The following is a 72,089-nucleotide window of genomic DNA, read 5'->3' as shown; positions in this document are numbered from 1 at the left end:
TACATTCTAAACAGAGTAAGTAGAAGGGAATGCATTCATAGAAATATTGCTTAAAACCAAAGACAAAGAGAATATTTATTTTATTTTATTTTATTTTATTTTATTATTTTTTAATATAAGTTATTGTCAAATTGGTTTCCTTATAACACCCAGTGCTCATCCCAACAAGTGCCCTTCTCCCTGCCCATCAACCACTTTCTTCTCTCCCCGACCCCCCATCTACCCTTAGTTTGTTCTCAATCCTTAAGAGTCTCTTATGGTTTGCCTCCCTCCCTCTCTGTAACTTTTTTCCCCCTTCCCTTCCCCCATGGTCTTCTGTTACATTTCTCAAGATCCACATATGAGTGAAAACATATGGTATCTGTCTTTCCCTGTATGACTTATTTCACTTAGCATAATACCCTCCAGTTCCATCCATGTTGCTGCAAATGGCCATATTTCATTCTTTCTCATTGCCAAGTAGTATTCCATTGTATATATAAACAACATCTTCTTTACCCATTTGTCAGTTGATGGACATTTACGCTCTTTCATAATTTGGCTGTTGTTGAAAGTGCTGCTATAAAGATTGGAGTGACCTGTGCCCCTATGCATCAGCACTCCTGTATCCTTTGGGTAGATTCCTAGCAGTGCTATTACTGGGTCATAGGGTAGATCTATTTTTAATTTTTTGAGGAACCTCCACACTGTTTTCCAGAGCGGCTGCACCAGTTTGCATTCCCACCAACAGGGGATTCCCATATGGCTGTCAGTGATTTCCCTAGGAGAAATCTTACAGGCCAGGAAAGAGTGGAATGATATATTCAAAGTACTGCAAAAAAACAAAAACAAAAACAAAAAACAAAAACTAAACAAAAAAAACCCTGCCAATGAAGAATATATTACGCAACAAAGCTTCCTTCAGAAATGAAAAAGAAATGACTCTGAGACAAAGAAAATCTGAGGTATTTCATCACAACTAGACATTCCTTATAAGAAATGCTGAAAGTAGTTCTTCAAGATGAAAGGAAAAGACACTAATTAGTAATGTGAAAACATTTGGAAACACACTAGTAAAGTAAGTATGGGGTCAGATTCAGATACAATAGTATTATAATATGTTGAAGTGTTAACCACTTAACTCTAGTAGGAAGATTAAAAGACAAGAGTATTAAAAATAACTATAGTTACAGTAGTTTGTTAATAAACAATATAAAAAGAAGTACATTGTGACATTAAAAACATAAAAGGAGAGGAGTAAAAGTTTAGGCTTCTTAGAGATTAAAGTTATCAGTGTAAAATAACAATTATATCCATAAGATGTTTTATATAAACTTCATGACAACCACAAAGCAAAAAGCTGCAATAGATTCATAAAATATAAAGGGAAGAGAATTAAAAAAGCACCACTACAGAGATTTATCAACACGCAGAAAGATATTAAGAGAGAAAAAAGAACAGAAAGAACTACAAAGCAGATCAAAAAAATAACATAGCATTAGTAAGTCTTTACCTATCAATAATTATTCTAAATGTATATGGATCAAACTTTAATCAAAAGCATAGAGTGGATTTATGGATAAAAAACAAAACAAACAAACAAAAAAAAAACCAAAACAACAAAAAAACGCCACAAGATCCTACTATATTCTACCTACAAGACTTACTCCAGTTTTAGAGAAACACATAGGTACAAAGTGAAAGGTTGAAAAACTATATCCCATCAAGTGAAAACCAAGAGAGAGCAGGGCACTGTACTTATGTCAGACAAAATAGGCTTTAATTCAAAAAGCGGTAACAAGAAACACAAAAGGTCATTATATAACAATATAACAAGTACATATGGACCCAACATTGAAGCATATAAATATATTAAGCAAATACCAACACATATAAAAGGAGAAATAGATGACAATACAATAAGAGTGGGGTACTTTAATAGTACTTTTTACACAATTGATAGATCATCCAGAAAGAAAAATCACCAAGGAAATTCTGGACTTGTACCATACTTTAAAACAAAAGGACCTAACAGACATCAACAGAGTATTCAATCAAACAACAGCAGAACATACATTCTTCTCAAGGGCACTCAGAACATTCTTCAGGATAGATCACAGAACAAGCCTCATCAGATTTAAGAAGATTGCTATTGTACTAATTATCTTTTCCAACCACAAAGACACAAAACCATAAATAAATAATGGAAGGAAAGCTGGAAAATTCACAATATAAAAATTAAATTTAATTAAATTATTTAATTATTATTAAACATAATTAAATTTCAATTAAATTAACTAAATTAAAAATTAAAACATTCCTAAACAACCAAAAGGTCAATAAATATTGAAATACAACATATTATACAATTCAATAAATATACTTATACAATTTCAATAAATATTGAAATACACATGTGACACTACTAAAAGCAGTTCTAAGAAGTTTATAGTTATAAAACCACACATCAAAGAAACAGAAAGACCTCCAGTGAGCAACATAACTTTACACTTTAAGAAAGTATAAAAGAACAACCTAAGCCCAAATTAGTAAAGAAAGAAAATAACAAAAATCAGAAAAAATTAAATAAAATAGAGAAAAAAAACAGAAAGGCTCAATAAAACTAAAAGCATTTTTTTAAGAAAAACAATATGCAGAAATATTTACTAGGCTAAATAATAAAAATAGAACTTAAAGAAAACCAAAAATGAAAGATGAAACATTTCAACTGGTTCTATGGAAATAAAATGGATCAAAAATAACTACTATTAAAAATAATATTCCAGTAAATTGAATAGCCTAGAAAAAATAGGTAGATTCATAGAAATATACAACCTACCAAGATTGAATCATGAAAAAATAGAAAGTCTGAACGAATAACAAGTAAAAATATTGAATCAGTAATCAAAAACCTCCCGACACAGAAAGCCCAGGACTAGATAATTATGTTGGTGGATTCTACCAAAAATTTAAAGAAGGATTAATGCCAACCCTTTTCAAACTCTTCCAAAAATTGAAAATAAATGAAACATTATGAAATTTATGAGGCCAACATTTTCTTATGCCAAAGCCAGGTAAGGACACTACAGGAAAAGAAGACTAGAGACCAACATCCTTGATTAATATGGATGCACAGATCTCAGCAAAGAAAAACAAAAAGGCATTCAAATCAGGAATGAAGAAGATGCTATGATTATATATATAGATCTCCCCAAATGATTAGAACTAATCAACAAATTTTGTAAAATTTCAGAATACAAAGTTAATATTCAAAAGTCAGTTGTTTGCATGCAATAACAATAGAATCTGTGAAAAAATAGAGATCATCCTATTCATAACAGCATCAACAATAAATAAATAAATAAAATCAGAAATTAAAGAGATGTAACAGACACCATGGAAATATAAAGGATCATAAGAGACTATTATGAACAATTCTATTACAAAAAATTTGACAACCAAGATGAAACAGATAAACTCCTAGAAACATAAAACCCAATAAGACTGAACCATGAAGAAAGAGAAAATATGAACAGACTGATTACTAGTAAATAGATTGAATCAGTAATCACCACCCCCCACACCACCACCAAAAAAATATCCAACACCATATGGCTTCATTGGAAGATTGTACCAAGTACTCAAAGAAATAACATTTGAAAAAGGATTAATTTTATAGTTCTCAAACTCTTCCAAAGAAATAAAAGAGGGAATACTTCTAAACTCATTTCTCAAGGCCAGTATAACCCGATCTGAGAACAAGACAAGGATCACACACACACACACACACACACACACACAATTTGCCAGCCAAATTCCCTGATAAATAAAGATGTAAAAATATTCAACAAAATATTAGCAAACTGAATTAAACAATACATCAAAGAGATCATACACCATGATTAAGTAGGATTAATCCAGGGATGTAAGGAGGGTCCAACATCTCCAAATCAATCAATGTGATACATCCCATTAACAAAATGAAGTTTAAAAATGATATCATCTCAATGCATTCATGAAAGGCATTAAAAAACCAACATCCATTTATAATAAAAAATCTGAACGAAGAGGCTTATTGAGGGTACATACCTCAACATGATAAAAAACCACATATGACAAGCCCACAGTTAGCATAATACTCAATGATGAAAAGCTGAAAGCTTTTCTTCTAAGATAAAGAAGAATACAAGAATGTCCATTTCTGCCACTTTTATTTGATGTAGTATTGGAAATCTTAGCCACAGCAAGTGAGGAAAAAAATAAATAAATACAAGACATCCAAATTGGAGACGAAAGAGTAAAATACTCACTGCTTGCAGATGAAATGATATTATATGTAAAATCTTAAAGATTCCTCCCCAAAAGTGCTAGAACTAATAAATAAATTCAGTAAAGTTGCAGGATATAAAATCAGGACACAAAAATATGTTTCGTTTCTATCCACTAGTAATAAACTTTGAGAAATAGAAATTTTTAAAAATCCCATTTACAACTGTATCAAAAGGAATACCTAGGATACCTGGGAATAAATTTAACCAAGGACATAAAAGACATGCACTGAAAACTCTAAGATATTGGTGAAATAAACTGAAGAAGACACAAACAAATGGAAAGATATTCTGTGCTCATGTACTGGAATAATTAATATTGCTAACATGTCTGTAAAACCCAAAACCAAATGCTGATTCAATCAAAACTTTTTTTTCTTTCAGAACTAGAAAAAATAATTCTAAAATTTGTATAGAACCACAAAGGACCCCTAATAGCCACCACAGTTTTGAGAAATAAAAAAGCTGGAGGCATCACACTTTCTTATTTTAAATCGCATTACAAAGTTACAGTAATCAAAACAGTATGGTATTGGCATAAAAATAGACATACAGACCAATGAAAAAGAATAGAGAGCCTAGAAAGAAAACCAGACATATATGTTCTACTAATTTAGTACAAAGGAACAAGAAATATACAATGGGAAAAGGATATTCTCCTTAATAAATATTGTTGGGAAAACAGGACAGTCACATGCAAAAGGATGAAACTGAGCCACTATCTTACACATATCTTTAATGGATTAAAGACTTGAATGTAATACCTGAAACCATTAAACTCCTAGAAGAAAACGTGGGCAGTAAGCTTGTTGGCATCACTTTTGGCTATGATTTTTTGCATTTGACAACAAAAGCAAAGGCAACTACATCAAAAGTAAACAAGTGGGACTACACCAAACCAAAAAGCTTCTTCACAGCAAAGGAAGCCATCAAAAAAATAAAAAGGCATCCTATAAAATAGAAGAAAATATTTGTAAATCATGTATCTGATAAGGAGTTAATATAGAAAATATATTAAGAACCCATTCAACTTAATAACAAACCAACAAACAATCCAATTAAGACATGGGTAGAGGAACTAAAACTTTTTTTCTAAAGACTACCGGTGGCCAACAGACACATGTAAAGATGCTCAACCTTATTTATCATCAGGGAAATAAGAATCAAAACCACAATAAGATATCTCCTCACATTTGCTAGAATGACTATTATCAAGAAGACAAGATATAACAAGTGTTATTGATGAGGATGTGGAGAAAAGAGAACCCTGTGCATTATTCCTGGGATGTAAATTGGTGCAGCCATTAAAAAACAATGTGGAGGTTTAACCAAAAATTAAAAATAGAACTACCATATAATTTAGCTATCACACTTCTAGGTATGTGTTCTAAGAAAATGAAAACAGGATCCTGAAGAGATATCCATATTCCAGTGTTTGCTGCAGAATTATTTACCATAGCCAAGACATAGAAACAATTTAATTGTTCATCAATGGATGAATACGTAAAAAGAATGTGGTTTCTGTATGTACATATTACATTAACTTATTAGTATAATATATATGTTTACATATACACACACAATAAAATATTATTTGGCCATCAAAAGGAAATCCTGTCATTTGGGACAACATGGATGGACCTTGAGAGCATTATGCTAAGTGAAATAAATAAGACAAAGACAAATACTGCATGATCTCATCTATATGTGGATTCTATAAAATCCAAACTCGTAGAAATAGAGAACACGACTAGAAACACAAAAATAGTTGGTTGAACATCTAACTCTTGATTTTAGCTCAGGTCATGATCCCAGGATTGTGGGATCTGGCCCATGTCAGATTCCGTGAGCTTGTTGAGATTCTCTCTCTCTCTCTCTCTCTCTCTCTCTCTCTCTCTGTCTCTCTCCCTGAGCCCCTCTCCTCCATTTGTGTTCTCTCTCTCTTTCTCTTTCTCTCTCTCTCTCTCCCTCTCTCTCTCTTTCTCATAAAAAAGAAAAGAAATAGGGAATAGAATGGTGGCTACTACTAGGGGCTGAGACGGGAAAATTGGGAGATGTTTGTCAGAGGTTACAAATTTTCAGTTACATATTCTATGGGGATCTAATGTACAGCATGGTGATTTCAGCTAATAGGACTGACTGTATTATATAATTGAAAGTTGCTAAGAGAGTAGATCTTACATGTTTCTACTACAAACAAGGGATGATAATTATCTGACATGAAGATTTGTTAGCTAAATCTATGGTAATAATCATCTTAACAACATACACCAAGTCAACACATTGTACACTTTTAACTCACAATGTCATATCAATTATATATTAATAAAGTTGGAAAAATACATCTGACATTCATAACAGAATTCAAACTCCCCCAAAAGAAACGTTAACGATGCTCAGGATACAATTCAAAATTTTACAACATGTAAGCAACAAACAACTAGGAGAATTTGGTTAATTATCATGTGAAAAGACACAGATGCAAGCCCTGAAGTGCCCCAGATGTTGAAATAAAGACAAAAAAAATAAGGTAGATATAATAATTTTACTTCATGTGATAAAAGAAAAAAACTTGAAATCAACAGAAAAATAAGCATTTTTCAGAAGAAAAATTATAAAAATGAAATAAAAGAAATATCAGGAATTGAAACTACAGCATCTGAAAGAAAAATGCTAGATGAGCTCAAGAGCAGAATGGAGATGACAGAGGAAAGAATCTTGAATAGCAATTACCACATCTAAATAACAAAGAAAAAATATGGATAAAATAAATAGAGACTTGGAAATCTATGGAACAATTTCAAAAAGTCTAATAAGCATAGCATTTAGTCCAGGGAGAAGAGAACAAAATGGGCCATAATAAAGCAAATAAAAGCAGGAAAGTCATTAAGAATTACTTGGCCTACATCCAAAGATTCTGATGAAAACACAATGCCACACCACATTGTTGAGTGTGTATCGAAGCAAGTCTTTATATTTAACTTCCAGTTTATAGAAAATTCAGTTAACAAGTGAACATACTCAACAGCATTACAGTGATGCAATCAGCAGAATCCAGAATGTGGGAAGTTCAATAATATTACCTACTTTCTTGAATACAAAAATTGCAAGGAAAAAAGAAATAGGAATTGGAGGGCAGATCCTATATATCAATAAGATGGAAAATGTGATTCCCGATTCAAATCCTATTATAAAAGTATATTTATAAGTAAACAGGAAAAATTTGAACACTGACTATTTTTTTATTTTAAAGAGTTAATTTTTTTTAAGTTTTTAAAATTTATTTTTGAAAGAGGGAGTGAGTGAGCAGGGGAGGGGCAGAAAGAGAGGGAAAGAGAATCCCAAGCAGGCTCCACACTGTCAGCATGGAGCCCAATGCAGGGCTCTGACTCATGAATGATGAGATCATGACCTGAGCCAAATCAAGAGTTGGTCACTTAAAGGACTGAGCCACCCAGGTGCCCCAAGTTTAATTTTTTTTATATAAAAAGTATACTAATTGTATTATGGCCATGTTTTAAACAAAAGTCTGGGTGAAATAACATTATATGGCATTTTTTCCAGAATAACGTGGAGGGAAAAGAAGTATTTAGACAGTAGTAGGTCATATAGGGAAAGATAGGAGTTCAAGTTCATTCTCTTGTGTGTGTATATCCAGTTGTCCTAACAAAATTTTTGTTGAAACGCTACTTTTCCACTTAATTGTTTTGGCACCCTTATTAAAAATTAATTGAACATAAATGTAAAGGTTATTTATAGACTCTTGAAATAGTCAATTGATCAATATTTTTATACTTAGCCTAGTATCACTCCTTTGTTACAGTTGTTTGTTAAGTGGCTTTCTCAAACTAATTCTGTAAAGTCCATTTTTGTGTGTGTATAGCCACTGGCATTTGTGCTTGGTTATCTCAGTGGTCAGCTAAAAATTGTATCTCCTTAAATATTTTGATCTGATCAGTATCTGAGCATTTGGCAAGGGGCTCTGTGTGCAGATTAGGGCACACATTTAGCACCCAACCAGGCAGTTGACAACTTTACCTTACCCTTTACTTCTTGCACATGCAGAACCCCAAGGTCAGCACAAGGGACAGACTAGGGCTGTCCCAGAATTTTCCTGGGCATGCAGACCTGAAAATGCTTGATAACTTCTAGACCTCTACAAATCTGTTAGACCTTTTCAGAGACACTTTTGGACATCCCATTCCTGTTTTTCCTTTTAAGGTTTTTGATGGCTTGTTTAGCCCCAACTGTTATTGCCACATCAACTAGCTACATTGTTAAACAATTTTCAATGAGTGTTTTGACAGATGACCTTGGGAAAAGGCTGTTTGTACTGAATGTGCTCTGGGTAGGTCAAATTAAAACAAAACCTATGAGTGGAGTTTTCCAGGAAACTGTCAGACCATTTACATAATTATAATTTTAAGCAAATAGGGCTTTTGTTGGAATTCTACATCTATCCTGTCTAGTGGCTACTAGGCTGATATTTTCCAAGGCCACTATGATATCTGTCAGTTTCCACGTTTACCACAAAACTGGGATAGTGGAATGGAAATAAGGTAAATTTAAATCTCACAAAGCTCTCTGTCATTACTAATATTCAACCATTTCCCCCAGATACAGAAAGTCTTGGTTAATTTCCAGACTTCTGAAGAAGATGCTTTTAAAATTTTTTGCTGGTGTTCTCATGGCTTTTATGGAATAACAGATTTTCACTGGTCCTGACTGCACCATTCTGGAAGTGTTTTCCTCATAAACAAAGTTCGTTTTTTTTTAATGACATATTTATTATCCATTAATTCATCAAAGTTATGAGTCAGAGGAATAATGACTGACGTGCTGTAAGCGTGGTAATCAACTATTTTAGGATGCAGATTCAACATTTTCTAACAGTCTACAAGCTTTAATATGTCCAGACATTTGATTAAGTTTCTTGCTTGTGCGGTTGTTTCAGAATTATGAAATCAGCTTCCGCTTCCACCTCTATAGTCTTATCAACCCCTGTAAGAAACTTTGACTGAACATCAGAGCCCAAACAGGACTCTCTTTTTCTCTGTGAGCCTACAGAAGTTATAATAAAAAGTGAACCATCTGTCACAATGTGTACATCTGTGTAAGGGTGCTGAGTGGGTGTTTTCTCTGCATTTGGTGATCAGGACCCACAGTAGAGGACAGAGAAATACTAAGTTCTCATAATATGAATTGGAAACTGGTATTTCTTCAGGTTTTTCTAAGAGTGATGTAGTGCTTCCATGGCAAAGGGGGCTAAGATAACATACAGCAATATCCCCAGAACAATCCCAGACAATATTTATATAGGGAATGGCCAATTCAACACCAAACCAGATTACTCAAAGAAGACCAAAAGGGCTTTCCACCAATACCAGTAGCAAATCACATAACAAGAGTTGGTTTCCTCTTTCTGTAGTTACTTTTCCAGAGGGGTTAGATCCAAGAAAAGAACAGAAAGACATGTAACTGCAGTAATAACATTTCATAAGGCGGAGTAGGGAGAAACTTCAAAATCAAAATACCATTGAGCGCTTTGCTGTATATACTGTGAAAATAAAAACTGTCTCAGAAGCCATCCCCAAACATACCAGCGTTGATCTGAATTGGCACACAGTCATTGTGAAGAGCTCCAGAGGAACTCTGTGGCAGGCCTTCCATCACATCAGTGTAGAACTCAGTCTCTGAAAAGCTAAAGAAGCTTTTGGTCAACCAACAGTGGGGAAATAGAAAGGAGATTATTGTACTTTGCATTCCCTGCCAACATGACCTGGGGGTAATGCTGGGTTTGCTCATTGCTATGTCTACATCCTTTTTCAGCAGAGTGAGTCTTATTGAAATCCAAAATTTCTCGTGAGCAAAATATATCTTTACTATATGAACAAAGTCAGGTGTGTTTTCTTTAGAACTTTGAGCCCAAAAAGATGAGTTAAATTTTGAAGGAATGACATTGAACTTGTATCAAATCTAGCTGTTTTGAGTTGGAAAAGATATCAAAAAATATTGATGGCATTTCAGTCTCCAAAAAAGATTAATTCATTAGGCTGATAGATGAGCTCTAGAAGTTGTCCAGCTTCAGAAACAAAAGATACTACCTATAAGACCTTGTATTTAAAAACTTGAGATTTAAATTTTGAAAAAAAAAAAACTAATTAGAAAATAACTTTGAGGTTTTAAGTCAGGTAAATGTTAATTTTAAAAATAAAAATGCTAAAAAGAATACAAGAGAAAATAAATTCAAGAGATACTTTAAGTTTTTTAATTATGTTTTCCCCTGCTGAGCTGAGTCCTTATTAACCATTGAAATTATTTGTGTATTTTTTAATATTTATTATTTATTTTGAGAGACACAGAGAGAGAGAGAGAGAGAGAGAGAGTGTGTGTGTGGGGGGGCGTGGGGGGGGAGGGGCAGAGAGTGAGAGCAAAAGCGAGAAAATCCCAAGCAGTTTCTGTGAAAATCCCAAGCAGGTTCTGTGCTGTCATCACAGTGCTTGAAACAGGGCCTGATCTCATGAACAATGAGATCATGACCTGAGCCAAAATCAAGAGTCAGACTCTTAACTGACTGAGCCCTGCAAGCACCCCTATGTATTTTTTAAAATCTAGATTGTATTTTCCTAAAGAGTGAGCCCCTATAGTCGAAGGGTCATATTTTCTGTCTCTCTTTTCCCTCAGCTGGTGAATCCCAGGGCTGAGTTCCTAGGAAACACTAAGTAAAACCTTAGCAGAATGATGGACATCTGTGTCCATAACTGCAGTCCAGTTTCCCTCATACCTAGGACTCCCTTTTGGCTTCCTTAGAATGTGATTTGTCTTGGTATATCTGTCACCTGCTTTCTGTCCTACAACAATGAGGATACTAGAAAACAGGGTGAAATTATGACATGTACAGGACTGTGATAATGCATGATTTTATGTGTGGGGTGTCTGTCTGTATGATGCACAGCATGCATTTTGCTACCTCAGAGGTTACATGGATTGACATGGATTTCAGAATGGAAGAGAAGGCAGAGTTGGCAGGTGGGACTGTGGTCTGTTATGTAAGGGAAGGAACACCAGGGTCACTCTGCTCCTGGCTTTGCTCCCTGAGCCTCTGATTTTGTGGTCTGGGAAAAATACTTAGTCTGGATGGTCTCAGTGTTCGTGTATTTCAAAGCAAGGTGAAACTTTCTGGACAGCTTTTCAGGGGTGAGGAGGGATCGATTGGATCATAATAGCAATAATTGTTGTAGGGGGAATTTTTCATTTGGAGTTGCTTAGCATCTAGATACCCTTCCCCCACCATGAAAGATGGAGTAGCTAGGTGATTCCAACCTCCTTTGCCTTGGAGGACCTAGGCCTGAATGGTTGTAATCTTGAGGGAGAGACCAGAGTTCAGGGCAGGCAGAGATAATGATCAGCGGGGTCATGAGGAGAGCAGAGTATGGCAGTGACAGTCTGGTTGGGGGTGGTGCCATAGGTAGTGTCATTGTCAACTAACTAGTCTCCATACTGTGATATCACCTGGGTTCTTGGTTGGACCTGTCTCCACCTGTGCCTGCTTGTTGGCTAGGCCTACTTCCCCAGCCTTCCTACTCATCTTTTAAACTATGCAATCTTATACTGATCAACTACCTTTCTAAGTTAGCCAACCTGTGTTCTGTTGTCTATGGCTAGAAATCCTGGTATAGACAAGTAGTTTGGCATTTGTGAAGTTATTTCCTATTCTAATATTCTATTTTTGAACTTTAATTTTTTTAATGTTTATTGATTTTTGAGACAGAGAGAGACAGAGCATGACTGGGGTAGGGGCAGAGAGAGAGGGAGACACAGAATCTGACAGGCTTCAGGTCTGAGCTGTCTGCACAGACCTTGAAGTCACAAATCACACGATCATGACCTGAGCTGAGGTCAGACACTTAATCAAGTGAGCCACCCAGGCCCTTATTTTCGAGCTTTAGGTTGCTGAATATTGCATATTTCTCCAATTCAGATGAGTGACTCATCAAGTTTACCTGCCAAAAGGTGCCAGAATATAGATGCTAAATTAAGTCTTTGCAAGAAGTAACATTTTTGTACACCAATAATGAAGCGACAGAAAGAGAAATAAGGAAACTGATCCCATCCACAATTGCTCCAAGAACCATAAAATACCTAGGAATAAACCTAACAAAAGATGTAAACAATCTGTATGCTGAAAACTATAGAAAGCTTAGGAAGGAAATTGAAGAAGATACAAAAATTGGAAAAAAATTCCATGCTAATGGAACGGAAGAATAAATATTGTTAAAATGTCAATACTACCCAAAGCAATCTACACATTCAATGCAATCCCAATCAAAATTGCTCCAGCATTCTTCTCAAAGCTAGAACAAACAATCCTAAGATTTGTATGGAACCACAAAACACCCCAAACAGCCAAAGCAATATTGAAGAAGAAGACCAAAGCGGGAAGCATCATAATCCCAGACTTTAGCCTCTACTACAAAGCTGTAATCATCAAGACAGTATGGTATTGGCACAAAAACAGACACATAAACCAATTGAATAGAATGGAGACCCCAGAATTGGACCCACAAATGTATGGCCAACTAATCTTTGACAAAGCAGGAATGAGTATCCAATGGAAGAAAAAACAGTCTCTTTAACAAATGGTGCTGGGAGAACTGGGCAGCAACATGCAGAAGAATGAAACTAGACCACTTTCTTACACCAACACAAAAATAAACTCAAAATAGATGAAGGACCTGAATGTGAGACAAGAAACCATCAAAACCGTAGAGAATAAAGCAGGAAAAAACCTCTTTGACCTCAGCCGCAGTGATTTCTTACTCAACACATATCCAAAGGCAAGGGAATTAAAAGCAAAAATGAACTATTGAGACCTAATCAAAATAAAATACTTCTGCACTGCAAAGGAAACAATCAACAAAACTAAAAGGCAACTGACAGAATGGGAAAAGATATTTGCAAATGACATATCAGATAAAGGGCTAGTATCCAAAACCTATAAAGAACTCACCAAACTCCACACCTGAAAACCAAATAATCCAGTGAATAAATGGGCAGAAGACATGAATAGACACTTTTGCAAACAAGACATCCAGATGGCCAAGAGATACATGAAAAGATGCTCAACGTCACTCATCATGAGGGAAATACAAATCAAAACCACACTAAGATACCACCTCACACCAGTCAGAGTGGCTAAAATGAACAAATCAGGAGACTATAGATGCTGGAGAGGATGTAGAGAAATGGGAACCCTCTTGCATTGTTGGTGGGAATGCAAACTGGTGCAGCCGCTCTGGAAAACAGTGTGGAGGTTCCTCAAAAAATTAAAAATAGATCTACCCTGTGACCCATCAATAGAACTGCTAGCAATTTATCCAAGGGATACAGGAGTGCTGATGCATAGGGGCCCTTGTACCCCAATGTTTATAGCAGCACTTTCAACAATAGTGAAATTATGGAAAGAGCCTAAATGTCCATCAACTGATGAATGGATAAAGAAGATGTGGTTTCTATATACAATGGAATACTACTTGACAATGAGAAAGAATAAAATCTTGCCATTTGCAGGAATGTGAATGGAACTGAAGGGTATTATGCTAAGTGAAATAAGCCAGGCAGAGAAAGACAGATACCATATGTTTTCACTCATATGTGGATCTTGAGAAACTTAACAGAAGACCATTGGGGAGGGGAAGTGGGGAGGAAGTTACAGAGAGGGAGGGAGACTCTTGAATGCTAAGAACAAACTGAGGATTGATGGGGGTGGGGGAAAGGAGAAAGTAGGTGATGGACATTGAGGAGGGCACTTGTTGGGATGAGCACTTGGTGTTGTACGGAAACCAATATGACAATAAATTATATGAAAAAAAAAGAATTAACTTGCTTCTTCATATAATTCTATGTATTTTACGGGTGAGAGTAACAGTAGGTCGAATGATGTTTCCCATTGCATATACCCAGAACTGGGAATCTGAGGGCCTTGTCTCAGCTCTGACAACCCACCTGTGTGTTCCACAGCATTTTCACCTGTGAAATAAGTAAGTTGGTATAGATTATTGTTTAAGTAATATCCCACTAAGCTTTAGATTCATATGGTCTCAGAATTTCAGGGCCTGAAACTTTCTCTTAACCATCGTTGTGGCAGCCATAATTGTACACTGACTAGACCCTTCACTTTCTTGTGTTGTAATTGATGGAAATGTTCTCATCAGAGGAGTCTATTTCTTTCCTCCATCTCATGTTAAGTGTACAGATATACTTTTGATGACTTGGGTATAAAGTCATGCTTATCTTGTGGACTTCCTCCACAGAAAATGTCAGATTTTTATTTTTCTGATGCTCATTTATTACAGTTTTGTTTCAAAAATAAATTCTGCTTTTTTAGAAAAGTTGGAGATTATTTTTTAATGTATAAGTAGGGATTAAATATTATTTGTAAGGTTGTTAATAGCAGCACTATCAAAAATAGCCAAAGTATGGTAAGAGCCCAAATGTCTATCTGTGGATGAATGGATAAAGAAAATCTGGTGTATATATACAATGCAGTATCACTCAGCAATCAAAAAGAATGAAATCTTGCCATTTGCAACTATGTGGATGGAACTGGAAGCTATTACGCTAAGTGAAATTATTCAGTCAGAGAAAGACAAATATCATATGACTTCACTCATATGAGGATTTTAAGAGACAAAACAGCTGAACATAAGGGAAAGGAAAGAAAAATAATATAAATCAGGGAGGAGGAGAAAACAAAAGAGACTCATAAATATGGAGAACAAACAGAGGGTTACTGGAGGGGGTGTGAGAGGGGAGGATAGGCTAAATGGGTAAGGGGCACTAAGGAATCTACTCCTGAAATCATTGTTGCACTATATGCTAACTAATTTGGATGTAAATTTAAAAAAAAATAAAATTAAAAATAATAAATAAATAAATAAATAAATAAATAAATAAAACAAAAAAGAAAAAGACAAAAACAAAAACATGGCCATCTGGGGGAAAAAAAATTTGTAAGGGAGTAGGTGGGCTTCCTGAATGACATGATGAAGATTTCTATGGACACACTCCTCAGTGAAATAACCATAAATAGAAAAATTTATTTTTTAAACATATTTAAAGTATGGAAGTTGATCTAAGGACATATAGGAAATTGAGAAACATTTATTCAGGAAAAAATACTAGAGCTCATTAAGAAGAATAAGAGTCTTTGGCATTTGAGTCATGACCCACTCCCACTCCATCAGTTCAATGTGACAGAAGTTTTCTCTCAAGAGAGTGCAGCTAATAACATAAGGCTCCCTGTCCCCAGCTCCAAGTTTAGTATGATAACATATTCCTTGGAGATGCAAAACACTAGAATTTCTCATCCACTCTAGTTCCATGTTACAGAAAGTCTATTCCAAACAAGAGGTGCCAGAATATGTAAGAATCTCTTAATCTACCTAGCTCCCAATTGGAGGGTGAAAATTCTACCTTCAACAAGGATACCTGAGAATACTGGACATCAATATATCTTGTCCCAGTTCCTTCATAGGGCAGAGTTTCTTTAGCAGAAATGCCAAGCGGGAAGATCAGAGGTTACTATTCCTCTTCAGTTCTCTGCTGGTAAAGAAAGGGTGTCACTTTTATAGAAGTGGGCCGTTGTCCACACCCTATAATCAGAAACAGTAGCACAGAGGATTTGTGCAGGAGGACAGGGAGGCAATAAGAGCAAAGACCTCAGTAGCTCTTCCCAAAGAAAGTGATTTTACTGAAACGGAGCATGGGGAAGTTCAAGTCTAAAGGCAACGTCAGAAAAAAAATATTTTGGTGGAAGAATCTGCAACAAGCTAAATCATACTCAAGATAAAAGTTTTATAGCAAGAACCAGGAAAATCCCTTCTAGGATTAAGCCTCAAAGAATAATTTCATTAAAAATAAGCCCCCAAAACTAAACTCAGACATGACTCCAGCAAAGGGGTTCAAATTTAATTGAGTTATACTGTAGAGCAATGTATGTCCCAGGTCATTGTCATAAATACCAAAGCAATCAGCCAATAATTAGACAAAAGTCATGTGTGATATAGAGGTAGTTTAACAACAAGATCAGAGAAAGAGACAGTAAAAGAAAGGCCTACGAAAACCACTCTTATTATAGGGTGAGTGTACATGTCCAAGGCTAAAAGCCTCTAAAGATAGACATTAGAGACCACAAACTGTGTGGGAAATAGATTTTATTGAAATAGGCCAGTGAAAACACTAAGCAAATAAAAAGCAAGTAACATGGATAATGGGGAGAAGATATCAATATCTTCACTGGCTACAATATATTATCTGAAATACCAAGTTTTCTACTAAAAGCTGTGAGACATAGAAGAAAAAGCAAAGTGTGACCCAACACAGCCAACTGAAAGAAGACAACAGAAGCTGCCTGTGAGAAGGCCCAGATGTTGGACTTAGGAGAGAAAGACTCAAATAAACTGTTAAAAATATATTCAAAGAACCAAATAAAAGAATAATCAAATATGAATAAGATATGATAATAATGTCTCATCGCATACATAATATAAATAATGAATAGAAAGTATTCAAAAATAAAAATTTGAGAGTTGAAAATCATAATTTAAACAAAAATGCACTAGAGGAGCTCAAGAGTAGGCATGATCTGGCATTAAGAAACAAAACAAATAAGCAAAGGGAAAAAGGGAGAGAGAGAGGGAGAATAGGAGAGAGAAAGAAGCAAACCAAGAAACAGACTCTTAACTATAGAAAACAAAATTATCATTACCAGAGAGGAGGTGGGTGGGGGGATAGGTGAAGTAAGTGAAGGGAATTAAGGAGTGCACTTGTGATGAGCAACAGGTGATGTATCGAAGTGTTAAATCACTATATTGCACACCTGAAACTGATATTACACAGTATGCTAACTAACTGGAATTTGAATAAAAACTTGATTGATGATAGAAAGAAAGAAAGAAAGAAAGAAAGAAAGAAAGAAAGAAAAGAAAGAAAAAGAGATAGATAGATAGATAGATAGATAGATAGATAGATAGATATAGATGATAGAGAGATAGGTAGATAGATAGATAATAGATAGATATGCAAAAAGAAAGAAAGAAAGAAAGAAAGAAAGAGAAAGAAAACTGGAGAGTGACATGTAAAAGAATAGAATTGGACCACTTTCTAACACCGTATGCAAAAATAAACTAAAAGGCATTAAAGACCTAATTGTGAGATTTCAAACTATGAAAATCCTGGAAGTGGGGTGCCTGGGTGACTCAGTTAAGTGTCTGACCCTTGATTTTGGCTTAGGCCATGATCTCATGGAGCCCCACCTCGGGTTATATGCTAACAGTGCAGAGCCTAGTTGGGATTCTCTCTGTCTCTGCCCCTCTCTCTGCCCCTGTGGCTCAAAATAAATCAATAAAATTTAAAAAATACTGGAAGAAAACACAGGCAGTAATTTCTCTGAAATTCACTGTAGCAACATTTTTCTAGATATGTCTCCTGAGGCAAGGGAAACAAAAGCAAAAATAAACTATTGGGACTACATCAAATTAAAAGGCTTTTTCACTGTGAAGGAAACCGTTAACAAAATGACAAGGCAACCTAATGAATGGAACAAGATACTTGCAAATGATATATTTGGTAAGGGGTTAATATCCAAAATATATAAAGTATGCAACTCAACCCCAAAAAACCCCAAATAATCTGGTTAAAAATGGGCAGAGGATCTGAATAGACATTTTTTTCCCAAAAAGACATGCAGATGGCCAGCAGACACAGGAAAAGATGCTTAATATCATGAATTATCATAGAAAAATAAATTGAAACCACAATGAGATATCACATTACACCTGTCAGAATGATTGAAATAAAAAAGGCAAGAAATAACAAGTGTTGGCAAGGATGTGCAGAAAAAATAATCACAATTGTATACTGCTGGTGAGAATGTTAATTGGTATAGCCACTGTGGAAAATAGTGTGGAGAGTCTTCAAAAAATTAAAAATAAAAATCCCATATGATCCAATAATTCCACTACTGGGTGTTTACAAACCAAAAAAACAAAACACTCATTTGAAAAGATATATGCATCCCTATGCTTACCACAGCATTATTTACAATAGTCAAAATATGAAAGCAACCTAAGTGTCCATCAACAGACAAATGGATAAGAAAGATGTGGTGTACACACACACACACACACACACACACACACACACACACACACATGAAAATTATATAGCCATAAAAAGGGTTGAGCTTTTGTCATTTGGGACATAATGGGTGGACCTAGAGATTATTATGCTAAGTGAAATAAGTCAAAGAATAACAAAATGATTTCACTTATTGTGGGATCTAAAAAAATGAATAAACAAACAAAAAGTGAAATCAGAACTATAAATACAGAGAAAAAACTCATGGTTGCCAGAGAGGAAGGGGGTGGGATATGGAGAAATGGGTGAAGGGGAGTGGGGGATACAGATTTCCAGTAATGGAATGAATCAATCATGGGGATAAAAGGCACAACATAGAGAATATAATCAGTGATAGTGTAATAGTGTTTGTTGTATGGTGACAGAAGGTAGCTACACTTGTGGTGAGTATAACATAATGTATAAATTTGCCAAATCACTATGTTCTACCCCTAAAACTAATGTAATACTCTATCAATAATACTCAAATTATTTTTTAAAAAGAATCAATAAACTTGAACACATATCAATAGAAAGATTGTGCAATTGGAATAATAGGGAGGGGAAAAAAGAAAAATGAACAGAGCCTGAAAGTGAAATAAGTCAGAGAAAGACAAATACCATATATCTCTCACATTGGAACATAAAGAACAAATGAACAAATACACAACCAAACCAAACCAAACAAAACCCAGACTCTTAAATACAGAAAACAAACTGGTGGTTGTCAGAGGGAAGGTGGGTGAAGAGATGGGTGAAATAAAGGAGATTAAGAGAAACAGAATTCCGCCTATAAAATAAATAAGTCACAGAAATGAAAAGTACAGGAATACAGTCAATAATATAATAATATTTTATAATGGCAGATGGTGACTACACTTACCATGGTGAGCACTGAGTAATGGATAGAATGGCTAAATCAATATGTTGTACACCTGAAACTAACATAATACTGTTATTTTCAATAAAAAATTAAATAAAGTAAACAACAGAAAAGTGCTCCAGTAAAATGGGAGAGTAGGAAGCTCCCAGTTCTCCTGCCTAAAGAAGATATCTGAACCAACTTGATGAGATCTTTGTAAAACAAAGGTTTAAAGCAACAACGCAAACACATGATCAAGAGGAAGTTGTGTCCAAAATGACAGGAAAGTTTTGTGATGTTTTACTCACCCTTCCCACTATTCCTTCCTAGTGCAACCAGGATCTTGAGCACTCAGTCCAGTTCCCATTTCCCACCCTCAAACCAGATGAAAAAGCACCGACCTCATTTGCAAATTTTTACAAATGTCTGTCCTAACTTGTCAGGGGCTACCTGAAATTTTGTATTCTATCAAGATTTTATATATATATATATATATATATATATATATATATATATATATACATACATATATATATATATGCAAAGACAAATGTATTATATATATTATATATAATATATATTATATATTATATATTTGTCTTTGCATATACATAATGCAAATTTTATATATACATGTATATATATATATATATATATAGTGCAAATTATAACATTAACATTAAAAATTAATGAACAGAATGAGAGTAGTATTTGGCGGCATCTGCCTGGCTCTGTTGGTTAAGCATCAGACTTTGGCTCAGGTCATGATCTCACAGTTTGTGAGTTCAAGCCCTGCATAGGGCTCTCTGCTGTCAGTGCAGAGCCTACTTGGGATTCTCTCTCTCCCTTTCTCTCTGCCCTTCCTCCACTCTCCTTCTCTCCCTCTCTCTCTCCCTCTCTCTCTCTCTCTCTTTCTCTCTCTCAATAATAAACTTTTTAAAACATTTTTAATGTTTATTTATTTTAATTTTTTAAAGTTTGTTTATTTTTGAAGAAACAGAGTGAAAGTGGAGGAGGGCAGGGAGAGGGAAACACAGATTCTGAAAGAATACTTATAACTCAATCATAATACAAATAACCAAATTATAAAAAGCAAAGAATTTTAATCAATAATTTTCTAAAGAAGATATATAAGTGGCCAATAAGCATATGAAAAGATGCTTATTATTAATTAATTAGCAAATCAAAAACACAATGGAATATTACTTCACATGAATTAGAATGGCTAAAATGAAAACAACATACAAGATCAAGTGTTGACAAAGGTTGGAGAAATCTGAACCCTCATGTATTGCTGGTGCAATTGTAAATGGTGTGGCCATTGTCAAATGCTAAGTATATATTGACTATACGTCTCAGCAGTTTCACTCCTAGGTACACACTAAAAAGAAATGAAAGCACATGTCCACACCAAACCTCTATAGAACATTCTTCAGTCTTTGTAACAGCAAAAAAATGGAAATAAACTCAAATGTCCACCAACTCATGAATGAGTGAATAAAATGGAGTTATATCCACATAAGTGTATATTATTTATCAATAAAAATAATAATGTATTGGTACATGCTACAAAATGGGTGATTTGGAAAACCTTTTCTAAATGGAAAGACAGTAGTCAGAGAAGACCACATCTTATATGCTTCCATTTCTATGGAATGTCCACAATATCTAAAACTATAGCATAAGTAGGTTAGTAGTTGTGTAGAGCTGAGGAGTCTTGGGACAAATGAAGAATAAATACCAATGGGTATTATATTGTTTTGTGAGTAATGAAAATATTCTAAAATCAATTGTCATGATGGTTTCCCAGCTGTGAATATAATAAAAAATCATTAATGCCTTTAATTCAATTATTCATTTTTTGGGTGTTGAATTTTATAAGTTCTGTATATATTTTGGATACTAACCGTTTATACGATATGTCATTTGCAAATATCTTGTCTCATTCTGTAGGTTGTCTTTTAGTTTTGTCATTTCCTTTGCTGTGCAGAAGCTTTTTATTTTGTTGAGGTCCCAATGTTTATTTTTGCTTTTGTTTCCCTTTCTTCAGGAAATATATTTAGGAAGTAGTTTCTAAGGACAATGGGAGAGACATTCCTGCCTGTGTCATCCTCTAGGATTTTTACAGTTTCAGGTCTCACATTTAGGTACTTAGTCCATTTTGATTTTATTTTCGTATATGTTGTAAGAAAGTGGTCTGTTTTTTTTTTTTTTGTTTGTTTGTTTGTTTTTGCATGTTGCTCTCCAGTTTTCCCAACACCATTGGTTAAACAGACTGTCTTTTTCTCATTGGATATTCTTTCTTGCTTTGTCAATGATTAATTGACCATAAAGCTGTGCATTCCCTTCCGGGTTTTCTATTCTGTTTCATTAATCTATTTGTCTATTTGTGTCAGTGTCTTACTGTTTTAATCACTACAGATTTGTATTATAACTAGAGGTCCAGAATCGCAATGTCTCCAGCTTTGATTTTTTTGTCAAGATTGCTTTGGCTATTTGGGGTGTTTCTGATTCCATACAAATTTTAGGATTGTTTGTTCTAGGTCTGTGAAAAAATGTTCTTGGTATTTTGATAGAGATTGAATTAAATGTGTAGACTGTTTTGGGTAATATAGGCATTTTAATGATATTTGTTTTCTCATCCATGAGCATGGAATGCCTTTCAATTTTTTTGTGTCCTCTTCATCTCTTTCATTAGTGTTTTGTAATTTTCAGAATACAGGTCTTTCACCTCTTTGGTTAGGTTATTTCCTAGGTATCTTATGCTTTTTGGTGCAATTGTAAATAGGGCTGATTCCTTAATTTCTCTTTCTCCTGTTTCATTATTGGTGTACAGAAATGCAACCAATTTCTGGGGTGTCTGGGTAGCTCATTTGGTTGACCATTGGACTCTTGATTTTGGCTCAGGTCATGATACAGGGTTATGGATCAAGCCCAATGTCAGACTATGTACTCAGCATGGAGCCTGCTTAAGATTTTCTCCTCTCTCTCTCTCTCTCTCCCTTTTCCACTTTCCCCCACTTGTGCACTCTCTCCAAAACAAAACAAAACAAAAAATAATTAAACAAAGAAATTTAACAGACTTCTGTATGTTGATTTTATATCCTATGAATTTACTGAATTCATGTATAGGTTCTAGCAACTTTTGGGTGGAGTCTTTTGGGTTTTCCGTATAGAGCACAGAGTAATACAATTAACAGATGGGGAGAAGACATGAATAGATATTTTTCCAAAGGAGACACACAGATGCCCAATGGAGACATGAAAAGATGCTCAAAATAAGCCATCATCAGGGAAATACAAATCAAAACTGCTATGAGATATCACCTCACACCTGTCAGAATGGCTAAAATCAGCAACCTGTGAACAACAGGTGTTGGCAAGATGTGGAGAAGGGGGAACTCTCTTGCACTGTTGGTAGGAATGCAAATGGGTGAAGCCAGTCTGAAAAACAGCATAAAACTTCCTCAAAAAAGTTCAAAACAGAACTACTGTGTGATCTAGCAATTGCACTACTGGGTATTTACTCCCAAAATATAAAAATACTAATTCAAAGGGATACATGCATCCTGATGTTTCTAACAGTATTCTATAATAGCCAAATTATGGAAATAGCCCAAATGTCCATCAACCAATGAATGGATAAAGAAGAAGTGGTATATGAGGCTTCTGGGTGGCTCTATCAGTTAAGCAACTGACTCTTGATTTTGTCTTGGGTCATAATCTCATGGTCCTGGGATGAAGCCCAGTGTCATGGAACCTGGTTGCGATTCTCTCTTTCCCTCTCTCTCTCTTGCTCCCCCACTCATTCTCTCTTTCTCTGTCTCTCTGTCTCTGTCTCTCTCTAAATAAACATTAAAAAAAGAAGTGACATATACATGTAATGAAATATTACTCAACCATAAAAAAGAATGAAATCTCGCCATTTTGTAATGACACAGATTGAGCTAGAGGGTATTATGTTAAGTGAATTAAATAGGTCAATCAAAGAAAGACAAATACCATATGATTTCACTTATATCTGGAATTCAAAAACAAAACAAATTGTGCATATACAAAGAGAGAGAGAGAGAGAGAGAGAGAGAGAGACAAACCAATAAATTGAGTCTTAAGTATAGCAAACAAACTGATGGTTACCAGAGAGGAGGTGGTTGGGAGACGGGATAAACAGATGCAGTTGTTGTGATAATAATCAGGTGTTGAATGTAAGTATACACATGAAACTAACATTACACTGTATGTTAACTGTAATTTAAATAAAAAACTTAAAAATATCATACACTTAAATGATGAGTTGCATGTTATATGAATTATGTCTTAATAAAGCTATTTTTAAAAATTACCTGTGAGATGAATGCCCATATATAACTTCTAAAAAGGAAAGAGAGAAAGTTTTCCTCTTGACTGCAAGGTAAGAGAAGAAAAATGTCAGCTTGGGTCTAAAAAATTTTGCCTTAGGACAAGTCAAAAGTTTAGGGAACATGGAATACCATATTGGTTTGGAGAAACAAAAGAAGCAGAATCTGTGACCAGCTTTGTGGGGCTCTGAGAGGCAACGTGCCAACTTGCTGGTAACTCTTTCCAACCAATAGCATTCCATGTGACAATACAGTATGTGGTAGCATAGCTAGTTGCCAGGGTGTGCTCAAAAAATGGGCAGAGAGTACTTCAAAGTCTGAGGTGATATGTCAGTGATGTATCACAGACTTCTTAGATTCTATCCCACGAGTCCCCCTGGAGTCTAGGCTTATTGCTTCCTGTCAGTTCCATTGTGATGTCAGAGTAGTTGTGAACCACAGGATCTCACCTCTGAGGCCAGAGAACTCTGCTCATGTCACCACTTCTGACCTTAGCAGGCTTAAGTCCAGTTAATGTACCTTCCCATGGGAAAACTGACCAGTTAGAAACCGAGCATAGTAGGGAGCTGTCGGGTAACTTATTATTATTTTCTTTTTCTTCTGGATTGTTCTGAGGCCCAGATTTTCTATTCAGCCTGTTCAAAGATATCTAATACCTGCCTACCTGCTGTGTCTGTTTGTAGCTAATCTGGAATTCCTGCAAGCACAGGAATGCATCCCTACCCTTCCCTTCCTCTCTGTCTTTCAATTTCTCCCGTTATCATATGTGTATAACAAAATTGGAGTCTTGCATTATTATTTAGTGTTTATATCATTAATAGTTTTCCCATCGAATTAAATATATTTTCAAAACATGAGTTGTAATGGATGCATTCTATTTCATCAAATAGATAATCTTAAATGAATCAATCAATAACATTATGGGCTATTTTTGTTCTCATTAGTTTATTTCCTTTTTTTTTAAATGTTTTATTTATTTTTGAGACAGAGAGACACAGAGCATGAGAAGGGGAGGGGCAGAGAGAGAGGGAGACACAGAATCCTAAGCAGTCTCCAGGCTCTAAGCTGTCAGCACAGAGCCCAACACGGGGCTCGAACTCACAAACCGCGAGATCATGACCTGAGCCGAAGTCGGAGGCTTAACCGACTGAGCCACCCAGGCGCCCCTCATTAGTTTATTTCCTTATTATAAATTTCAAAAATTGGAAATGTAGAGCCAAAATATTTTTTAAATGCGGTTTAATGTGCCCCAATAGTAGATCCTTATATCTGTGACACTTAAATTAAATTTAAAGATAATAAAATGTATATTTAGAGTCTTTTAAAAAATGCATCCTAGTAAAACTGTTTGAGGGAAGCCTGTCTTTGGGTTGTCAAAATTATGCCAAGGCAAATCCTCCTGTACCTCCATGGTTTCATATGAAAACATGTGCTGGGCAGAATAATGAAAGGCATTTATCTAAGGACCCTTATAGTCCAAGCCTTCTGGCTGGTCATTGTTTCCTGATACGGTGATATCCCAAATAAAAAGATATAATATGAAAATAAATACATTATTCTATTCACACATAGAATGAAAATACTGAGTACAGAGATAGAATTTTGACAATAAAAAGCTATAATTAAAATCATTGACATGGTTTTAATAAAAGCTGTGTGTGTTTAAGGTATACAACATAAAGATTTGCTATACATAGAAAAATAATTACTGCAGTCAAGCTGATTAACACACCATCTCACATAATTACTTTTTGTATGTGTGTGGTTGAGAGCATCTGAAATCTTTTAGCAAACTTCCAATATTCAATGCAGTAGTATTAACTATAGACATCATTACATCATTAGACATATTTTTCCTACATAATTTCAATTTAGTACACTTTAATCATCATCTCCCCATTTCGCCCACCCCCTGCTCCTGGTAACCACTTCTATATTTTGTTTCTATTTATTTGACTTTTTTATAATTCAAGTGTGTGTGAAATCAGATTTTTTTTCTTTCTGTATCTGACTTATTTCATTTAGCAAAATGTTCTCCAATTTTATCAATGTTGTTGCAAATGTCAGGCCTTTTTTTAAAGTCTAAAAATATTTAATTATATATGTGATATATTGATAAATTGTGAGATTAGGTGATAGATAGATACAGATGATCTATCTCATAGATAGATCTCACAATTTGTTTTCCATTCATTTACAACAAACATTGAAGTTGTTTTCTTATCTTGTTATTGTGAATAATGCTGATTATGGAAGCTCAGTTATCTCTTTGAAACACTGATTTTATTTCCTTTGGGTGCATACCCAGAACAGAAACTGCTGGATCATATGGTAGATCTATTATTGGCTTTTTAAAGAATTCCTATGCTGTTTTTCATAGTGACTGCACCGGTTTATATTCCCTGGTAGTAGTTGACACTAGCTATCGTAATAGAAATACAGTGATATCCCCTTGTAATTTTTATTTGCATTTCCTTCATGATTAGTGATGTTGGGCACTTTTTATAAACCTGTCAACCACTTTTATGTTTTTGTTTGTAAAGTCCCATTGCCAATTTTTAAACAAAAATGTTTGTTTTTGTGTTATTGAGTTGTATGAGCTCTTTGTGTATTTTGGATATTAACCTCTTATCATTTATAAATATGTAGTTTGTAAATATTTTCTCCCAACCCATGGTTTGCCTTAGAAACAAATTTAACAAAGAAAATAAAATGTCTTTACACTGAAAAATAAAAAAAAATGGTGAAATAAATTGAAGAAGACACAAATAAATATAAAAATTACCATGTCCATGGATTGGAAGAATTAATATTGTTAAAATGCCCATACTACCCAAAATGATATACAGATGCAATGCAATCCCTATCAAAATTTCAATGGCATTTTTCATACATATAGAAAAAAAAATAATCCTAAAATTCATATGGCCCAAATAAATAAATTCATAAAGGCCCAAAATAGATAAAAAAATCTTGAGCAAGAAGAACACATTTCCTAATTTCAAATTACATTACAAAGCTATAGTAATCAAAAGAATATGGTGCTGACATAAAAACAGATGGATATACCAATGAAACAAAATAGTCAAGAAATAATCCCAAACATATATGGCCAACTAATTTTTTTTTAATTTTTAGTTTATTTTTATTTTTTTTTCAATATATGAAATTTATTGTCAAATTGGTTTCCATACAACACCCAGTGCTCATCCCAAAAGGTGCCCTTCTCAATACCCATCACCCACCCTCCCCTCCATCCCACCCCCCCATCAACCCTCAGTTTGTTCTCAGTTTTTAAGAGTCTCTTATGCTTTGGCTCTCTCCCACTCTAACCTCTTTTTTTTTTCCCCTTCCCCTCCCCCATGGGTTTCTGTTAAGTTTCTCAGGATCCACATAAGAGTGAAAACATATGGTATCTGTCTTTCTCGGTATGGCTTATTTCACTTAGCATCACACTCTCCAGTTCCATCCATGTTGCTACAAAGGGGCAGAAAACATGAATAGACACTTCTCTAAAGAAGACATCCGGATGGCCAACAGGCACATGAAAAGATGCTCAACGTTACTCCTCATCAGGGAAATACAAATCAAAACCACACTCAGATATCACCTCACACCAGTCAGAGTGGCCAAAATGAACAAATCAGGAGAGTATAGATGCTGGAGAGGATGTGGAGAAACAGGAACCCTCTTGCACTGTTGGTGGGAATGCAAATTGGTGCAGCCACTCTGGAAAACAGTGTGGAGGTTCCTCAGAAAATTAAAAACAGACCTACCCTATGACCCAGCAATAGCACTGCTAGGAATTTACCCAAGGGATACAGGAGTACTGATGCATAGGGGCACTTGTACCCCAATGTTTATAGCAGCACTATCAACAATAGCCAAATTATGGAAAGAGCCTAAATGTCCATCAACTGATGAATGGATAAAGAAATCGTGGTTTATATACACAATGGAATACTACGTGGCAATGAGGAAGAATGAAATATTTTTATTTTATTTTTGAGAGAGAGATGGAGAGCAAGCTGGGGAGGGGCAGAGAGAGAGGGAAACAAAATCCCAAGCAGGCTCCGTACAGTCAGCACAGAGCCCAATACAGGGCTCAAACTCATAAATCATGAGATCATTACCAAGCCAAAATCAAGAGTCAGACACTCAACCAACCGAGCCACCCATGTGCCTCTGGCCAACTAATTTTGACAAGGGCACCAAGAATACATGGTGAGGAGGGAGAGTTTCTTCAATAAATGGTACTGGGAAAACTGGATATCCACATCCAAGATAATGAAACTGAACCCTTATCTTACACCATAAGTAAATCCAAACTATATTAAAAGTTTAAACATAAAACCTGAAATCATAAAACTCCTAGAAGAAAACATAAGGAAAAACTCCTTTATATTGGCCTTGGCAATGATTTCTGTGGATGACATGAAACGTTTAGACAATAAAAGTAAAAATAAACAAGTGGGACTTCATCAAACTAAAAATCTTCTCAATAGCAAAGGACACCATTAGCAAAATAAAAAGGCAACATAGAGATTGGGAAAAATATTTGCAAATTGCCTATTATAATACAAAATTACAACCAAATATGACCAATTATTATAGATGAACCTGAAACTTTTGCCAAGAACAAATTCTTAAAGTTTGTTCCCAGAGGGACTTTGACCTTGTTCTTTCTTGTGTAAGTCTCACTGCTTTTATTTACCTCACATTAGAGTACCTGGAAGTTCTGGTATTTTTTTTCTTTTAATTTCATCATTTGAGCAGTCTTTCATAATAAGCAATGGATACAGCCTAGCAGGGGTGCCTGGGTGGCTCAGTCATTTGAGCGTCTGACTTTTAATTTCAGCTCAGGTCATGATCTCACAGTTTGTGAGATGGAGCTCCATGTAAGGCTCTGCACTGACCTTATGGAACCTGCTTGGGATTCTCTCTCTCTCTCCCTCTCTCTGCCCCTCCTCTGCTTGTGCTCTCTTTCTCTCTCAAAATAAAAAAAAATAAATAAACTTAAAACAAAAAGACAGCCTAGCATAGGAAAAAGACAGACTTAACATGAAACAGGCTTGCATCTGAATTTTGCTTCTACTACCCTTTAAAATAGGAACACAGACAATTTCTTTAAACTTTTTATTTTATTTTTTATGAGGTGAAATTCAAATACCATTAAATTTAGCATTTAATTGAATAATTCAGTGACATTTAACATACTCATAATGTTATGCAGCCACCTAGTTCCAAAATATTTTTATCATCACATACCCTCCTCCCATTAAACAGTTGCTCCTCTCTCCCTCCCATCAACCTCTGGTAACCATCACATGTCCTATCTGTGTGGACCTGCCTATTCTAGTTATTGCACATTAATAGAATCATTCAATAGGTGACTTTTGCATCTGACTTTTTTCACTTAGCATAATGTTTTCAAGGTTCATTGTAACATGCATCAGTATTTCAATCCTCTTCATGGTGATTCATATTCTGTCATATGTATATACATCAATTTGTTTTATCCATTCCCATGTTAATGAACATTTGCTTTTTTTCTACCTTTTGGCTATCATAAGTGGTGCTACTATGAACATGTGTGTACGCACATTTGTTTGAATACTTTTTATTAATTCATTTGGGTACATATCTATGCTGCACCATATGGTAATTCTATATTTAACTTTTTGAGGAACTGCAAAACAATTTCCACAGTGGCTGACTTAATTTACATTTCTACCAGCAATGTATGAGGGTTTCAATTTTTCTTTATCTTCCACAATGTTTGTCATTTTCATTTTTTATAGTCCTCCTAGTGGGTGTGAAGTGGTACTTCACTGTGGTTATAATTTGCATTTCCCTAATGATCTATGATGTTAGACATCTCTCTATGTGCTTGATGGCTATTTGTGTATTTTCTTCAGAAAACTGTCTACTCAAGGTCTTTGCCCATTTTCAACTGCATTATTTGTCTTTCTGTTGTTGAGTTGTAAGATTCCATTATATAGTATGGATGTTAGACTCTTACCAGATACATTATTTGCAAATATTTTTACACCATTCTGTGGGTTGTCTTTTCCACTTTCTTAATAACGTCCTATATGAACAAAATTTTAATTTTTATGAAGTCAAATTCAACTACTTTTTCTTTTGGTGCTTCATACTTTTTTGTCATATTTGAGAATTCATAGCCATATCCTAGATTATGAGGACTTGTTCCTATGTTTTCTTCTAAGAGTTTTATGGCAATAGCTCTTATAGTTGGTTGCTGATCCATTTCGACTTAAAATTTGTGTATGGTAAACAATAGGAGTTCAACTTCATTTTTTCTGCAAATGGATATCCAATTGTCCTGGTGCAATTTGTTGAAAAGACTGTTCTTTCCTGCATTGAATGGTCTTGGTTATAGATGTACAGATTTGTTTCTGGATTCTCAATTCTGCTCTATTATATGTATATGAATATCCTTTTGCCAGTACTACACTGCTTTGATTACTATATATTTGTAGTAAGTTTTGAAATTGGAAAGTGAGAGTCTCCAGTTTTCTCCTTTTTTAAAGATTGTTTTAACTATTCAGGTTTCCTTGCAATTTCATATTTTTTGAGGATCAGCTTTTCCATTTTTTCAAAAAAAAGGTCATTGGGATTTTGATAGGAGTTGAATAGAATTTGTAAATTCTTTGGGCATAATTACCATTTAACAATAGTGTTTTTAAATCCATGAACACACTTTTTGTTCATTTAAGTCTTCTTTACTTTCTTTGACCACGATTTTGTAAATTTTAGTGTACAAGTCTTGTATCTCCTTGATTAAATTTATTCCTAGATATTTTATTCTTTTGAATGCCATTGCGAATGGAATTATTTCCTTCATCTCATTTTCAGGTTTTTCATTGCTGTTGTGTTGAAACACAATTGTTTTGAATATGTTCACTTGTACCTTGTAACTTTACCAAATTCTTTATTAGCTCTAATATTTTGTGAATTCTTTAGGATTTATATATATATAATATATACAAACATATTATATATATAATATATAATATATATATATATGAGCATGTTATCTTTGAATAGAGAAAATTTAACCTTTTTCTTTCCAATTTGAATGTCTTTTATTTTTCCTTTCTAATTACTGCGGCTGAAACTCCTAGTACAATGTTGAATATCTGTGGTGAAAGTGGATATCCATATCTTATTTCTGATCTTAGGAGGAAAGTCTTAAGTCCTTACACCACTAAGCAGGATATTAGCCATGGACTCTTCATAAGTACCGTTAATCATGTTGAAGATGTTCTTTCTTCTTCCTTGTTTTCTGAAATGGTTTTAATCATTAAATGTTGCTGTTAAAGCATTTGTAAAATACTTTTTCTGTGTCAATTGAGATGATCACTTCCTTTTCCTTCACTCTATTAACATGATACATTACATTGGTTGATTTTCTTATGCTAAATGACCGTTATTTTTCTGGGATAAATCCCACTTGTTCATAGTATAAAATTCTCTTAATATGCTATTGGATTCAATTTGCTTGTATTTTGTTGGGGATTTTCCAACTATATTTATTAGCTTTTGTTGTTTTGTTTTTGTTTTTGGTTTTGTTTGTTTCTTACAAAGTCTGTCTGTCTTTGCTATCAGGATAATGCTGAAGTCATAGAATGAATAAGAAGTGTTCCTCATTTAGTTTTTGGAAAGTTTGGAAAAGATTGGTTTTAATTTTTCTTTAAGCATTTGGCAGAATTCATGTAGACATGTAGTGGATATGTAGACATCTAGTCCTGGACTTTTTGTCATTGTTGTTGGAGTGTTTTTATTACAAATGACAAACTTGTCAAGAAATTTTATTTCTTCTTGAATCAGTTTTGGTAATTTGATTACTAGTGGAAATTTGCCAATTTTCACCAGGCCATGTAATTTGTTGCTGTACAATTGTTCATAGTATTTTTAATATATTTTTTATTTCTATAGCATTGGCAGTAATTTTCTCACTTTCATTACTGGTTTTATTTATTTGTGTCTGCTCTCTCTCTCTCTCTCTTTTTTTTTTTTTTGTCAATCAAACAATCAAAATAAGTATGTGAAGTTTGTTGATCTTCCAAGAAACTAGTTTTTGGTTTTGTTGATTCTGTCATTGTTTTTCTACTCTCTTTCATTTATTTCCATTCTACAACTTCCTTCATTGTGCTACTTTTGTGTTTAGTTTTCTCTTCTTTTCCTAGTTCTTTAAAGTATAAGGATGGATTATTGATTTGAGATTTCATTGGAAAAAAAAACAGATATTTGTTGCTATAAATTTTCCTCTAGCCCAGCTTTCACCACATTTGATAGTTTTGCTATAATGTGCATTTATTTTTGTTCATTTCTAAGTATTTTATAATCTCCCTTTTTATTTTTTTTTTTTTTGACTTATTGGTAGATAAATTAGAGTTACCACATATTCCTATTGGGAATATGAAATGGTGCAGACTCTAGAAAAATTGTTGGTAGTTAGATGCCTCAAATTAGATGTATTCAATAAGTTAAATATACAGAATTAAAATATAACCCAGTGATTTCACTCCTGGGTATATATTTTGTAAAAGATTGAAAACAAATGTGAAAGAAAAACCTGTACAGAGAGGTCCATAGCAGCACTATTCATGGTAGTCAGAGTTGGAAACAACCGAAATTATTATCAAGTGATGAACCTATAAAGAAAATGTAGTATATTCATACAATGATGGATTATTTATCCATAAAAAGGAAGATAGTACTATAGTATTCATAATTTTCCAGAGGATTAGATTAGATAGATAGATAGAGACAGAGAATTTTTAAGGGAATTTGCTCACACAATTACACAAGATGGAAAACCCAAAATCTGCAGGTAGGTTGGCAAATTTGGAGACCCAGGGTGAAGATGAAACGGTTATGGAAAAGGATGGTGGTGATGATTGCCAACAATGTGAATGTCTTTAATGCCACACAGTTAATTTTGCTACTTGTGTCTGAAGACAGTCTGCTGTCAGATTCTCCTCTTTCTTAGGATAGGTCAGTCAGTTCCTTAAGACCTTCAACAGGTTGAATGAGGCCCACCCATATTATGAGAGCAATCTGCTTAGGCAAAGTCTACTGATTTAAATGTTTATCTCATTTAAATAACATCTCAGCAACAGATATCTGGGTTGACCCAAGTTGACCCAAAATTTACCATCACAAGTACTGATATATGCTATAACATAGATGAATCTTAAAAATATTATGATAAATAAAAGAAACCAGATACAAAAGTCACATATTGTGTGAGTCCATTTTTATGAATGCCAAGAGTAGGCAAATTCAAAAGATAGAGAACAGATTAGCGTTCATCAGTGGAATAGGGAGTTGATGTCAATGGGCACAGAATTTCCTTTTAAGGCAATAAAATATTCTAGAAATAGATAGCAGTAACAATTGCACAATATTGTGAATGTACTAAATACCACTGAATTATTTTACAGTTTAAACTTCTCAAAAGTTTAAAATATCTCAAAATGAGATACCACTTCACAACCATTAGGATGACTGTTGTAAAGTAACAAACAAACAAACAAAAAACAGAAAATAAGGTATGTTGGTAAGGATGTGGAATCTCTGTGCATTGCTAGTGGGAAATTAAATAGTGTAGCCATTGTGCAAAACAGTATGGTAATTCCTCAAAATATTAAACCTAGAATTATCATATCATCAAGCAATTTAAATTCTGCATATATATCACCCCCCCAAAAAAAAAGAAAGAACTCAAACCAGTATTTGTACACCCATTTTCATAGAAGTATTATTTATAATAGCAAAAAGAGGAGGCAACACAAGTGTGCATTGATGGAGGAATGGGTAAAAAAAAAAGTCTGATATATATACATATAATTCATGGAGAAATTCATGGAGACATAAAGTAAAATGGTGGTTGCCAAGAGTTAGGGCAAGGGAGAAATGGAGAGTAAATGTTTCATGGTACAGAGTTTGACTACTCTAGGTATTTAATATAAGTGGAATGGCACATTATTTATTCTTTATGACTGGCTTATTTTATTTAGCGTAATATTGTCAAGGTTTACCCATGGTGTTGGCTATTCAATAAGGTGAATGTACTTGATACCACAAAATTGTACACTTAAAAATAGTTATAATGGAAAATGTTATCTTATGTGTATTTTATCACAGTTGGATGTTTTTAGAATGGTGAATTTTTTATTATGTGCATTTCACTCCTTCTGCCCCCCAAAATATGATACAGCAGGATATTGTTGAACAATGTTTACATGTGAGAAGTGACAGAACACAGATAAATAAGCACCATACTGAAATTTAAATGACTTAGTGTCTAAACTTTGACTCTGCTGACACAAGTCAAGCACAATCTCACAGACTCAGCAGTATCCTTTGTAAAATACTGATATTATCTGTGTGTGTACCCTAGATTTGGCACATGGAGACACTCATAATAAAAACGGTGGTAGTGTCATTATGTCAATTCATTTCAATCTTACAGTATATCATATGACTCTATGATGACACATCCCATAGGAGTTAATAGATTTATTAAGGAAACATTTTCTGACTGCTTATTCTCTACCACACACATGATGGGTAGAGTCTAGCTTGGGGAAAATAGATATGAAAAAATAAATGACTAGACTGTTGGAATGAGCAAATGTAATATCATGAGGGTAAAATAAAAGGAATTATCATTTTCTTCAGGCACCAGAATTTCAGAGAAGGATGATATTGATGTGGATGGAGGCTATCAGATATGCCTTCAAGGAGGCCGAACCCAAACTGTGCCTAGCAAGACATAGAGGAAGCAAATTAGGTTGTGAGAAAGCTAGTAATGCTCAATAGTCTGGGGTTGGGAATGGGTCATGCTGTACCACAAAAGGGTAGGAGCCTAGTGGTGGTGAGTCTTGGGTACCCATAAATGGAGGAAAATGGGTAAAAGAATGATTGGCTCAAGCTGTGAAGAACCTTGAGGGTGACAATGAGACATTCTTTAGGCAGTACAGAATTATGGAGAATTCTTCAGCAGAAGAGAGACCTTAGGAAACCAAGCTAGAAGAAGATCAATATTAAATGCTTCATGATCCAAAGCACTAGACTGTTTATATTTGATCCCCACTCTACCTCCTACTACCCTTGTAAACTTGGGCAAATTACTTAAACTCTATGTACCTCTCTATATTGATATGTAAAATGAAACTAATAAAAACACCTGTCTGAAAAGGCTGTTGTGGAGGCTAATTGAGATCATTCATGTAAAGCTCTTAGTCCTGTAAATGGTAAGTGTTCAATAAATGTTAGCTGTTGTTGTTATTGTATATAGGGAAAACTAGAAAGAGGATTTTTTTAATATGAAATTTATTGCCAAATTGGTTTCCATACAACACCCAGTGCTCATCCCAAAAGGTGCCCTCCTTAATACCCATCACCCACCCTCCTCTCCGTCCCACATCCCATTAACCCTCAGTTTGTCCTCAGTTTTTAAGAGTCTCTTATGCTTTGATTCCTTCCCTCTTTAACTTTTTTTCCTTCCCCTCCCCTATGGTTTCTCAGGATCTACATAAGAGTGAAAACATATTGTATTTGTCTTTCTCTGTATGACTTATTTCACTGAGCATAACACTCTCTAGTTCCATCCATGTTGCTACAAAAGGTCATATTTCATTCTTTCTCATTGCCACGTAGTATTCCATTGTGCATATAAACCACAATTTCTTTATCCATTCATCATTTGATGGACATTTAGGTTCTTTCCATCATTTGGCTATTGTTGAAAGTGCTGCTATAAACATTGGGGAACAAGTGCCCCTATGTGTCAGCACTCCTGTATCCCTGGGGTAAATTCCTAGCAGTGCTATTGCTGGGTCATAGGGTAGATCTATTTTTGAGGAAAATTTTAAAGCAAAGAAACCAACTAAGACATTATTTCTAAGTTCCATTAGAAGAGATCTGTGCTTTGATTTGGGATAGTGGAAAAGACAAAGAACAGAAGGAAGACTTCAGAGTTTTCAGCATAAAGGGGCTCAGGACATCATTCCTTCATTTTCTTTTATTTTCCCCATTTTTCTATTTTATTGACCATATCTCTAGGGAATTACGCATATTCTTCTCCATTATTTGTGTCTTCAAATAAGGTGTATTTATATGTTTGACAAAGCAGAATATCCAGTGAGTAGAGCATGGTAATGGTTGAGTTTTCATTATTGCTTTACTTGTACAACCTTGGTGAGCTAATGTACCTTCTTAAAGGTCAGGCTTGGCTTTTTCATCTATAAAAGTACAGGGTTGGCTTATCTAGCATTTCCATGTTGCTCTTAGGGGATACTAATGGGGCTGCCAGAAAAGTGGCCATTGTTCAAATAAGTTTACAAAATATTTGATATTTTCTTCCTAGAGGTTTAAAAAGGACAATGGAATGCTAAAAACCCTAGAAATTTATGCAATAAAAATGCCTGTGGAATTGTAGTCATCTTAACATCTCTTGACTTACTTGAGTATGGAGCATACAATCATCCCACAGAGCCATACAACAAGGAGCCACAAACTAGGAAACTCTGGATTAGGATTTCTCATGGGCTTCCCAACCCAAGTAAGCCTCTATCTATAATTGCAACCCAATATGGTTGCAAACAGGCTGCTAGTGCTACAGTGATAGAGAAAGTATTTAATGTAAGAGCTTCTCTCCTTCCTCTTTTACCCCTGCATAATGCCTTTACAAGTGAGGAACAGAGCATACTTAATACTTTCAGAATTAAAATGCAAAAAGGGGCCCTGGAGGCAATGCTTAATTGGAGATTTTTGAAAGGGGGGGGAAGTCCTTCCTTGCAAATGTCAAATGCATCCTACAGATATTTTCCCACCATGGAGGTTGTTTTGGACAGTTTCAAAATCTATAAGTCAGGGTGAAAGGGGATCTCTCTAATTTCTTTTCATTTTCTCAGGTAATAGCACTCCCGAATGAGTTACTCAACTGCTCTTCTTCCAGACTATTAACCTATGAACACTCCTGCAGAGTTCCTCTTTCATCTCAGGGAAGGAATTTTGGATGGACCAGGCACCAGGCAAACAGTGCCTCTCTCTGCTAAAGAGCTGCCACTGATATTACTTCTCCTCACCTTTAGTCTAAGGGCTTATTTCTTAAAATGAGAAATAAGCATTGAGAGAAGATCTCTCTGAGAAGGTGATGGAAAGGGCCTCATTCAATCTGGAGGGGGACAAAAGAAGACTGTGATAAAATAACCGACTATAAGGGCCAAGAGAGGTTAGACAAGGAAAGGCTGCTTGTTCTCATTAGGAAATTGAAATGGACTTGTGAAGACTGGTTTTGAGTGAAGAGGTATGTCTTGAGATTAAATATTAAAAGAAAATGAAAAGGAGAACCCAATAAACAGTAATACAATGACTTGATGGATAGATGGATGGATGGATGGATGGATGGGTCTAGAGAGTGGATGGATGGAGGAAAAATGGAGACCTCATCTGAAACCTGATGGACAACTGACTATATTCAGAAGTGACAAAGAAAAAATTTAGGTTAAGAGTAAAGTTGTTAGAAGTGTCCCTCTCAACAATGGGGCCTTTAAGCTAATCTGCCATGTCAATCACAGCCACTTCAATAATTATGATACTGATAACATAATGATAATATGTATGATTTTTATTTATGGCACATATGTCATCTCATATATTATCTTCTTATTTTTTTCTCTTATGGATTCTGTGAGCTAAGTATCATCTCTCACATTTTATATATAAGGAAACTGGGGTTAAGATCCCCTATTCATTTAAATTGATACCAACAATTTTAAGGCATGCTTTTATGCATGAGTAAGAAGCAAAAAAGTCAGGGTTATTATAGTAGTAAGATAGATCCCAAATTTAAAAATGTTAAAAAGAGGAGGGTAGAATGTGCCAAATGAATGAAATACTGCTGCTTGGGTAATGTGACTACAGCACTCAGCAGGTGTGAGAGAGGTGTGGATTTTGAAGCTGGGTGTGCTTGACTCTAAAACACCCTTGCACTTGCAGCAGCCATCTGAGCTGCTGCTTGGCCCCACCTTCCCTGACCAGTCAGGTCTGCCTGTGTCCTCTCCGAGGCTTGACACCTTTCTGGCTCACAGTCCTACTCTTGCCTTTGCACATGGCCTTTGCACATGGCCTCCAGCTTTTGTATGTAGTATCTTTTCCTTCAAACTGCCTCAGAACCAAACCCCATGGCTGGACAACACCTTGGGCATGATTAAAACGAAACATACTAGCCAGGTCCCCTGAGACATGGATGAAAAAGTAAAGAGTTTACTGGAAAGTTAGCATTAGATATGAAAAGTACTAAATATTCTCTCATACTTAATTCTTTGTAGGTCTTAAATGCAAAAGCCAGAGCATTTAAGCTGCATATAAACAGATTGAGTTTGTACTACCCACGCCTACATTTAACTGGTCCTGTCAGTTAAAAATCCCATCTGTGGGTGGGACAGAGAAATAGTTTACATAAGACCTCATGTGGATGCTCATGACTCTTGCAACAGTTTAGGAGTCTAGCTCAAACATAAACATTTTCCTTAACAATTGTAGATAATTCAGTTATCAATATGTTTAGAAAAATAGCTTAAATCTCTTAGTGTTTTCAGGCATCTGAAAATTCTTGGAAATGATTATTTTGGCAAGTTCAGAATTACCAGTAGGAACTCTAAGATTTGGGACAAACCCATGTTTTCTTCTTTATGTTCTGCACAATTCTATAAACCTTCTTCTTCCTTCCTCATGGACTGAAGAATCTGAATTAATTGCTCAGATATCCAAATCTCCTCCTACCAACTCTAGGGAAATACGGTGAAGTAGTGGAAAGTTGGAAAGAAATTTAACAGACCCTTCCACTAACTGCCTTTGCCATTGGGAACATAGAAAGGAGACTGTTCAAACCTCAGGGTTACCACCTATAAAATCAGACTAGTAATTCTTGCCTGGGAGACATCTGACATGTGACCAGCAATTGCCACTTACTGGGATTTCATTTCTTCCTTGGGACTTGAACAAAAAATTCTAGTCATGGTTGCTCCAGATTTGTAGGAGGCTAGATTTGCATCTCTTCATTGCAAAATAATTTAGGAATTTGTCATCCCATAGGAAAACAATTTTGGAGTTGTTAAAGTCTGTTACTTGTGGAAATCACTTGAATACAGTATAATGAGATCCAGTCAGTCTTTTTCTTGGAAATATTTGAACTAAGATGTGATTTCTTTCCTATCTCAAGCCACCGCCCTACCTTTGTGCTCTCTCTTTAGTCAAGGGTTGAAGGGAGTTTCTCATACTCTTATCTACAACCTCAACACTCTTGCTGCATGCTTTTGCAATTTAGTTCTCACCTTTGCTATACCTGTGAAGCAGCACCCCATTGTGTCATGAGGGATCTCCTGATTCCCACATCCCATTCTCCCTAATAGACACTGGATCCCTCTCTCTGATGGACTGAAGTTTTGGGGCTCCAGAGTGAAACAAGTTTACACAGAGGTCTTTGACAGAATTTTAGGGGAAACTATCTTCACTATGCTATGGAGTTGATCAACGTTTTCTTACTCCAATATTTAAGTGTCTCCTATATGCTAGGAAATCTATTAAGCATATAGCATTCATTACATTTAAAAAAATGTTTATTTTTGACAGAGAGAGAAAGTGAGAGAGATACAGTGTGTGAGTGGGGGAGGGGCAGAGAGAGGGAGACTCAGAATCTGAAGCAGGCTCCAGGCTCTGGACTGTCAGCACAGAGCCTGACGTGGGGCTTGAACCAACAAACCACGAAATCATGACCTGAACCAAAATCAAAAGTCGATCTAAGCCACCCAGACACCCTGTGTTCATTATCTACATTAATTCTATTAGTTCTTCACAACCTTGTTATTGTAGTGGAGACAATATCTCTAGGATATGAGGAAGGTGAACTTTCAGCCTTTGTCCTTTGTTCTGAGAGGCTCTTCCCACCTCTAATTTGGGAGGAAATGGAGATGGTATGCATTTCTGACACTAACTACCCATGGTTAGACCAGACTTCATAGGTTAAAGGCTCAGTTCTCCTTAAGACTCCTCTCACTGCAGACACTATCCTCAAACTCACATTTCTGACCAAATAGCTAGAAATGTGAGGTTGCTACCTCTCCTCATATTTGATAATATGCTAGAACAATTCACATAGCTCAGGAAAATAGTCTACTTAAAGTTACAGTTTTATTACAATAAAGAGTTATAAACTTGCACCAGTAAAAAGGAGAGGTGCACAATGTGAGGTTTGAGAGGATCACAAACACAAAGCTTCTGTGCCCTCTGGGTGTGTCACCCTCCTAACACCAGTACATTTCATGAATCAGAGAAGCTCACCTGTGTCCTAGTATCCAGAATATTTACATAGACATGATTGACTGTATCACTGACCATAGTATTGAACTCAATCCCCAGCACCCCGCTTCTCCCCATGGGGCTGATGTTAGTGGCTCAAAGCCCCAACCCTCCAATCACATGGCTGGTCTTTGTGGTATGGCCACTTCCCATCCTGAAACTATCTAAGGCCTCACCATAAGTCACTCCATTAGCATAAACTCAAGTGTCTAGGGTTTGAGGGGACCACCATGAATAACAAAAACTCCCATCACTCATGTAATTCTAAGGACTTAGAGGTTACCTCTCAGGAACTGAAGACAGGCCAGACAAATTTATTGTACAATAGGACATTTCTTTTCTTACCCTGTTCAGTAACTTTATCTCATTTCTTGATGTTCCAAATAGGCTATGATTATTCTGCTTGGTGTTTCAAGCCAAATCTAAAAAAGAACTTAAACTAGATAAACATTAGATGTGTAGTGATACATTTTTTAAAAGCTTTATTTTCCTTGATTCCACAAGACTGAAAACAGCTCAAAGGACTCTTTCTGGAGTAGAGATTTTCATGTACAACTGAGAACAAAGAAACAAGAAACGCATGCAGAAATGAAAAAAGTGATGTAGCTATGTGCCATTGCCGTCCCGGGACATTGCTCATTCTGGAGCATCAGAACTAAGTGGAAGAGGGGCACCTGGGCGGCTCAGTTGGTTAAGCATCTGACTCTTGGCTTCAGCTCAGGTCATGATCTCATGCTTCATGGGTTGAAGGCCCTCATCACTTACAGCGAGGGACCTGCGTGGGATTCTCTCTCCCTCATTCTCTGCCCCTTCACTGCTCATGCTCACTCTCTCTCCCTCTCAAAATAAATAAACAAACTGGAAGAAGGTCTTAGATTTTACATTTTAAGCCCCATTTTTCTCATTTGTAAAAGGTGCATGTTACAGGGCTGATGTAAAGACTGAATGAGATAGGGTATATAGGGCCCTGGTATACAGCCTGCCATACCAGGATATCAGCAATAGTAGCTGTCATTATGACTATCATTACAGTACAGGGGATACAAATGCAAGTTCTGGCACAAACCACTGGAATAATCCTGGCCTTCTTACTGAGCAGCATCTAAACATGGACAATCGCTTTAAAATTTCTGTTTTCGTTTCCTCCTGTATGAAATGAGGTTAATGCATATGGTTACCACAAAGAGTTCTTAAAAGGACCTATGTGGTCTAATATACTTAGCACAAGGCTTCTATAAAGTGAATATTTTTTAGATGTTAGTTATTTTTTATTGTTTTCAAGTATCTTTCCTACACTTGGAGTTTGGATATGGTTTCCAAACCAAGAGCCTCATCTAAGCAGCCAAGGAATCTTGGGTTTACCTCTCCCTACTCTAAACCCCAGGTTCTATGTCTGTTAACAGATGCCATTGGAATAGATGATTTAGAGCATTTCTAAGAGTCTTTCTCTGCCATTAAAGAAAAAAAAAATCTGTTAAAGGACAAAAAATATTCACGATGCCTGTTAAAGCACAATAAGGCCAACTTTATTAAAAGGAGGCCATTATGGTAGGTGCAGGGACCACTGCAATGGGGTCTTACAGTGGGGGAGAGAGACTGGGTTCAACCTTGAATACAGCCTGGGAAAGAGAGGATTTATAACCTAGGATCAGGGTAGGGATCTTATAAAAATTTCTATAAGAAAACATCAGGGGCAGGCGGGATTCTGGCTAAAGTGACCTAACAGGATTTTTGCTAGAGACAGGCTATTGTGATCAGATCTCACCTGGAGGATAGTAGGAGATAAGGAAACTCATTAGACATCAAAGGTAATCAGCTTTGCAGGGTGGTCTGGTCGAGGTGGAGGATCCTAGTTAAAAACAACTTAGGATTCTTACTAAAGTTTAACAATGCAGAGGTAAACATGGAAGTCAAAAAGCTGATAATTACTTGAAAAGTTCAGAGGGGCCTGGACAGAGTGTAGTCAAGGAGAATATCTTCATCATTGCTCACTGGGGTCCAGACTAGGAAGGTTTTGATAGTAAGGTTTTGACAGCTGGGTGCCTACCTGGCAGCAAGAGGGCTGCCTGGCCCTGTGTCCTCTGGCTGCCAAGCTAGGCCTGACATTTTCTTGGCCATGCCTGTTAAAAGCCTGGAGTTTGGCAGACTTGCTTCTGCCCATCTCTATCTTCTACCTGCAACCCCCAACCCACCTAAGAAAACAAGACAACAAATCAACAAAAACAACTGATTCATCAATTCCTTGTTGCTGTCTCAGTTCTGCTTCTGCAGAAAATGTTTTTTCAACAGAACCCCAAAAAGATGCTGTTAGAAGAATAGGACTGGAACAGGAGTTATAAATAGGTAAAGGGCATGCATCAAGTCCTTATTATGAAAAAGTACCACTTGAAGACTGGGTTGCTTTTTCATTAAAATTCCCATTTTTCAGTTCTCAGGCCTTTTAGCTTGAGAACTAGCATGCTCAGCCCCCAGGGAGGTAATTAAGGAAAGAAAGACACTTATTCAGTTGAGAGATAGACAGAGGGGCTGGCAGCTCAGCCTTGGATGTTTTCACTGGATCTGAATCCCCCCAGAGGATGGGAAATGCCAGCTATTTCTACACTGGGATCCCTTAGCCAGAAGCTTTCTTTATGGAAAGGCTGTGCATTTTGGGGCTTCTACTGCCCCCTCTCAGGGGTGGTGCTGGTTGCAAATGACATCAATAGCTTCTACTTCCAAAACAAATCCCTTAGCCACTCATTTAATTCACACAGGAAATCCACAGGTAGGCTCAGATCTTTTTTTTTTTTTTTTTTAACAACTAAGTAAATTTAGATTCCAAAAAGTTAAGTTACCTGCTCAAAGCATGTTCATTCTTTTCCCAATGAATTTTCTGTCCATGGCCTGCTCCTCTTCTTTTTCCTTGAGCTCCCCCCTTTCCCCTCTTCTTACCCAATCCCCTCCCCATCCTCCAACCCCCCCTTCTCTTCTTACTCTTCCTCCTTCTCTCACTCTTTCTTTCTCTGTCACACACACACACAAACACACGCAGACACACACACACACACACACACACCTTGGGGCACACCAAAAACAAACAAACAAAAAAATGAACTGCTAAGTACCGTTTGCCAAGAATTCAGAGGGAGGGGGTGACAACACAGGCCACAGGCATTTACTCTCACTGTCCTAGAGAGTGGCCCCTCTTACCAGGGAAAGGCGTGCCTCATGAGTCAAATTTAGGGTCAGAGAGTTAGGAAATGTCAAAAGTGGCAACAAGTAAGGATATGTCTCTTTAGATTTAATACCTGTCCTGCACACAGATGCCTCCTGTGATGACCTTCGGTTCTGTAGGGGTTATACAGAAGCCCATTTAGCCACTTAGAACATTTTCAGCCCCACTATAAACCTTACCAAGGACAGGAGCCCTTTGCCCACTTCCTGCTGCTGTGCAAAATATGGCAAATAGTGGATGACACACATTTCTTTTGCCTTATTAATGATTGGGAAAGTGACCACAACATGTGCCCAAACAGACCAGAGTGAGGGACTACTGTCATGACCCCTGTCATGTTTAATGGCAGCCTTTGTATTCTGTAGGATCTTGCAGAAAACACAGATCTGATGATATCTGCAAGTCAGCCTTTCTAAATATGTACATTCTGGGCAGCACAGCCCTAGCCCATGACCCCATTTTGTTATCCTTATGGAGGTATGATGCACAAGGTTTTTTAAAACCTGTGGTGACTTGGGGCGCCTGGGTGGCGCAGTCGGTTAAGCGTCCGACTTCAGCCAGGTCACGATCTCGCGGTCCGTGAGTTCGAGCCCCGCATCGGGCTCTGGGCTGATGGCTCAGAGCCTGGAGCCTGTTTCGGATTCTGTGTCTCCCTCTCTCTCTGCCCCTCCCCCGTTCATGCTCTGTCTCTCTCTGTCCCAAAAATAAATAAACGTTGAAAAAAAAAAAAAAATTAAAAAAAAAAAAAAAAAAAAAAAAAAAAACCTGTGGTGACTGAGGCGCCTGGGTGGGTCAGTGGGTTAAAGTGCCGGACTTCAGCTCAGGTCATGATCTTATGGTTCATGGGCTTAAGCCCCACATTCGAGCACCTTGTTGGACTCTGTGCTGACAGCTCAAAGCCTGGAGCCTGCATCAGATTCTGTGTCTCCCTGTCTCTCTATCTTTCCCCTGCTCCCGCTGTCTCTCTCTCTCTCTCTTAAAAATAGACATTAAAATTTTTAAAAAAATATTTTTAAAAAACCTGTGGTGACTTTAAACCATGTCCTACAATCATTTAACACATCTCCCTACATGAGATGGAATCTAAATTCCCTCTCCTTGAGGGCTGCCTGGTTGGTGCAGTTAAGCCTAGGAATCTTTTTTTTTTTTTTAATATGAAATTTATTGTCAAATTGGTTTCCATACAACACCTAGTGATCATCCCAAAAGATGCTTTCTTCAATACCCTACCCTCCCACCCCCATCAGCCCTCAGTTTGTTCTCATTTTTTAAGAGTCTCTTATGCTTTAAGCCTAGGACTCTTGATCTCAGCTCAGGCCATGATCTCACCATTCATGAGTTTGAGCCCAGCTGAGGGGCTCTGTGCTGATGGTGCAGAGCCTGCTTTGGATTCTGTCTCTCCTTCTCTCTGCCCCTCCCCAGCTTGTGCTCTCTCTCTATTAAAATAAATAAATAAACATAAAAAAGTTAAATTCCCTCTCTTTGAATGTGAACTGCTTCAATGATTCACTTTGAACAGAATTTGATGACTCTGGGGTCACAAGAGGAAGTATAATTTGGCTCTATCTTTTTCAAAACTTCTCATGGAATCCAGTTGCCAAGCTGTGAGAAAGCCCTTGCCACACAGAGAGGTCACATGAAGATGTTCTAGGCAATAACATGCCCCTAAATCCCAGAATCATCTCCATACATGTAAGTGAGTGAGTGAGGAAAACTTTAAGACAACTCCAGCCTGGAAACCCCCTTACTTCATCTGCTTATGGGACCCTGAGAATCACCCACTGTGCCTATCCAATTCCCAGATACTTAGCTTTCCAAGCCACTAAGTTTGGAGTACCATATTAGAGAATGAAATGTTTGGGGTTCAGGTGGCTGAAGGTGCATAATGTATGAACTACTTGTGCTACAAGAATATTCTTTGAATAAATGAAATAATTTAGCTATGCTCAAATGCAGTTGATTAAGATTGTTTGGACCCACATGGTCAATTGGGGGAGAATGGATCAGAAATCTTGCCTGGGACTTAACACCTTATCCTCTGGACTGACTTATGGTGGCATTATTTCCTTAGGGTAAGAAATCTCTTCCAGGTCACACTAGGTGGTGTGGGTGAGGCCCCAGAGCCTGATGTTGGCTGTGTATCTAGAATGGCACACTGCCACTGAGTTTTCTTCAGTCTGAAAGCACATATTTCTCATGCCAGCTGCTTCTAATTCTTTCCAGCAAGGTCTGAATGTTCTCAGGTAGTGGTCAGAGAAGGAATCTCCCATCTGATTACTTTGTGGTGGTGCCTGTCATGTTTTTCTTCACTATCCTCTCACCCCTAGACATCTGGTGGATGTACTTCCTGATGCCCAGAGTGCCAGAATGACATGTGCTCTGTCAGGTCTTCACAGATCAGAGTGGAGGGGAGTCTAGCTCCCCATAGCCCTAGGATCAGAAAATAACATCACGTTTCACATTCAGTTGTGGGATCTTCAGAGAGGCCATAGAAATATGCTGTTTTCCGCACTCTGTGCCTTTTGGAGATGTCAGTCTGAGAATGAGTTTTGCTGCCAACCTCTTCTCCCTCTGACTCAGGTGTAAGTCTAGAAGGGCTGTGTCAGTAGGTGGTTTATGTGCCAAAATGCTCTACTACTTGAACTTGACCTTTGGTCTCATGCTAGACTTTTATGCTTCAGTGTTCTAGACCAGGTGGGCTCTCCTACCTCCACTCCATGTTTCCCAATAATACTGAGCTCATGACCTCATGGTCAAAACCTTGCTACAGGATGTGAACTTGCCATGTGAGCAAGGGTCCACTTCTTTAAGGTTAGCCCTTACCTGCATCTTATTGGACAACTTTCCTCTTCTCCCTTTGATCTTGACACTTCTGTCCTAGTAAATCAGGAATGCCATATTTCATTGATTCTAATATGCACATTTCCCCCACATTTAACATCTCTGAAATAGAGATGACTTTGCAATTAACACTTTCTCAAATCACCTTTTCTTTCAGAGTGATACACAAAATGATTTTATAATTAATAACATCTTAGATTTGATGGCATAGGCTAATAAAGGATCAAATTAACTAAGATGGGAAAGGTTTAGGCTTGAAGCAGGAGATCTAAACTTTGAGTTTGCATCAGAGTCGCCTAGAGGCCATGTGGAAACAAACACTGCACCCTACCCTTCCCCTGGGTCTAGGGAGGGGTCTGAGAATGCGCATTTCTAACATTCCAAAGTGCTGCTGCCCATGATGATCTGGGAACCACATTCAGAACCACTGGCTTAAAGCACCTCTGCTTTCTGGCATCTGCACCACATCAACCTCAAGCCTCTTACCCCAGTGTTGTGCTTGAGATGGAGTCCCTCTGCCTCCCCCACACCACATGCTTTGCTTCATTCTCCCTCTTCATTCTTCTTTCTCCCTCTGCTGCCTCATGGAAGACCACAGGTTTTATTTTATTTTATCTTCACTCAGTTCTTGCCTGCAGTGAGTGACATCCTCAGTTCCTTGTTACCCTTATGACTTTTCAGTGTCTCGTTTTTCCATTTATACCTTTGATGGAGTAATGACAACAGATTTTTCAATTATATTGCTAACTTCCAGAATGCCTCAGGACTCTCTTATATGCACCATTCCCTTCACTAGAATGGGGGCACACTGAGAATATGATGGCATACTACTAGCACACCCCCACAGACGGAAAAAAATAAGATGGTAAAGTTGTGGGGAAACCACATCACTCCTATATTTTCAGTGTAAGTGTAAAATGGAATAGCCACCTTGTATTTTTTTTTAAAGAAGAAGATACTGTAATTTCTCACAGAGTTAAATATTACCTACTCAATACAGCAGTTCTGTTCCTGGTAGGGTTGCCAGCTACAGTACAGAATGCTGAGTTAATTTTTAATTTCAGGGGAAAAAAAGTTGTTTTATTTTTGTTTTGGTTTTGGTATAAGTATATCCTGGTAAAATGTTGCATGGAGGTGTTCTTTTATTAAAATGTATTATTGTTTATCTGAAATTCAAATATACCAGTTTTGTATTTTTATTTCCTATATCTGGAAACCCTAATTTTATCCAGAGAAAATAAAAACATGCCCCCCTCCCACAAAAGACCTCATACAAAAACTTTCATGTTAACTTTATTCAAAATAGCACAAAAATGGAAATAGTACAGATATCTATGAACATACATGTGGATAAACAAACTGGTATATTCATATAGTGAAATAATACTCAGAAATAAAAAGGAACAAACTGAAAGATGCAACAATATGAAGTATTCTCAAAAACAAGGTGCTGAATAAAAGAAGCTTTATATAGAATGCTACATACAGTGTAATCCTTTTATGGAAATATTCTAGAACAGTAAAAATATTTTTTTCTGACAAAAATCAGAACAGTGTTTGCCTCTGTGTGACTGGGGTGGAGAGGGGCTGTGAAGGGCACAAGGGTGGGGTAATGTTCTATATCTTAATGAAGACTTGCATTACAGGGCTGTATGCATTTGCAAAGACTCATGGAACAGTATCCTTAAAGTCCCTGAATTCCACTCTATGTAAATTTTAGCTATGAAAAAAGAGCCACAGACAAATATAGAGCCCTTGTGAGTGATAAACACACTGAACCATTTGGGATGACCTATCAAGATATCTGAACTTTGAAAAGAATAAAAAAAAAGATGGTTTAATAAATGGATAGATGGAAATAAATTGGTTAAAATCAATAAAACAAAATGTTAATTGTGGAATTTAGGTGATGGTTACACAGATGTTCACTATAAAGTTCTTTCAACTTTTCCATATGAAAATTTTTGTAATGCTGGAAAACAGGCTTGGCATATTTCTTTCTTTTTACTATTTTGTTTATTTATTTATTTATTTATTTATTTATTTATTTATTTATTTTAGAGAGAGAGAGAGAGCATGCACAAGCAGAGGAGGAGCAGAGAGAGAAGGGGAACAGAGTATCCAAAGCGGGGTCTGTGCTGACAGCCCAATGTGGGGTTCAAACTCATGAACTGCAAGATCATGACCTGAGCCAAAGTTGGATGCTTAACTAACTAAGCCACCCAGGCACCCATCAACATTTTTTTTAATAATCTCTACCCCCAACATGGGGCTCAGACTCACAACCCTGACATCAAGAATCGCATGCTCTACCAACTGAGCCAGCCAGGCCTCCCTGGCATATTTCTATTTCCCCCATCTCTGGCATAATTTGTGGAAATAAACACTTTAAAAAACATTTCTAAAAAGGGAAGGCACTTTGTGCATAACTGTCAGAATTCTGAGTCCCTTGTAAGTTGTAAGTATGTGTTAAACTATGGGATGGGATATGTGTTTTCTCTTTGTGTATCTAGCTTCATAATTAGACAAGTGGTATCTTTAACCACACACAGATGTTCAAAGGTGGCAGGTGCACACTCAGAATGACACCAATGCCATGTCCTGCACCCTGCTTAGGAGATGGCAGAGCCCAGACTCTCATTTCCAAGCATCCTTGATGCTTGGGTAAAAGATACTGAAATCCATAGAACACATGTCCATTCTATGCCAGGGTGCTGATAAGAATAAGGAAAAGCCATATTTTGCAATCAACAAGGGAAGAAGAAAAGATTTTACAGGAGGTTCTAATTGTGCCTTTGTGTAGGCTTATTTTGTAAACCAGTAAGCCATACTAATATGACAGAACCTAAATGGGGAAATCAACTGAAAATGCTTTGCAGAGATTTATTTTCATTATGCTCTAAACCAAATGGCTGTGCTCATTAAACAGACTTGTTGTGTGATAATTTATCTTCGGCTCTGGGCACCCAGTCACTCCACCAGAACAACTGACCCTTGGTGTCATTGACTATGGAAACAGGAACACAGTAGTTCAGTCCTGAATCCTGCCCAATGTTGACCTGTCTCCAGAGACAGGAGCGGAGGCAAAGGTCCCACACTGGGTTCTGCTGGCCAGTATGACTCCCTTCCCTTTTTCCTCTCCCCACTGCTGCATCCAGGGCCTCATTGCAGGCCAACTCACAGCTGCATCACCCCTGTTGGGAGTGGACCACTCCAATCACTTACACGACACACCTGCAGTCCCAGGGGCAGCCTGCTCACTGGCGGGAGCTCTGGCTCTGAGTTGGACTTGGATTCCAGTCACAGCTCTGTGATACACTGTTACTGTCATCTCTACTGGGGGAAGAAAACCCTACCTCATGCTGTTGAAGGGGTCAAAAAAGGAATGAACGCAAGGTTCCTAGCACATTTCCTGGACATAGAAGAGAACAATAATAAAAACAAGTCCTGTCGCTATTGAATCTTTACTTGGTGCCAATTATCATTCCTTTGTTGTGGCAAGTTTCCACTGTGGCTGCCTTGCAGAACAGCCTGCACTGAGTTACAGGTTAGCTCCTCTCTACCCCCACACCTTTGCTCTACAAGGAAAGAAGTGATTAGGTTTGGGAGCAAGAACTGGGTGCCATGTGGCTCAGTTACTGTTTCCTTATTTCCTGGTATCTGCCTACCCATAAGAGTCCTCATTTAGCTCTGTCCCTTCATGTTATGGGCTCCCAGGCACAGGTTCTGGGGCAAGAAGGAAGTCCTCCTTGCCTGCTACTGAATGGGTAGGTACAGCCGGGGTGCAGTGGGAGGATCATCCTCACCAGCAGCTTTATCCCTGTGCATGGCTTCCCTCTACTTATCTGAGTCATCCCCCTTAGCAAGAGAACACAAGACTGAGGAACTCTCTACCAAAGGGGCATGCAGAATGGTGATGTGAGCTCTGTCATAGCAAAAGTGTAGCATTGAGATGACTTTGCCATGGTCCCTACAGGAGAGGGTGGAGAGCTAAGTTGCTTTTGACAAGTGTGAATGAAGTAGACACTTCGGAGACATTGGACAAGGGAGAGGCTTGTGGGGTAGAAAACGATTTCATAAAACAAACAGGAATTGGGTTGAGCTTTGCTGAATTGTAAGTATATTATATAAGTTGATGATTTGAAGCCAATCATGATGGAGGCAATTTCCTCCATGTTGTCAGCAGGCTTGGCCAGGCCGTTAACTGCCATGTGAATTTCAGACAGATGAGGTGAAACTCTCATAGTGGTCTCCCAGCAAACACCAGGAGCAGACACCAAGAGGTGTCCAGCCTGTCCATACTTCCCCTGCTGCTTCCTCTAGCATCCCCAGACCATCAAAAGAATTTCACTCAATAAAAGACTAAGCTGTGCTCTCCAACCTGCTGCATCTGATGCAACTACAAGACATGGTCATCACTGACATGCTCACCAGGAGCTTCAAGCTGGAGTCAGGTGTTCCAGAAGGTTTTACGTCAGAGGTTTTGAAGACAGAGCATTAGACACTTTAGTACTTGTATTCATATTCTTTTTCTTCATTGTTTTCTCTTTTTTTATTATAAAACATTATAATCACACAAGAAATTGTAGAGAATAATATAATGAACACCATTTACTCACCACCAGCTTTGGCAAGTTTCATTATGTTTCCCATTATCTTCAGGATTTTTAAGAAATGATCTCAGGGCCATGTGTACCCCTGCCTGAGGTATAGTAACATCTGTGAATGTAGTGTTTGTGTCAAATAACAAAAGCAACTTTCCTGAATATATTACTTTCCTGAAAATATAAAGCACTAATTTGTAGTTTAAATTTTTTTAAATATATAGTATGATACTTTCTTATTTACATTTTACAGTTACTAAAATATTTTGAATACATAATAAATTTAACTATATTCATAGATATATTAGGTTGAATTCTTTGAAATTCCTGTTTTTGTACCCTTAAAACAGAATATTGGCATTTGCATATTGCTCAAACTAATAGCTCTAGTTAATTAATTTTGAATAATGTTACATTATATTGATATATCATATCTCATTTATACATTTTAATGATGATGCATTGAGGGTATATCTAATTATCTCACATTCTGATTTCATAACAACTTTTATGTATGTCAACGGGAGGGTATCATACAAGATTATTCCAGAACTGTGCTGCCCAATGCAGCATCACATAACTGCATATGGCTAGTTAAATTAATTAAAATAAAATTTTTAAAAATCCATATCCTTGGTCAGACTAACAGCTACGTGTAAAGTGCCCTATATCCTCTTGTGGCTAGTGGCTATCATAAGAGCACAGACCATTTTCATATCACAGAAGGTACAATTGGATAGAGCTTTTCAAATTAACCAGCTTTTTTGTTTTCTTAATGCCCTAATTTCATCCATTTACCTTTTAACTTTTATTTATTCCTTTCACTTTTTCTGTTAGTTTAATCTGTCATTTTTATCACTTCCTGAGTTTGGATGTTTAGATATGAATATCCTTCATTGCTAAAATAGCATTTAAGACAATTTCCTTCTAGGTACTATTCAGTGGTATTCCACACATTTTTATATAGCATCTTCATTATTATTCATTATTTTACTCATTTAATAAATAGTAATTAGGTGCCTACTATGAGATGGGTGTCTTGCTCTGGGTGCTGAGGATTCATCAGGGAAAGACAGCCAAACTCCTGCCACCCCAGAGTCTGTTTCTAGGGGGATAAGCAGACACTGACCTAAGGACCTCCACGTCCCCCGTTAGGTGACAAATAACATGGAGAAACAATGCAGCAAAACAAAGGAAATGGGAGCTCTGGGTTCAAAAGATCAGTGTATGAGAATGTGACATTTGGGGACAGATTTGAAGGAAGTATGAAGGTGATACAAATATATAGAAATAGCATTCCAACCAGAGGGAACAGCAGATGCTGAGGCCTGCAAAGATGGGTCTGCATCTGCTGCATTTGAGGACCTGCAGGGAGACCAAAGAGAGAATGGGGAAAGGGAGATCTTCAGGGTTTTGTGGCCCATTGTAAGGCTTCCAGGTTTGACTTTAAGCAAAATAAAGAACCATTGGATATTTTGAGCAAAGGAGTGATGAGATTTAATTTTCAATGAAAACTAAACTGTAAAGGTGGGAAAGTAAAAGTAGCAACAACAGGAACAGATGGTTAAGTCAAGAAAGATAGGCTGGTGGCTTAGACCAGGATAATAGCAGTCAACATGATGATAAAATTTTGGATATGTTTTGAAAGAGTATCTTTTTTTCCATCAGATATTCTTTCCTGCTTTGTCAAAGATTAATTGGCCATATATTTGTGGGTCCAATTCTGTTCTCTATTCTATTCCATTGGTCTATGGATCTGCTTCTGTGCCAAGAGTATCCAATGGAAAAAAAAGACAGTCTCTTTAGCAAATGCTGCTGGGAGAACTCGACAGAAACATGTAGAAGAATTAAATTAAACCACTTTCTTACACTATACACAAAAATAAACTCAAAATGGATGAAAGACCTGAATGTGAGATAGGAAACCATCAAAATCCTAGAGAAGAAAGCAGGCAGCAACTTCTTTGACCTCACCTGCATCAATTTCTTACTTGACACATCTCCAAAGGCAAGGGAATTAAAATCAAATTTGAACTATTGGGACCTCATCAATATAAAACCCTTTTGTACTGCAAAGGAAACCATCAACATAACTAAAAGGCAACTGACAGAATGGGAAAAGATATTTGCAAATGACATATCAGATAAAGGGCTAGTATCCAAAATCTATAAAGAACTTATCAAACTCAACACCTGAGAAACAAAAAATCCAATGAAGAAATGGGCAGAAGACATGAATAGACACTTTTCTAAATAAGACATCCAGATGTCCAACAGACACATGAAAAGATGCTCCATGTCACTCATCATCAGGCAAATACAAATCAAAGCCACATTGAGATACCACCTCACACAGGCCAGAGTGGCTAAAATGAACAAATCAGGAAATTACAGGTGCTGGCAAGGATGTGGAGAAATAGGAACACTCTTGCACTGTTGGTGGGAATGCAAACTGGTGCAACCACTCAGAAAAACAGTGTGGAGTTTCCTCAAAAAATTAAAAATAGAACTACCCTATGACCCAGCAATAGCACTGCTAGCAATTTACCCAAGGGATACTGGAGTCTTGATGCATAGGGACACATATACCCTAATGTTTATAGCAATGCTTTGAACAGTAGCCAAATTATGGAAAGAGCCTAAATGTCCGTCAACTGAGAAATGGATAAAGAAGGTGTGGTTTAAATATACAATAGAATACTACTTGGCAATGAGAAAGAATAAAATCATGCCATTTGCAGCAGCATGCATGGAGCTGGAGGATATTATGCTAAGTGAAATAAGTCAGTCAGAGAAAGACACATAACACATGTTTTCACTCCTGTGTGGGTTTTGAGAAATGTAACAGAAGCCCATTGGGGAACAGTAGGGGGGAAAATGTTACAAATAGAGAGGGAGGGAGGCAATCCATAAGAGACTCTTAAATACAGAGAACAAACTTAGAGTATTCCCCACTGAGGATGGGGGATAAGGGAAAGTGGGTGATGGGCACTGAGGATGGCACTTGTTGGGATGAGCACTGGGTGTTGTATGTAAGCCAATTTGACAATAAATTATATTTTAAAAAGGAGAGAAATTAAGAAAAAAAGAAAGAGTAGCTAACACACTTTCTGAAGATTGGATGTAGAATATGTGAGAAAGATAATGCATAAAGATTAATGGTTCAGAGCCTAGTTGCCATGAACTGAAATGGGAAGTCTATAGGTGGATCAGAGTGGGGGAAATATAGGAGGCTTAGGTTGTGGTGGATTGGCCTTGAGATGCTTCTAGTCATCCACATGAAACAGAGAAGTGTCTGGGATCTGGGGACTGGTCCAACTGGAGATACAATGTAGAAGTAATCATCTTGGAGGTGGTACTTAAAGACATGCAAAGCATGAGATGATCAAGTGGAGACAGGAAATGGAAGCAGTTCAATGGCCAACTTCTGAGGTTCCACATGGTAAGAGGTTAGAGAGAAAAGAGGAAGAAGCACAGGAATGTAAGGAGAGGCTGGTGAGAGTGGACAAAGTGTTTAAAGGACAAGCAGAGAAAGTTTTTCATTGAGATAAGTGGTTCATCAGATGCTATGAAAAGCAAGTAAAAGGAGGTTTGGGAATTGACTACTGGATTAAACAGTGTGGAAGTGGCTCTGCAAGAATTTTGTTCTAATATTTTCTAATTTCTACTATATTTGACCCATGATTTATTGAGAAATTATGTTGTTATTTGTCTGAACACATGAATCTTTTAAAGTTTTTTTTTTTTCCCCCATTGGTTTACTACATAATTTTATATCGGTCAGTGGAAATGGTCTATAACATAGTTTAAAAACCAATTATTTTACATTTGTGGAGCTTTTGTGATAGAGTGTAAGGTTTAATACAATCAAAGTTTGCTAAAAGAATAAGCTGCATTTTAACATTATTGAGGTGGAATAGCTTTAAATCAGGCTTTTAAATTGCATTTTTAAAAAATTCTATAATTTTGCTACTTTATTTTTTTTTTCCATGAGGTAAGTCAGTTACTGAGAGATTTATGTTAGAACTTCTCACTCTGCTTTTGGACTTGTAATGTAAATTAATGAATACAAGTTCAGAATTGTTATATATTCTTGAGTATATTTTCCTTTTATCATCTAGCAAACTTCTTTATCTTTAATGGCGTTTTTCCCTTAAAGTATATGTTGCTTTTATTAGTATCACTATTCAATTTTTGTTGGTATTTTCCTTGACTATCTTTGTGCATATTTTTTTCTAAACTTTCTTTGTTTTTATGTTTTAAGTGTGTCCCTTATAACTGACACATAATTAGATTTTTTTGTTCTTAAATTTGTTTCATTTTTATTTTTGAGAGAGAGAGAGAGACAGAGAGACAGAGAGCACACAGGCAAGCAGAGGAGGGGCAGAGATAGAGGGAGATAAAGAATCTTAAGCAGGCTCCATGCTCATCATGAAGCATGACATGGGGCCTGATCTCATGACCTTGATATCATGACCTGAGCTGAAATCAGGAATCGGACACTTAACTGACTAAGCCACCTAGGGGACCCTAGATTTTGTTTTAATATATAATTTGAGACATTGTTTTTAACTATAACATTTAATCACTTTATTTTGTAAATATTCTTATGACTTTGCAACTTATTCTTTCTCTGAGCTATTTTCCCTGAAATTTTTGTGATTTTTCCTCCTTCCTCCTTTTCAGCCTACTAGATTAATGAAGGTTGTATAGTTACTTTATAGTTATAAATCTCATTTTTGGTTTTTTGGTGGCCACACTTAACCTTTGAAAATGTATATTTCATTTGAAAATGTGTAAAGTTGATCTATAGTTTCTACCTTCGATCAGAAAAAATGGACAGACTTCAAACCCTGCTTCAAACTGATTCATCTCTTCAATTTTGCATATTCTTCTTACTTAATGTTTCAATGGTTTCATCTTACTAGATATATCCTATCTGAATCACTTCCTTTTTTTTCTCTATTTCCTAATTTTTGTCCTTTCTTTTCAAGATTTAGGGTTGTTTTTTTTTTTTTCCATATATTTTGTTAGTTCTTTCAGTCTATTGGTGGTTAACTTTTTTTTTGTCTGTTTGGTTTTTTTTTTTTTGGTTGTTTTAGAAAAAAAGTCTTTATTTTAGTAGCCTCAATTACTCATGATCACTTTGTGGATACTATGTTATGGTTCCTGATGTTGTAAAGGGAAGTCTCTGTTAGTTAAGCTGTTATTTCATTGTAGCTATTCTTTTTTCTCCCCTCATTGTGTGTTGTGACTTCATTACAGTATTTCTTGGTCTGGGTTTCTTCTCTCTTATCCTGCTTTGGGCCTCGTGTAATTCCCACAGAGGAATTCCCACAGAGGACATATTTAGGAGTGAACTGCTGGGTGAACTGCTGCTGTGATTGAAAACCAGGTTGTGGCCTCTGCTTCACACCCCATGAACTCACTGCATTGTATTTATTTCTGTTCTACTTCACCAACCTCTTTTCTTCTTAAAATCAAGATTAAATTATGCCAAGCAAAATAAGTAAGGCAAAGAAACAAATATATGATTTCACTCATGTGTAGAATTTAAGAAACAAAACAAATGAACGTAGGGGAAATGAAGGGAAAAATAAGATAAAAAAAAGAGAGGGAGGAAAACCATAAGAGATTCTTAAATACAAAGAACAAACTGTGGGTTGCTGGAGGGAAGGTAAATGGGGGGATGGGCTAGATGGGTGATGAGCATTCTCCAGGAGGGCACTTGTTGGGATGAGCACTGGGTGTTATATGTAAGTGATGAATCACTGGCTCTACTAAAACCAATACTACAGTGTATGTGAACTAACTTGAATTTAAATAAATAAAGATTGCAGTCATTATTTTCTTTTTATCCACAAATAGGAAAGTGACCTGCAATTGACCTGAGCTATTTGGAGAGCCCACAAATCTATTTAAGAGCTGAGATTGCATCTGTGCCATCTATGGGTCTGGGGAGAAAGGGCTGGTGGTGGGCTGCTTGGTCGGCCTGAGATGTGCTAAGATCTCAAATCAAGACCTCCTCATTAGTACCTCTTAGGACACACTCCACTGTAACTTGTTCAGAAAGAGCTGAAGAGAGAACCTATGCTGCTCAATCAGGGACTGCCTTAATTGAATTCTTGCTTTCTTGAAAGAAGTTGACATAAACTTATAATCAAGCTTGACCAAGATATACCTGTGACTCTTCTTATTTCAGAGCAAAAGTGCTCCCTGCCCCTGGCTGGCAGCACTGCCCCTGTTTCTGATCCTGTCTCAGTTTGGATTCTTAGGTTGTACTTAATCTGAAGTACCCAATTTCCCTTACTGACCTGCACTATCTGTTCAGGAAAAAAAAAAAAAAACATGGAGTGTATTTTACAATCTTAACCTTATCGGCCTGCATGTCTCAGCTCCAGTAAATAATGATAGCAAATATTTCTATATTTATTTGTATACTTATTTAAATGTATTATTTATTTAAATGTAAATACTTATTTAAATGTAAATATTTACAAATAAGTAAATACAAATAAATACATACATACAAATAAATATATAGGCACACACAAAAGTAATCTAAAAATCTAATTTTTAGAAATTATTAGTAAAAAATCCTTTTCCAAATTACTAGGTCATCTGAATTTTATTTTTTCCATTTATATTTTGTATTAAAATTTTAAGGGAGTTAATCAAATTGCCAAAGCTTCCCAGCTAGCAATGTTTGAGCCCAGTTTTTACTCTCACTTCCAATATCTCTCTTCTAGTTAATAATAAACCTTCTGAAAAAAAAAAATAATAAACCTTCTGGGAAAACAAAAACAGGAAATACTGAGATAAAACCAAGGATAAGACATTTAATTATATCAATTATAAAGTGTTCAGCTGCAAAGAAACAGAAAACCAAGCATCTTGAGCTTTAGGAGTATCAACCATTTGCTTCCCCACCCCCCTTTTTCTTTTTCTTTCTTTCTTTCTTTGTTTCTTTCTTTCTTTCTTTCTTTCCTTCTTTCTTTCGTTCTTTCTTTCTTCTTTCTTCCTCTTCTTTTAAAATTCCAGTAAGGTTAACGTACAGTGTTATATTAGTTTCAGTTGTACACTATAGTGATCCAACCTTCCATACATCACCCAGTGCTCATCACAAGTACATTCTTTAGTCCCCATCACCTATTTCACCCATCCTCCTGTCCATTACCCTCTGGTAACCATCAGCTTGTTCTCTACAGTTAAAGGTCTGTTTTTTGGTTTCTTTCTTCTCTCTTCTCATTCTCTCTCCCACTTTGCTTGTTTTGTTTCTTAATTTCCACATATGAGTGAAATTATATGGTATCTGTCTTTCTATGACTGATTCATTTCACTTAGCATTATACTCTCTAGCTTCATCCATGCCATGACAAATGGAAAGATTTCATTCTTTTTTATGGCTGTGTAGCATTTCATTGTATACATATACCACACCTTCTTTTATCATTTAATTATTTCAAAAAATGTTGAAAATCATGTGATAAAATTAAATTTCCTTTTTTGTTTAAAAAAACTCTCTTAAAAATAATACATTGATCCTTATAAATGTCAACACATTATATTTTTTCTTTCTTTTTTAATTTAAATTTTAGTTAACATACAGTACAATATTGGTTTCAGGAGTAGAATTCAGTGATTCATCACTTACATACAACATCCAGTGGGTGGGAGATGGGCTAGATGGGTGATGTGCATTAAGGAGGGCATTTGTCGTGATGAGCACCGTTTGCTTAATAATAAGTTATCTGATGGGCAATTTCAGGGTTTATTCAATGATTTCATCAAGTACTCAATTTCCTTCAGGTATGTTGGCTTTTTGTCCTCATGTTTGTCACTTCAGAATCTCAAGACCCAGGAATTACATTTTCATACCAGAATCTTAGGCACCAAGGATGTAAATAAAGACAAGCCTTTTCTTTTTTCAGAAAATAAGTCATTCTCAAAGCTTCAGGGTAGATTTCCTTTTATACACCACTGGCCAGAGTAGAGCTCAGTCACATGGCCCAGCCCTAGCTGCAAGAGGTAGAAGTGAACATATCTACCAAAATTCCTGAGTCCAGACATAATGGTGCTTTAAAAAACCTGGAGTTCTATAAACAAGAAAGTAAGGGTTGGCTTTAGAAAGAAACCGAAAGATGTGCTACAACCACAAAGTTTCCTCGGAAAATTTACCATTCTGAGTCACTTCTCAGAGCCACATCTTGGGCATATGCTGAGTCCATCCAATAGCAACTCGGGGTCCTGACTTCTCTGCATGATCATGGGACCCTGCACCCCTTTCCCTGAAAATGGCCCCCTAGCAGTAGTTGGTAGTCTTCCAACTTCAGTCACTGAGGTCTGACCCTCAGGTGCTCTTCCTCATCCAATGGCATTCACAGTCTGTTTTGTACTAGATGCTCTGGTAGACTTTTGAAACTTTGTGATAAATCACCTTCAATTTTTTTTTAATGTTTATTGTTGAAATAGAGAGGGAGACACAGAATCCGAAGCAGGCTCCAGGCTCTGAGCTGTCAGCACAGAGCCCAACGTGGGGCTCAAACCCACGAACCATGAGATCATGACCTGAGCTGAAGTCAGATGCTTAACTGACTGAGCCAGCCAGGTGTCCAGCGATAAATCACCTTCAAATGAAAGTGGGGAAGACAGCCAAATAAATCAATTTCCATGGGTGTTTGAAAGGAAAGTACATATCAGAAAACTAAGTTTCTTTTAACTTTCCTCTTTAAAAAAGAGGAAACTAACTTTCCTTTAACAACTAACTTTAACAACTAACTTTCTTTTAACTTTCCTCTTTAAAAAAACAAAAATCTCCTAAGCCTCACATCCTCATCTAGCTACTGTTTCTCTCTTCTTTATTTTCTCTTTATGGCAGATTTCTTATGTATATATATTTAAACAAACCGTCTTTACCTCCGAGTCTTCAATTCACTCTATTCTCTTCCAACCAGCTTCATTCTGCCTACACCTTAAAAGAGCTGCTGTTCTCAGGCTACAGATGACCTGACTGCATAGTCCCGCTCTTTACTCAGGAGTATGTACCAATGAAATCTTTCAGGAAACATCCTTTTCTCTTGGAGACCATGTTTCCACAGTCCATTGCAAAGGCTTCTCTTTCTCAGACTCACTGAGAGCTTTTCTATCTATCCTCTATACTTCTAGTGCTTTGGGCCTAATATCATTCTCTTTTGTATTATTTTCTTCACACTCTATGTGATCACTGCCACTAATACAACTTCAAATCCATGTTCTTTTTGATGCCCAGAGATATATCTGTCACCCAGTCTTCATCTCTAAGCTCCTGAGTAGACATACCCAAATCCTTCCCCATTCCTATCTTGCCACCAAATATCTCAGAGACATGTACTACTGGCATTGTTATGTGTTTACTATTTCTTGGGTCAACATATGTCCTGGTATATGCCTAATGACCTAGAATAATTAAAAATTCCACTTTCACACTGAAAAGTGTCTCAGTGGGTAGTAAATTATGTCACCCTGATAGCTGTTTCCCTGTAATCATTTTTATAGCAGACAATGAGAGCTTCTTTAAGTGTAAATCAGATCATTTCACTACCCTACATTAAACCCTTCAGTGAGTCTATAGTGCCTGCAATAAAATTGATTCTCTATCTTGGGGAGTCTAAAGTACTTCCTGATTTGAGTGCTGACTACATATCCAATCTCATCTCATGCCTTCTTTGCTCACTGCCACCAGTCACCCTTGTCCTCAGTTCCTGCAATCACTGAGCTGTTTTCTCCCTTCGGGCCCTTTGTATAGGCCCTTTGGCAGGTTGCCTTTCTAATATGGCTGGTTTTTCACCCTTCAGGTCTCAGTACAAATGCCACCTTCTCAGAGAAGTCTTTCTTGACCTTCTTTGTTAAAATAAGATTCTATTCATCTTTTGTTCTTTATGTCAGCCATTTATATATGTCTCTAGAGTGCTTATCATCATCTGTGTTTGTGTTATTTAATTTTCTTTAGTTGCTCTTTCATCAAGATATAAAATCCAGGGGCATTTGGGTGGCTCCATTGGTTAAGCCTCTGACTCTTGATTTCCACTCAGGTCATGATCTCACAGCCATGAGATGGAGCTCCACATGGGATTCTAAACTGAGTGTGGCACCTGCTTAGGATTCTCTCCCCCTCTCTCCCTCTGTTCCTACCCTGCTTTCACTCTCTGTCTCAAAATAAAAATAACTAACTAAATAAAAATATATAAAGTCCAGGAGGACTAGGTCATTGTATACCAAGGCCAGCTACAATATCCAGAACAGAGTTTCTGTGAATTAAAAAATAAATGAAAGTACTGAGACAGACTGGGAAGGGTCAAAAAACACTTCACAAGGGATGGCCCAGATAAATTCAATAGGACCAGACAATTTATCCAGGTGGGCACAAACAGAAGGACATTCCTATAAGACAGAACAATGTGCACAAGGAGGAGAGCTGTGAGAATTTGAGAAACAGGGAGTGAGTGGGTATGGATGGAGTGACAGATAATTTTAGAAGAACAATAAGCTGGAGCTAGACTATAGATGGCTTTGAGTATCCAGTTAGGCATCTGGACCTTCATACTATATGTATGGAATATTACTAAAGTATTTTACTTGTGCTCTGAAAATTAAAGTGAAAATTAACCTCTAATCACCAAACTCTCTGGAAAAAAAAGGAAAGAAAGAAAAAAAAAGAAAATCACTAATCAAAGAACAAAAACTGCAGAACTGTTGGCTGATTTCAAAACTTACTATACAGATACAGTATTCAAGACAGTGTGGCTCATTTCAATTGCTTAGTGAAAGAGTAGACAGGACAATGGAACAGAATAAAGGGCCCAGAAATAGACCCACATGAATACAGTCAACTGATCTTTGACAAAGGAGCAAGAGCAATTCAATGGAGACAAAGTAGTCTTTTCAACAAATGGTGATGGAACAACTGGACATCAACAGGCAAAAATAAATAAATAAATAATTAAAACTAGACAAAGACTTTTCACTTTTCACAAAATTAACTCCACATGGATCATAGACCTAAATGTAAATTGTGCAGTTATAAAATTCCTAACTATAATGGAGAAGAAAATCTAGGTGACCTTAGGTTTGGTGATAACTTTTTAGATACAACACCAAAAGCACAATTGATGAAATAAAAAAGTAATATCTGAGCTTCAGGAAAATAAAAACTTCATATCTGCAAAAGACATGGTTAACGGAGTGCAAAGACAAACCAGAAACTGGGGAAAAAAAACACTTGCAAAACACCTATCTGGTAAAGGACTCTTATTCAAAATATACAAAGAAGTCTTAAAACTCAATAAGAAAACAAAGAACATAATTAAAAAGTGAGCCAAATACTTTAATAGATGCCTCACCAAAGAAGCTAAATGGATGGGAACTAGCATTTGAAATTATTAGGAAAATAAAAATGAAAACAATGCAATTCTACCATCCACCTATTAGAGTGGCCAAAATCCAAAACACTGAAAATACCAAATGCTGGGGAAAATGTGGAACAAGAACTCTTGTTCTACATCAGTGGTGATGCAAAATGATACAGCAGTTTGGAAGACAGTTTGAAAGTTTGTTGTGAAACTAAACATAGTTTATCATGCCATCCAGTAGTTGTACTCCTTGTTATTTACCCAAAGAGTTGAAAATTTGTGTCCACACAAAAACCTGCAAACAAACTTTTATGCAGCTTTTTTCATAAATGCCAAATTTGGTAATGGCCAAAATATCCTTCAATACATACATGAGTAAACAAATCATGGTGCATCTGGACAACAGATTATTCAACAGTAGAAATAAATGAAGTAGCCATGAAAAGACATGAAGGAAACTTAAATACTTATTGGTAAGTGAAAAAAGAAAGTCTGAAAAGCCTAAACACTGTATGATTTCAGCTATATGACATTAATGAAAAGGCAAAAGTAGAAGAATAAAAATAGTGATCACCAGGATTTAAGAAAAAGGGAGGGAAAGATAAATAGGTGGAACACTGAGGATGTTTAGGGCATTTTATGGATTAGGGAGTAGGGTTTTTAGGAGTTTTGATTATTGTAAATGGTGGATGCATGACATTGTACTTTTGTCAAAAACCTGTAACTGTGTAACTATAAAACATAAATATATGATAGGGATTAAAGAGTGCACTTGGTATGATGAGCACCAGGTATTGTAAGGAAGTATTGAATAAATACATTGTACACCTGAAACTAATATAACACTGTATGTTAACTAACTGGAATTTAAATAAAAACTTAACAAAAAAGTAAAACCAAAGAGTGAAGACTAATGTAAAATATAGACTTTAGTTAATAATAATATATTAATGTTCATCAAATGTAACAAATGTATGCTACTAATGCAAGGTGTAAATAATGCTAGAAGTGAGGAAGTTGGATACACGGGAGCTCTCTCCACTTCTGCTCAGTTCTTGCTGTAAACCTTAAATTGTTCTTAAAAATAAAGTCTATAATTGCTTTTTTAAAATTAATAATAGTCCTCATTTCATGATTCTTTTATTCAGATTCAAATATTGATGTTTTCTGACCATATTATTCTATCATTATTTCCTTTGCCCAAGTTTCATTAGCTAGAGTAAGTTACTTTTAAGGAAAGATATGTTGATTTTGTTTTTCTTACACCACGCCCCAGTACCTATTAAAAGTCCTGAGGTGCTGAGTACATGGAGTTAAGACTTAAGCTATAATTTAACAATAATGAAAATTTCAAATAAGCTCATATTCTCCTTGGATACAAAGGCATTTTAGCCTCATGCTGGATGAAACTTTTGAGTTATCCAATATCCAGTGAACATTTATTCCAGCTCATTGAATCTGAATAGAGGACTCACTGAATTAATTTGTGCAGGTATGATATTTTTAAGAGAGCCCATTGTAAATTCTAAGTCATAAGGATTATCTTCACACTTCAGACAAGCAAATTCAATGATATTGTGAATGCAGCATTTAATTCCTAAAAGAATGAAAAGAATGCCTTTGTCTTCTTATATTTTCTGTGTGTCAGCATACAATAGGAAATTCTTAAACACACACACACACACACACACACATTCAGGAATTGAACAGAGATTACTAGACCTGAAAGTACCTTTAGGGGTCATTTGGTTCATCTTCCACATTTCCATTGTTATTAAAGTCACCAATGCTTATTATATTTAAACCATGACATTGCACACCTTCCCTGTGATTGAGGAGATCGTTTGACTGAAGTATAGCCAATGAACAAACTTTATGAACAAATGTGATATGGGGTACTTCCAGGTTTGGCCTATTACATGTTCCCAAGGATACAGAACTGACATGGCAATAGAGTAAGAAGAGGCTGGACTTTAGGGTCCAACATCCTGAAGAGAAGGCAAGCTCTTTAAGGTAAGTCTAACAGCCTAGAGATTGTGTTCTTTACATGTCACTGGGTGAAAGGAGGAACAGCCGAGGAGAAAGTCAAGCAAAGAGCAGCAACTCAGAAGATCCTTTGGAGCCTTTTGAAAATGGCATAAAAAATTAGAGCCCAAATTTGCCAAAGAAACCAAGACCTCAGAGAGCAGGGAAGTGCAGAGCCTGCACTTAAGGAATTTGCTGATTCTTTAAGAACCTAAGAAGGTTAGCAGAAAATAGTGAAAAGCAGAAGAGTCAAAAATTGAAGAATCTCAGTTGGGACCCTTGGTGGAATTTACTCTATCAGTGAGAGTAAACTGCAAATAGACCAGGCCTTACACACATTGAAAGCTAGGCTCGTGAGTGCTCAGGCACCTGCTGGGTTGAAATGGACTGCCTCTACTCTAACTACTTGTCAGAGGATAGGCTGAACTAAGCCTGAGGAAAGATGACATCATCTACAGTCTTTTTGATTTTGTATGCATACTTACTGGCTTTTACTTTTATACTGTGAGATCAAAACCAAACAATCAACCAAGCAAGCAACCAAACAAACAAACAAGTGAACAAATAAACAGACGAAGATAAAAAGCCGACAATGGAAGCATAGTAATGGAAAATATGCAAAAATTATAATATAACCTTAGCCATAACCCTAATAATATAGCCAAGAAAATAGATAAGATGGGAAATTAAGTAGAGAACTGAAATATATCAAAAAGAATCAAATGGATTTTCTAAAACTGAAGGATAAAAAAATGAAATTAAAAAACTCAGTAAGTTGGGCAAAGCTGAAGGTAGGATTGATGAACTAGAAGACAAGCAAGTAGAATAAATTCTACCACGTAGATGTCTGACTGTTATTAAGGAAAAAATGATAAATACACACTTAAAAGGAAAACATAAGAAACCTAAGGATCACAATGAAAATATCCAATATTCCTTTAATTAGAGGGCTAGACAGAGAGGACAGAAATAATGACTCAGTGGGGTATCTGGCTGGCTCAGTCAGTTAAGAGTTCTACCCTTGATTTGGCTCAGGTCATGATTCCAGGGTCATAAGATCAAACTTCACATCAGGCTCTGCACTGATAGCATGGAGCCTACTTGGGATTCTCTTTCTCCCTCTTTCTCTCTGCCCCTCCCCTCTCAAAATAAATTTAAAAAAATCTTAAAGAGAGGGGCGCCTGGGTGGCGCAGTCGGTTAAGCGTCCGACTTCAGCCAGGTCACGATCTCGCGGTCCGTGAGTTCGAGCCCCGCGTCAGGCTCTGGGCTGATGGCTCAGAGCCTGGAGCCTGTTTCCGATTCTGTGTCTCCCTCTCTCTCTGCCCCTCCCCCGTTCATGCTCTGTCTCTCTCTGTCCCAAAAATAAATAAACGTTGAAAAAAAAAAATTTAAAAAAAAAAAAAAAATCTTAAAGAGAGAATGGATCAGAAGAAATGGATGAGGAAATGGATGAGAATTTTCCAAAACAGATGTAAAGTACAATAGATTTAAGAAGTGTTATAAATTTCATTGTAATATTTTTCTATAGCTGCTGTAACAAGTTACCACAAAACTAGTGGCTTAATTCACCTCACATTTATCGTCTATACTTCCATAGGCTGGAAGTCTAGGTGGGTTCACCTAATTCCTCCGCTTAGACTCAAAAAGCTGAAATCAAGGTATTGGCCACTTTGAGCTCTTATCTAAGTTCATTAATCTGCTGGCAGAATTCAGTCCCTTGCAGGTGTAGAGCTGAGGTACCCAGTTCCTGTGGCTATCAGCTGGCATTGTCTTTCAATTCTTCAAGACCAACTGCATTCCACATCATATCATTCCCTCCATCTTCAAATAAGCCACAACTCAGGTTGTCCTCCTCACTCTATGAATCTTAGATTTTGCAAGGTACAGTGTTGCTAAGATTTCTAACATCACATAACAAGGAATCCCCTTACTCCAGTTTCCAATAACATATCCCTTGCCTTCTTCTGGACCCTCATCTTGTATCTTCCAAGTACAGATTTCTACTAACAGTATTTTTTACCACAATTTAGGATCTGCAGGACTTTAAAAAAATTCTCATTTACTTCAGCAGTGTCCATATTTAAATGCTCTATTAAAAATAACCTAGGATTTTTCTATCATGCTTTTCAAAATTCATCCAGCCTCCACCCACTGCCTGATTCCAAAACCACTTCCACTGTTTTGAGAGATATAGAAGTAGCAGGAATGTCAAGTACCAGAATGGCAAAGGCAGGGGACCATGAAGGTCTTGAAAGTTTCCAAGGGCAACCCACTGCTTCATGACACTCCATGGAGTGTTTACTAGGAAGCAAATGGTTGGGCAGGAAGATCTTGGAGAAGCACGAAAGCCATGGTAAGGTGCTGTTAGCCTCTTCTACAGGAAATGAGGAGGCATCAGAAGCCTTACTAACACTAATAAGAAGACAATTTTGAATAGATCAAGAAAAAAGAAAACAGAAAAATTTTTGAGGCAATCTGAATTAAAAACATGAAATTTGTGAGTTTAACAGGCCAAGAAGCAGAGTGAATAGAAAAAAATAAGTCTGGATGTGAGCTCAGCACCTATGGGTTCAATAAGTTGAGGCCAACTCCTTAATGTTTCTTAACTTCATTGTATTTATCTGTTGCAATGCGGCATATCTAATCCAGGGACTCTGGTTTCCCTAGTAGGAATAAACTTCTAGGTCTGTATGCATAAGAGTAGAAATAGGACAAATCAGCCTCAAAATATGGAACAACCACCAGGCAAATAAACTCGAGTTGACTGCTTAGAGTAGTGTATTGGCCAAATCCCAAGTTAACACCTTGATTTAAAAATGAAGGATTTGGGTCACCTGGGTGGCGCAGTCGGTTGAGCGTCCGACTTCAGCCAGGTCACGATCTCGCGGTCCGGGAGTTCGAGCCCCGCGTCAGGCTCTGGGCTGATGGCTCAGAGCCTGGAGCCTGTTTCCGATTCTGTGTCTCCCTCTCTCTCTGCCCCTCCCCCGTTCATGCTCTGTCTCTCTCTGTCCCAAAAATAAATAAACATTGAAAAAAAAAATTAAAAAAAAAAAATGAAGGATTTAATGACATGTGTAGAACTCCTTGTGCACCACCCAGGTCACCTTCGTCCTATCCCACTCCAGCCACTACTGCAGTGACTAGGACTGTGCTGCTTGGGGTAGTTTCACATAGATGCTACTTGACAGCACCTTACTCTAACCTCTGGTTTAGACCTGTCTATCCTTGCCTTGGGATTTTCTGTTGTCACAACTTCACAGCTGAAGGTATCTATGCATCTCAGCCTCAAATGCTTGCATAAACCAAAAATACCACACAGTTAACATGTTGGGCCACATTTCACCAAGAGAGGTCAAGAGCTTGAAAAGAAATATTTACTGGGATCCTGCACTAGTGATCATCAATCCCACATCCATCTTTGTCTTGCCTTTCTTTTCTTCTCTGAGACATTCCTCTCCCTCCTCTTTTCACATTCCTGACCTCAGGATCATGTTCTAAATAACCTGTATGCATGCAAGTCTGTGTTTATAGCCCTTGATTTGTTGAGGAAAGAAGCCAGGGAAATGGAAGGAAAAAGTAAGCTGACACTTGAATAAAGCGAGGACCAAGAGTGCTGATGTCTACACAGTTGAAAACCCCCTATAACTTTTGATTCCCCCAAACTTAACTACTAATAGCTGATAGTTGACCAGAAGCCTTACTGATAACATAAATGGATCATCAACACATAATTTGTATGTTTTATGTATCACATACTGTATGTATTATTACAATAAAGTAAGCTAGAGAGAAGAAATTATTATTAAGAAAATGAGAAGGAAAATACATTTATAATGCTGTACTGTAATTATTGAAAAACACCCACATAGAAATAGACTAGTGCTGTTTAAACCTGTGTTGTTAAAATGTCTGCTGTACTTATAGAAAGGCTGGGTTAGCCATCAGGAGACATGACTGTCAAGGAACCACAAAACCAAAGTAGTGGAGACCAATGCAGGGAGTCCACATGCCAGTGTGGTACTATGGAAATCTAAATATTTCAAAGTTGGTACCATAGACTCTAGGCTGGTCCAGCTCAGGCCACTGTGGATATAGTATTCCTGTCTTGAACTTTCTGGTATGAATTCCAGCTGGCCAAGCACTTTCTCATCACTGTTCTGCATTCCATGGTCTAAGACAGAAAAAGCACTGGTTACAGGGCAAGGTGCCAGCCCATTTATACTTGGTTCTTATGGTGGATTTGTCAACTGACATTCTAGATGTCACTTTATGAGCTGATTGATGAAGTGTGCCCTCCTCATCCCACCCACTCTTTCTCATCTATACTATTGTCTTCATGGCAAATGTTGTCTGAAATGATGTTTTTATATTTGTCTCTGTACTTACTGCTGAAACCCCACAATGAAGACAACACTCCAATATTCACCAGTGAATCCTCAGAACTTAGTAACTTGCCATAGAAATATTCAACAAATATTTGTTGAATGAATGAATGTTCCACTCACTGGACTCAAGTCCTGAAGCTGCAGGCTGCTCACCAGGCTCTGTGCAGTAGGGAATCCACCAAGCCAAGACCACAGGTCTGGTAGTCATCTGGCCTTCTCTCCACTTGGCCAAGCCTGCCTTTCTTTGTTTGATACACCAGCTGGTTCTCAGGATAGGTATGAGAGTTGAGTAATTGAGATAAGGCAGGCAGAAGGTCAAGCATAGTCCTTGGCACATAGCAGATACTCTGCAAAGGCCAGCCACTCTGACGGGGAGATTGCAGGCAGCAGTCTGAGGACATGGAAGTGACTTGGGAGTCATTCCATCCTCTTCAGAGACTTCTGAAGTCTCATCCCATTGACAGTTGCCCTCTCTGCATAGATTCTGCCCTGAGTGTCAGAACTGCATTTTCTTTGACGTTTTCCCATTTCTTTTCTTTCTGTAAATGGGAAATGAAGTATAAAAAGTTGTGCACAGCCTACTGCCTTCATCACAGCTCTCTGTAGAGATGTTGGCATTTAAATGCCAGACAGCCTGGTGATGTCAGGATGAGGTCAGCCTCAGGCTTGTCTTGGGGTCAGGGGTAAGGGGCAGGGGTCCTCTTTGGTTTCTGATTTAATAAGAGGATTGCTTCCAGCCAAAAGCAAGGCCAGTGAGGTCAGTGCTGAACACACACAGCACCACTGAGAAATAAAGGGGCCAGATGGTTATTATACTGTATGTGTTTCTTATAAAAAGAAAAAAAAATCTAGAGGTAACTGTAACAGAAGCTGTTCATTGGAAGAGAAGCAGAGCTCATGAAGGCAACCCATGGCTTGGCTCTGCACCAGAGGGCAGTTTCCTTGTGAGGAGTTTTATAGTTTGATATGTGGTCCAAAACATGCTCACAGGTCCCTATGGCAATTTGGCTGAGGGCAGAGGCCATAGGGATGGAAAGAGACACCGCCACATTGTGGAAGTTAAAAACACATCACCCTATATCATATTCCTTAGCTTCTCATTTTGATGCTTCAGAAAGCTCTGGAAATGGTAGCTAATGATGGACATGGTGGTTGATTGACTAGAGCGATATGAGTCCAACTGCACTCTGCCACTACAGGCTGTAAGATTTGAGCTAGCTCCAATTATTCTTCTGTTTTCTAAGTGGCACATATAGACTAGAAACTTTCATCTTCCAGTAACCAGGTTAAATGAGATACCTTACCTAACCCACCTGTTGCCATCTAGGAAACATTGAGTCCCTCCCCCTTTAGATCTGGAGTCCACTGAAGGAGTGTTGGGCAGCCCTCAAGGACATTGCATCTTCCTTTACATAGAAGAGGGATTGGTGAGAAGTCCACAAAAAAAAGTGTGTAAACCATTAATTGATGCTCTGACACTGCTTGTTCTCATTTACTGTGAGTGCATCCATCACCATGAACTCATCCATGCTGGCATGGCCTTCCTAAGGATAAGCATGGCATTGTCACTATAATTCCATGTTAATTAACTGGGCAGTTATTCCAAAGTGTTAATGGCCAGGACTGTAATTCAATCAAATAACATTTCAAGCAGTTAATAAAAGCAATGAAATTTGTAGCTGACCATAAATATGATTTCATAAATTTGGGACAAGCCTAAGCAGTCAGTAGTCTGTCCTTGTCACACAAGTATCAGGCAATCAGCTTTACTAATGCTGCATGGGAATCTGTTGAGAATTCTTTCCTCCATATGTTTTTTTTTTTTTTAATTGTGTTTCTTTTTGCCTCTTCTCCCACTCATTAACTTTCAAAATGTGTTTTCTTAAGGCTTCACCTTTGGGGAAATAGCCATTCTCACCCACTGATGCTGCTTGTGAATTCAGTGCTATTATGAGCTGAGATTCCAAACACCACCCAACTTGTTATAATTCTTTTTAATGCCCTCAGTTTTTCAGTTACAATTTATTTTCTAAAACTGAAGGTAATTACAGTGCTAGGTCCCTGCAGGGTTTTCAGCATGTGTTGAGAACATTACATCAGGAGAGGTGGTTACTTTCTCCCGTGGATTTTCAGACTTTGGCAAGCTGCTTTCTTTAACCTCCATTTCACAGTCTCTAATTCCTTCCTTTGCCAGTTCTGAGCTGTGTCCACAGACTCACAGGTGGCTTAGATGCCACCTCTGGTCTCAGAAAACTCATGTCTACTGTCATCATTGGACCTATGTATCTCTCTCTCTCTCTCTCTCTCTCTGAGTGGGGGGGCGTGGTTATGATTTTACACTTTAGGAGTTTGAGCCTATGAGTTTATGGGGGGGGAGAGAGAGAGAGAGCAAGAGAGAGGGAGAGGGAGAGGGGAGAGAGAGAGAGAAAGGGAGAGAGAGAGAGAGAGAGAGAGAGATGTGTGTACCCCTGCCATCTGTAGCTCTGCTTTGGTGCCACAACTTAGTGTGAAGGGCATCTGACAGACATGGGATGCCTGCCCTTAGCCCCGGCCCCTCTCCCCTGCCCAGGCTGTGTGCTACGATCTAGCAGAAGCTACCTTCTCACCAGCCTTTGGTCTGTACAAGGATGAAGGAGATCCATTAGGTTTGTATGTTGGGATTTTCTACCTCCACATGACCCTGAGGCACATTTTTGAGTAAACTGAGGGACAAGGAGGTGCAGACTGACAAAAACCAGAACTCAGAGGGAAGGCTGATGCAGCATGGGGTGCTGGAAAGAACACCTGGCAGGGAGTGGAAGGCTCTGGTTCTGGCCTGGAACCTATCACATTGCTCTCTCCCCCATTTCACTGTCTCCTCACCCTCCATAAACAACCCACTGTCCACCAGCCCACTCACTTAGCTGCTATGTAATGCATCCAGGCCTCCATCACCTTGCTCATGCACTTACCAACCACCCCAGCTCACTCATCCTTTCACCACCCACTCTCTCACACTCACCTATGCACTTGCACCTCCCCACATACACCTTAGCTCTGGCTGTCGCTCCTCCCCCTCCATCCCAACCACCCATGTATGCACTCACTTACTCCATCACTACTGAGCTGACAATAACCCTTGGTCCTCTTGGGAAAATATGCTTGCCAAGGACTTTGGGAAAGGTAGAGATGAATCAGATTTGGTGGCCCACCGAGAGGTGCTTCCTGCAGGTGAGAGGCAGGCAGGGCAGGTGGCAATAGCACAGCATGTGCAGGGACATAGGTGAGTAGGGCAAGGCAGGAGCAGAGGGAAGGCAGGAAGGGAGCCTAAAGTGAGAGCTCAGTGCCCAGTGAGGGACACCAAGGCTAATAAAGGCCTGAGACCACAGATGGAGGCAAAGGGAGTGCACCTTACCTGGAAAATGCCATATTTTAAATGAGTTGCAGAGGGATGGGAGGTGAAAAATGGTCTGAAGAGACTGGTCAGAGCAGGTCGGGCCTGCCTCAGATGTCTGGAATCAGGAGAAAGAGCTAGGACTCCACGTGGAGG

This window comes from Leopardus geoffroyi, chromosome C1 (assembly GCF_018350155.1).
Source record: "Leopardus geoffroyi isolate Oge1 chromosome C1, O.geoffroyi_Oge1_pat1.0, whole genome shotgun sequence".
Taxonomy (NCBI): Eukaryota; Metazoa; Chordata; class Mammalia; order Carnivora; family Felidae; genus Leopardus; species Leopardus geoffroyi.
This window is presented reverse-complemented; position numbering follows the sequence as displayed.